General features: G+C 42.2%; 1 protein-coding gene across 1 annotated transcript; it reads right to left on the bottom strand.

Annotated features, from left to right (window-relative positions):
- Positions 1-31,247: 31,247 nt before the first annotated feature.
- On the bottom strand, positions 31,248-45,625 carry LOC109691830 (aldo-keto reductase family 1 member B1). Its single transcript, XM_020172044.2, has 10 exons — positions 45,465-45,625; positions 40,208-40,375; positions 39,303-39,419; positions 38,260-38,337; positions 37,843-37,965; positions 37,234-37,340; positions 36,839-36,920; positions 36,180-36,263; positions 33,725-33,807; positions 31,248-31,664 (listed from the first exon to the last, which is right to left on the bottom strand). Exons 1-10 carry the CDS (start codon positions 45,528-45,530, stop codon positions 31,622-31,624), a joined length of 951 nt encoding a protein of 316 aa, XP_020027633.1. The 5' UTR covers positions 45,531-45,625; the 3' UTR covers positions 31,248-31,621.
- Positions 45,626-72,089: the final 26,464 nt, after the last annotated feature.

The following is a 72,089-nucleotide window of genomic DNA, read 5'->3' as shown; positions in this document are numbered from 1 at the left end:
AAAGACTCTAGTCATTTTCAAATTTGGGGGACTTGGGATTTGAAGAGTAGGGGCGGGCATGAAGAGAGAGGAAGGGGAGGATAATTTGGGTTAAATGTGGCAGGTCCTTATGAGACAACTTCAGGCAAATGGGATATGTTTGCAGGCTCAACTATTTTAGGAATATATGCAAAGTTGAATGAATCCACACATTTTGGGAACTGGACCTCTTTGTGGGGACAATCAATGCTTATAGTATCTTGTGGTCCAGCAAAGTTGTATTGAAGAAGAACTTAGACTTCATGTCCTAGGTTTACACCCACCTGGTCCTTGACTTTGGGCAAGATATTGAGCAGATCTACCCTGCTATTTCCTTATTGATCAAATGAGAAGATAAGTGATCTGGTCTCCAGAGTTGCTTAATATTTTATAAATGATTCTATTTTGGAATCAAAAGCTTTATAAAACACCTCTTGATAAAACACTTCTATATTCCTTCAATGCTACCTTTGGCATCACCTGATGAAGGAAATGGTCTCTGTGATACCTTTGCCTTCATTATGGACCATCCTCCATCTAAAAAGGCAGGCAGCCTGGAGACCCAAGCAAGTGACATGGAGAGTGAGGTGGCAGCACTAGGAGTTCCACTTGCCCCAGAGAGAGCAATAAGATGTGGCTATATCATTATTGCTGCCAACTGGATGTAACTTCTCCCTCCCCTCTGTCTTTCCATGCCAAGCTTCTTCCTCTTCATTATCGGCAATTTTGATTTAGAATAAGTCTTTCTAGGGAAAAGCATATTTTTGGGAGCTTCTCTTGACCTGACTCAACCAAGAAGTGCAAATGTGCAGAGACATGAGCAAGGGAGGAAAAATCAACCCTTCTCTTCAAGGTGGTGGGCAGAGACCGAAACAGGATTGAGAACTGGGTGAAGGTAGAAGGTTCCAGAGAGGCATGAGATCAGCTTCGGGGATCAGACTGCTCAGGTAGCTCTGAGAGGTCTATTTTCAATGAGTGTCTGAGAAAAGGACACTCATGAGCACAGATATACCACTGGAGAGGCAAAGTATGGCTGGAACGGTTTCCCTCTAAAAAGAATTCAATTTCCTCAGAACCCATGTACATCATGGAGAGAAATGAGCTTCTGCTCCTCATCCATCCATCTACCCACCCATTTATCCATCCATGCATCCATCCATCTATCCATCCATCCATCCATCCATCCAATAGGCAGTTACCAAGAGTATGCAGTACACCAGACACTTTATCCTCATGAATGTGGTGGGAGTGGGAGGCTAAGAGGTAGGGGACACAGATTTGAAACCTCCTGCCTGAAGGAAAATCCCTGAAGGGAGCTTACATTCTAATGGGAAAGACAGAAACTCAAGAAAAAGAGAAAAATGTTGACATTATGTCAAGTGATAGAAAGTTTTGGGGAAAACACAGAGCAGAGCAATATTCAGGGCTAGTTTCATCTGAATGGACCTGGGCATTTCTGCCCCAGAAATGTTCTGCCTCAGAGCAAACCCTGAGGCAGAAGTGTGCCTCCCAGGTACCCGGACAGCAACTATGTGGCTGCTGCAGAGTAAAGGAAGGGTCATTCAGGAAAGGGAGTCGTAAGGGCAACCAGGCCAACCCTTGGACACATTTGGGAACTTGGATTTCACTGGATGTGCTCTGGAGAGCATGATGTGGACTACATGGTCCATGCATCACTCTGCCAAGTGTGTGGAGGATTAACTATAGGAGGGAACACAGAGTGTGTGGGGGGGGCAGTTTGGAGACTGTGAAAATGTTATTTCAATCCTCCAGGTTGAGACAATAGCAGCAAGGGTAAGGGTGGTGGCAGGTGACACCAGAAAATGATAGAAAGTGATGATATCATGGAAACATGAAGGTCATGTTTCATTCATCAGGACTTAATGATGAATTAGGTTTGAATTGTGAGAGAAAGAGAGGAGTCAGGTGCAACTCAAATGCTGGGCCTGAGCAACTGGACAAGTGGTGGAGCCATTCAACTGAGACAGAGAAGACAAGGGAAAGAATAGGTTGGAGGGAGGTGGAGACAACAGTTGTGTATGTGAGGCCTTAGATGCTGTTAGACCTCAAATAAAGATGGTATTAGGAAAATGGAAAGATTACCTATTTCTTCTCTTCTGAAGTCTAGATTTGTTCAGAGAGGATCACAACTGATCCAGATCCAGATGTGTAAGTGATAATCCTGGGGCACATAGGAGAATTTTTAGTTTCTAGGCCTTCCAGGCATACACAGTTATGCTCAGGATTTGATGTAAGTATTTGTGTGTAGAAATGGTTATGAATTGGGACACCTCACTTTGTGCCACATCTGTGGTCTTGAACAGTTTCTTTCATTTCTGGGCTGGAGGTACCAGTAGGGCAGACACCTTAGAAACTAATGATTCTGTAACTCAAGGCTCCACCTGAACTCTGAAACCACCTTCCACTATAAATGGAAGGGCTTTCAGACTGCTTATTCTGCTATGAAAGAACCCAGGTACCCAAGGCCATGCACTCTCCTTCTTCTGGGGATACTTTCAGGTTACACTGTCTCCCAAATCTGCTCTTCATTCAAGTATGACTGCATAGCTCATTTAGCTGATTCAAGTCAACTTGCACAAAGGCCATCTATGTCCCCTGACACCACTCTTATCTGCCCACAGTCATTCTCAGGCCATCTGCCCATCTTGCCCTTGGCTGTGCCTATGGTTCCCATGTGGTCTTTAGAGTTCTCTAGGTGCATTATTTCTTGCCCCCAAAAAGCTTGGATTATTCCCAATGGAAGACACTCAATAGTTATCAGTTAATTGATAATCAGCCACAAAATTCAGTCTTCTCTAGAGGTCTCTGTTGACCTGCTAATGGACAAAAGACTAAGACAGTGACTCTTAGGCATGACCTTTAGTTTAGTTTTTTTTTTTTTTTTGAGACCTAATAAAAAGAACAGGACATTTTTTCCATTATATAAGCTCCTAACCTTGACTACTCAACCACATCTGGAAGATTTCACTTGTTCTTCACTGAGCATGTGGCAGTTCTGAATTAGTCCAATTATTCAGATAGGCCTTTTGGTCTTAGCTGTTCTGTTCAATTCACTAAATAGTGTCCTTCTTCCTTAAACATCTGATTCTGTAGTTCCCTGTGCCATTTTCAGCTATTCAGACCTTATGTCCACCATTATGTGGAGGCTGATGGCTCACAAAAAATGCAGCAATGGTCTGGCGTGAGTATGAGGGGCTGTGCAGGGTTGAGTTGGACAAACAAATCTTTCAAATTAGAATGACTTATTTTCTCACCTGCAAAATGCAAGTCAAGATAGCTGTGTGAGACTACACTTGTATCTAGTTGGTACTCAAATATGAAAGGCATTATAATACAGAAGCAAAAAATTAATCAGTTAATAATCAAAGAGGAGCCTCACCTTAACATAACTTCTGAGGGGAAAATAAAAACTAGGGGCATCTATGGCAAAGTGTCCATCAACATTTTATGAAGTTAATGGTCTTAAATGGTATAGTAGAGTCCCGTACTTTATGGCTTTTCACTTCCTTCCATTTACTGAATAGTCAATTTCAAACATGTGTCAGGTACCTGAGTAGAAAAAGGTTTGGATTACAGCTTCATTGAAGCTGACTGCACATAGAGACAAATTCCCTCCTCCATAGTGCAAGTGAATGAAGATCTGGCTCTGTGTTTGGACCCACCATTCCTATGTTTGGCCATCCTTAGGAGTCTGGGTTTTCTCTGTACAAATTTCCAGGTTAAAATCTTTCTTTGGCTGAGTTTTCATGGTCAAGGTGGATTGATAGTTGACGACTTTTATATCCATACCCTCTCTTCTTTTTAGTTGTTTCCTAACCACTGAAAAGGGATCCATTATGGACCATATTTTGATGTTATAGTTCCCGTTGTTTGTAGGTCATCCTTCAGCTCATCATTATAGCATCTATTAAGATCATTATTACTCATGAATCGAAAGTTGTTGGTATGCTTCCAACGATGCTTGAACTTTCTGCAGTTTATCGTATACCTCTACTTGTGAACGTGAATTGTCAATTTATGCTCTGCTCTTCATGGGTATGGGGAAGAATTATGGTCATCAATCAATATTTGATTAGATGATTAATTGACTGTCTTCCTCTCAGGCTTTTTCTCCAAGTGAGTCCATGTAGTAAAACAGAAAATTAAGACAAGTTTGGGTCTGGTCCTGACCCTATTACTAGTTTACTAGTGTCCTTGGATAAGTCATTTATTTTTTCCAGACTCTCAGTTCATTAACTCAGAAATGATTCATGATTCTAATGGTCCCTTCCAGTTTGAAATTAATGTGAAATGTTTTATTTTCCACCATGTTTATTGAAATTAGCCAAAGAAGAAGATTCCTGCTACCTTCAGCTTGGTCAGCATCTCATAGTCAATGTACATAGAGTGAAAATAAAACCAATATAGGGAAAGATAAATATTGGTAGCTCTACAACAGAAGGTAGGGAAGGACAAATGCACAGAAGACACCCACTGTGATCCCAGAGCAGAGCAGCTAGTCTAAATAGGCTGATAATGGCCTTTTATTGCCTGCACCAGAATTAATAGACTATAGAGAGACTTTAGAAATCTTCTCTTTCAAGTTGGTTCAAGAAAATCTATGTATGGGAAAGTGAGACTCTAGAAAGTCAATAGAAGTTATTGTCAAGTTTTTCATTTCCTTCTCCCATTTTTAGAAATAAGGGCCCAGGAGGAAACTAGAAAACAGATGTCTGATGGCTCACTTTGTCTTTAGGGCAGTGTCTTCCTTCTCTTTCCTCCTACCTTTCCTGTGTTCCTATTTCCTTTTAGTCTCTTTTCTTTCCTTCATTTATGCGTTTACTACTCATTCACCAAATATTTTCTGTTTTACTGTGGGCAAAACGGTGTGTCAAGACTCACAGAATGGACAAGAAATAGTTCTGATGGCATAATTATTATGCTAATGCAAGTGTCTTACCCAACACCGGATAGGCCACGAAGAGGAATTGTGACAGTTTAAGAAGCTGCTGCCAAGTAGGAACACAGCCCGCCTGCCCCGCTAATCTGGGGTGTGTGTGTGTGTGTGTGTGTGTGTGTGTGAAGAATGTGCTTACCCAGCTGGCCACCACTTACCTGGGCAGTAGAGCACATGACATTTGCTGATCTCTTCCCTCTGTTGGACTTCACAGGATTATGGCACCCCAAGTAGGGGGTCAAGCTCATCCTATGAGGGTATAACCTTGGTTCATAGCTGAGGAGGGCAGCTTGGTGCCAGCTTCCCAGTGGATGACTTGTAGAGGCTGGGACAATGTGGTCTCACAGGTTTGGTTTCTTGAACAAAGGTTATGAGTTAAACCCCATTCTAATTTTCTCTGTGACTCTCCTTGATGTGCTACAGCAGAAAAAAGACAATGCTTTGGCATCAAAAAAATCTGTGTTCAAATCTCAGCTCTGCTTTCTGCTGAGAACCACTTGAGGCTAGCAATTTAACATCCCTAAACCTCGGTTTCCTCATCTTCCAACCTGAAGGTGTGTGTAAAAAGGTAAGGCAATTCACACACAACTCTTTGTCACATGGTAGGCAATCAGTAAATGGTGGCTATTGTGATCTCATTGATCCTGCCAGATCTCCCACCTCATAGCAGTGATTCTGCCACCTTTCATTGGAAACATCAAAATTAATGTAATTAATGGTAGGCAGACATGGTGGTTCATGCCTATAATCCTGGAACCTGAGGCAGGAGAATTACAAGTTTGAGTTCATCCTGGGCTACACATAGCAAGATCCTGTCTCAAAAGAAAATTAATAGGGAGACTTTAGAAATCCTCTCTCTCAAGTTGATTTAACCACCCACCAATATGCAGGAATCTAAAAAATCAATCAAAGTAAATATCCATTTTTCCATATACTTCCATTTCCAGAAAATAAGAGGTATAGAGAACAGGTGCTATATGGCTGGCAGCATGATACCAGGGAAGCTCCCTCACCTGTGCACCTTCAGTCCTCTCACCTGTGAAAGGAGGACTTGGTTTTCCTTAGCTGGAGCAGTCTAATACCAGTGAGCTGACCTCCCACCTCCAGCCCCCAGCTTCCTTTACACACCAGTCACTGCCAGAGTGGTAGCACTGCAGGAATCTTTTGTCCTCCCACATGGACTTGCAGCATTACTGAAGGAATGAAGTTGCCTGCGTTCCCTGGGCCTCTGTCTGGGTTTCCCTCCTGTGGAAGTCAATGCTGAGCTGACCTGGGAAAGGATGGAAAATATTTGCCCAGTACTGGGAGATGAATCCCTTCCCTCTAAAAGAAACCCTGGGTCACACTGGGCCTCTTCACATTGCTTTACATCTACCCTTTCTTGCTTCACTATCTGATTTGCTTGTTTGTTTCAGCTCCAGGAGAGCTGAGGTCTTGTTGCATCTACCACTGGGACCTCTAATGCTTAGAAAGCATGGAGCAGAGTACAGACACTCCATCCACAACCATCTGCTCAGTGAGCACATGTGTAGTGGATGTGTGAGGGGTGCCAATCCACATAGGTGTGTCAACAGGATCCCAGTGCATTGAGATTGGGCTAGAACTCACTTGTGGAAACAAACCTAGCTCATGATGGTCACGGAGAGGCCCAAACAGCACATCCTTTTCAAGGCACATGTAAGTGACTTTGACATACACAGTTTAGCATCAAGAAAAGCAGATAAACTAGTCTTTTAAGCTACATGTCACCTGAATGAGTATTGAGTTCTCTTGCTGCCATCTTATTTAGGCAGATTTGCAGTTCTGAGAGTAAGTCTGCTGCAGGGCAGAAGAAAGAAATGCATATAACATAGATTGATCTCAGGAAAGGAAATGACCCTACCCATGGGTGCAGATGGTTAGATGCTGTCCATAGGAAAAGGACCAATATGGGTGCTTTCTCTACCCCTGCCTTCTCATTTCTCAGCTTCTATACCTAGCTCCTCAGACATAGCTCTTTCCCTTCTTATCCTGCCATGTTGAACCTGCTTAAAATTATTCAGTAGATGACACTGTGTACTTCCTGAATTTAGCCCTATCAAATTCTATTTGTACCTTAGCTAGCCTGGAACCCCACCCTGCCTGTCCCTGGTTTAACACAAAAGAGAAAGCAGGGACATGGCATATTTTATATAGCTTGCATGGCTTCTACTGGATGCCCCTCCAGTGACTTTGGTGCTGCAGAGAGGACTGCAGGTATGAGAGTGTCCTTAGGAAACTGAAGGCGGTGTGAGTTTCTTAGCCCACAGGGTCTTCAATCTGGCTTACTCAAATGCCGTTTATTTTTACTTCATTGATTTTAGCTGTGGCTGGGACTCTGCTTGCCCATTCATTACAAAGTACTTCATTTCCCTTCCTCTCCTTTATTTTTCTCATCTGCTCAGCTGTTGGCAGTGGAAGTGAAGCACTCTGTGTCCACTGCAGAGGCAGTGGAGGGCTCAGTTTCTTCTTTCCTGAGTATAGGCAGAGGCCTGAATACCCATTGATTTGTCCAAGAGTCACTGGTGAATCAACCTTGTTATTAATGCCCGATGGATGAATGTGCAGAGATGGTACTGTATGTAGAAGAGATGCAGGGTTTGCAGGGATTTCTCTGGGTCTTGCTGTCCTCAGGCCTGTAGTTTTCCCTCTTAAGGATTGTCATAAGAATTAAATGAGATGATACGTAACGTGTTCAGCACATATTAGGGTCTCACCTCACGCTGTCTATGTAATCTCTGCATTAGGGCCTGGAAGGAAGGCAGACAAAAGACTTCCCATGGTCAGCCTCTTCCAACTTGATTGTCACTAATGCCTGGGACCATCTTCTTTAACCCGATACAAAAATGTATCCCAAAAACCTGTGGTGAGAGGAAATCCAACTTCTATTCTAGGCAACCTGATCCTCATTGTGTCACTGTCTATCTGAATCAAAGATTATAACAGAATGAAAAGCAGATCAAAGCAAAACTCACCTGAAACTACCAGCACAAAAGTCAGAATGGCCAATTCGCCAGTGGAGGACACAAATGGAGCAATGCTGTCACCTAGTGGTAGAACTTTGAATAACAGTTTTGACTGCTGTTTTTTTCATTGACTTCATTAGCCTGGTAGAATTAACTCAGCCTGACTCAAGGCCTAGGTCATTAGCGCATAGGGTTAATGGGGCCTGCTTACACAGGGGAAATTTCAAAATGACTGTGCTTGTAAGGGTGACAAGCAAGACAGTGGCAGAAATGAATTCTCCTTAGAGGGAAAGCAATAAACAGCCTATTAAATACTGAAACAGGCAGTGTTTTGCAAAATGCAGTTCTTAACACCACTAGTGTCAGAATCACTTGGAAACCTAGGTAAAGGTGCAGGTTCTTGGTCCTCTACTCAGAGCTCTGGGAGTTATAACTTGGAGTTTGTATTTTTAACGAGGGCCTAGGTAAATGTCAGTCACATTCAAGTTTGGGACCAGAAAGTGACCAGAAACCAACGAATGTGCAGTTGTGAAGTCTCATTGACTCATTCTATAAAATAAGAGAGTGAAGGCAACAGACGGAAGGAAGAATGATCATGTTTAAAAGAGAGAGAAACTTGCAGGGAGAGTCCTTAACATTACGTTGGCGCACAGGTACACACACACAATCCTATACCTACAACTGGATGAATAGGGTATTCTTGTTAACTGGACCAGGGACTATAAGCCACCTTTCCTTTTTGTTGAATCAAAAGTTACTATAAATAAACACTTTCCAACACATTTTAGTACAGAGTAATCCAGTTCAATTCTGGGTCATTAGCCCCTACAAAGAACTAGAGATCTACCTTCCCTATCCTCTGTAAGTTCCCAAGTAACCAGATTCCTAGTGGATTCTATTAATTTCCAAGGAACAGAAGACAGTGCTGGAGAGAAGGTCTGTCTCTCTGGCATTTTCTTCCTCCTAGAACCAGTAAGGTGCCTGGCAGATAGTGAGCATTCCCATATGTAATGAATAAATGATGAAAGTAGGGGAGGAAGGACTGAGCAGATGTGCATGTGCCCTTTCCTTTTATCCATCTCCCTTCAGCCCCTGCCGTGCACCCTGCTCTCTGCAGCTCTGCTGGGTCTTGTATGGAATGGCTGCAGTGGGATAGAAACTTAGCTCCTCCCTGCAGTCCACTCTTGTGGCGATGTAGTGTACACCTTGGTGGTTGATAATCAGAAGAACAAAGCAAAACTTTGCTTTGTGGTATTTGCCTATTTCTAAGGTGGCCTATTTCAAGCATAATATGACATGCTTGAACACAAAAGGCAACCTAAGAAACAAGCAATGTGTGGTATTCTGCCATACAGATATAGTTATAAATAACTCCAAGAATATAAATAATAGTAGTATGTAAGAAAATAATTGGGAAGCAGTAAGGTTTTGTCTTTGTTTCTAATATAATTTATTAATTGTAATTTTTATATAATTTTTTTAATGAATCATAGTTTTTATAAAATTCTTGTATAAATGTAATGATCTGGTCTTTGAGGTAATATGATCCAGCTATGGCACCCCACTGCACTGCCCCAAGAAATGTCCTGCCACTAAGTGAAGTCCAGAGATGGAGGCCCACGGGCAACCCTAGGGAAGATTCATTGATGGAACTTGTGTGAGCAGCATTCTGGAAAGTTTCTTCTGAGGCAGCCACTGGGTGGCAGTAGAGCCTAGTTGAGGATTTCCCTCTGCAGCACTCTTCCTTCTCTGGGTTAGGCTAAGTCCCCCTAGTCAGCTCCCTAGAGCTAGAGTTATGTCATCTGCATGTCAATAACCTACCCAGCGCAGTCCTGGGCACATGGGGGTGTTCAGTTAATATTTATTGCTCAAGGAATCACCAGGCAGATTCCTAGGTGTCACCAAAGAATCACCTAGGTGATTCATGACCCAGGTGTCTGCAAGGCTGGGCTGGGTTCTGGTCTTGGTTCTGCCATTACTGGGTTATGCATCTTTGGAGTCCCTGGGCCTCATTGTCCTTGTCTATAGGAGGAGGGAGTTGAGCCATATGATCTTGAAGTCTCTAACAGTGTCCCAGGACTCTTCTTTTTTCTGGGGGTCCTGCTACAGTGTTGACCCAGCCAGCTCATCCTCAGAGTTTGTCTTTGCTGGAGAATGGGGGTAGTCAAGGGTTTCTAGCCTTTACAGGGCAAAAGGAAACTCTGACCTTGGGTGTCACTAAGGGAAGAGGTTCTGATACATGGAAAATTTTACCCAAGAGCCCAGTGCCCATTCATGGCAGGAGTTCAGTCTCATAAGCAGGATTTCTATAGAAATTCCAGAGAGGGGTAAGGCTGTGCCAGTGTGCTGGAGCTGGCTTTAGGACCTCAGGCTTGGGTTACCTTGGAAACATGTCAGGGAAACTTTCAGCTTGGGCCCTTCCTCTCCCAGGGGAGATTCAAGTGGGATAGAAAGTCACAGAGAATAATAAATATGTTACAATAAATACTACTGAATGGTACGCTTTAAAATGGTGAATTTTATGTTACACGAATTCAGTGCATTGTATTTCAATTTTTAAAAACATCTGAATGCTTGACAAAGCAAGCAAGCAAGCAAAAAAGAGAAAAAAAGAAAAAAAGGATGCCCTTCAGGTTAGAAATATAAGGGAATATTCCAAGATTCCCTATACCTAGTCCTGTTAAAGGTTTTCCTTTTGGAATAGAATTGGAATCAAGTGTATTTATCCTATTACTTGATGTAATGTGTTAGCTGATTAGGGTTCAGGAGAAAGTCAAGTGCTAAGTCTTAGAAGAAGGGCAAGTAAGAGAGTGAAAACTCCATTCCTGTCCTGTGAGAGAGGAGGGCAAGGCCCTATCTCTGGCTTCAGCTTTAGCCGTCCCAGAACTGTCCTTCCATCCACCTCAGATCCTGGTTCTTTACAGAGTTTAGAGAAGGGATGCTTGGCTCCTGGTTCTTTACAGAATTCAGAGAAGTGATGCTTGGGGGCTCTAGGTCCCCCAGAATCCCAGATCCCTTCTGGAAAAATCACTTTTCCCTTTTGTTCAACTGGGGCTGAGGTGGAATTTTCCAAAAGGAACTTTCCTTCAGAAAACTGGGGTGGAGGTGGGGAATTAGTACAAAGTTCTTAGAAAAATCCCCATTCCACCAGTGTAGATTTCCATGATGATTGAAGCACAGATCAAGGTTGAGGGGAAGGGTTGAAGGGGACCTTTCTCAGGTTTCAAATCTGAGCAGGGTTCCCTGCTCATGAAGACTGACTCCTTCTCTGGGGTTCCCCTGTTCCCCGTGGGGTGTTGGAGAAGGAATCTAGCACCAGACCTTCCATGAAATCATAGTCAAGGCTGGGCCAAGACACTATTAGACTCAGAGAAATGGGGTCTCTTGCCCAAGACCACCAGGGTGTCAGGCTGGAAGGTGCTTGCATGTGGCTTCAGAGCTGGTCACTGGGCATGGCGTACCTTGGAAGCCTTGGCCCTTCTGTGGCTTCCCAGGGTCTGTAGCTTCAGAGTGGAATCCCTTGGGCAGAAGGGGGTTGGGTCTCACTACAGGGCTCCCCTGAGCAGAAGAGCCTGGGCATGGGGCTGGTGAGAGGAGAAGAAAGGAACCCAACATCATGGTGTCTGGGATACACTGCTCACTATCGCCCCTTGAGGAAGTTGTAGGTGGTGGCAGCTGATTTGTTGTCGGTGGGGTTGGACAGGAAGGGGCAGGAACCAGGAACTTCCATAAGCCGGAGATGCTGAGGGTCACCCTTAAGCTCCAACCTTCCTCAGACTGCACTTACAGACCAGCTAAGATATACATTGCAATCTCATACTCCTGAGTCCAGACCTACTCAGTCTGTGTGAGTCTAGTCTTCCTTGGGATTGTCCCACCCCACTCAGTTATGACTTTTGCTAACCACACTCTCTGATGCTATTGACGGTCCTGGTGACCACCTCCTACTTGCTATTCTTGAGCCTGGCAGTCCTCGGTCCAAGAAGGCACTGTAACCATCCTGGCTTGTGTCCGTCCATTGGCCTCAGGACAAACCTTGTAAATCTTTCATGCAGTGCTGGTCCTATGATGTGACAGAGATGGTGCTTACTATCTCTGTGTGACATCCACTTTGTGGCTCCCCACAGCAAGGCACAACTTGTCCCAGGGGCTGCTGTGTTTAATGATCCAGCTTTTTCAGATGCCTCTCTCTCTTTTTCTCTCTTTCTCGCTCCTTCCTCTCTATATTTTATACACACAGAGACACACACAAACACACACCACCAAAATTTATCTCAAGGTCGGCATGCCAGGGTGATGAGGCCTGAGACATTTATCACTCCCTGTGTCACTAGGTTCTGCCTGGGTCTGGCTGGCAGGGCATGGACCATACTCTTCCTCCCTCAGAATATGCCCTGCAGTCTCTTCCATGGGCCTTTTCCTAATTTGACTCTGTCAGGGGCCACCCAATCCTTATTTTGAATTCATTCCTAAAATATAATGGTGGTTAGAATTTGGGTCCTGGTTTTGTTGTTGCTGTTAGCCCTTTTTCATCCAGTTGGTAGACAAAACATTTATATGTAGAACAGGAACTCAGCTCAACTATATGTGGGGCAGCATGCAGATACCCTTCTGGAATGCTGAAGGTGGATAAGGAGCAAGCCCCAGAAGAAGTTGCTGGCTGGCTCAGCTCACTAGAGTGGTTTCAGAGAAGGGGTAGGGATGGAGGACTGGGGCAGGGAGGTCTGTTCTTTTTCCAGCAGTGTCTGACCCTGCTCAAATGCCCTGTTACTTTAAGGAAACACCCCAATAGCCTGTTGCTCTAAATTCTTTGATTATTAAATCTGATCGAGATTGGTCTAAGATGGGGTATTAATGACGAGAAGGGATCTGACTCCCAAAGACCATGGAGCTCTGGGAATGTCTGTCTGCAAAATCCTTCCCAGAGACTTTCAAACCACAGGCCTGAGGCAAGCTTGTGAAGCCAGGAAGGCAGAGGGGAAGATAGGATCCCATGAGATAATCCCTGACAAGCCAGTCTAGAAACTGAGCCCTGTGAAGGAGAACTAGCCCTCTAGAGGTCATGGCTGTCTGTGATGATGGGTACCTGGTATTAGTGGTCCTGCCATTCTTGAAGAGTCTTGACCCAATGGAGCTGAGCAGGATATGCCTCTGGAATAGATTAGGATGGCCTGGCAGAAATGTGCTTCCTCTGGGTCAAAGGTCCTCATCAAGTGGGGCCTGGTTTAGAGTTGCTCTGGAACTTGCCCCAGAACTTGGTTTGCAAGACATTTGGGTGACCTTCAGTTGCTCTCACAGTCATGACCTTCCTCCAGACTGCTGTACCATTTTTTGAGGTTTATCCTTGACTTTAGCCCTAGACCTTCTGGTTTCCAGGATCGTGGTGATCATTTACAGGTATCATGTAAGCAATGTAGACATGAGCTGTGTAAATCAGGAAGCGGCAGCTCTTGTGGTCTGGGCTACAAGGAAGCCTGGTCAGTGTGTTAGACTTTTTGTCACTGTGACAACATACCCAAGAAAAATAATTTAAAGGAGGAAAGATTATTTTGGCCTATAGTTTCAGTCCATGGTTAGCTGGTTCCATTGCTGTAGGCCTGAGGCAAGGCTGAACATTAGGAGGGGGAGCATGTGGTAGGGAAACTAGCTCACCTCATGGGGAACAGGAAGCAGAGAGTGAGGGGACAGGGCAGGGGTTTAATATGTACCTTTCCAGGGCATGCCCCAGCTCCTCCAATGAGGCCCCATCTCCTACTTTTTGCTACCTCCCCATAATGTCATCATATGAATCCATCAAGGATTCTTAATCCACTGATTAAGTCAGAGTCCTCAGGATCCAATCATTTCCCAAAAGGCAATCAGTGGTGACCAAGCTCTTAACACATGAGCCTGTGGGTGACATTTCATATTTTAAGCCACAAAAGAGAGAAAGGGTACCCCTAAACAGGAAATGGGGGAGCAGAGGAGGTGGGGAGTCTATTCTAAGAGAAGGACCATGAGTCATGGACTGGGGCATGTCCAGCACAGTGAGCACATCACTATTCAACTGCCTCTGCCATGGTCATCTGCAGAAAATCTTGGTCCTGGAGTGACTACCTGGCTAATATCTTACCTTTACTGTGGAAAGCATGAAGAGGGCAGAGAGGCAACACAATTGATCTTCTATGCAGATGCAAAGCAGAGACTTGGCAGAGGGATCATCACAGCAGCTGACCGTCTCCAGACCAAGGCATGCCTAGAGTTCTACCAGTGCTTGCTTTGTGTCAGGCACATGCTGGGAAGTTCACAGATTAGCTCATTGAATTCTCATAATAGTTCTAAGACACATACATATAAATACTTTTATTTCCTTCCTTCTATAGATACTGGCACTGAGGTACGGAGAGGCTAATTAACTTCCCCAAGGCTCTACTAGTAAATAGTAGAGCCATAGTCAACCCCAAAGTCTGATCTAGACTCCAAGCACAGCCAACCACCACGGGGCTTAGAAAATGATAGCCCGAAGTGAAGACCTCAGAAGCAGCCTCAGAAACAACATTTTCCTCTGGCCTTTTCCTGCCCTCCTGTCTCTGATCTCTCATCCTCCCAACTCTGATCTCTTATCCTCCTAAGGAAAGGCATAGAAACTAAAATTCTTTTTTCCCCAAAGTCAGTCATAAAGCATAAAAATATTACTCCAACTTTCCTCTACCTTTCAGTGTAAGAATTGGCCATAAAGAAATTGCCTGACCTCCCTTGCTCAATTGTCAGTCATAAGACCCCCATTACAGCAAGTGCCCTGCCCCATGCCCAAAAGGAAGAAATGCTGCAACTGAGGGACCAAGAGGAATCTGAACAGATGGGCCTCATTGGGGTTCCTCCCACCTTACTCTATTATTTTTAGCAGTACAGACACAGACAGGTGGGAGTCACAGGTGGACAGGAACTAGGGTGAGGCACTCACCAAAGCCTGTATTGGTTTGAAGGAGGGACCAGAACAACATACAAAGGAGGTCCCTTGGAGTACCAGGCTGGAATAGCCCAGAAAGGGGCATAGCATGAGCCAATGTGAATGGGGCTAAGAGATCCTGGCATAGTAGAGAAATGGAAAATCCACAGTGCGGCTGGAGAGAAGGTTCTGGGAGGGGAGGGGGTCAAACAATGAAGCTCAACTGGAAATTTGGCCTAGTTGTGAAGGGTTTGGGGCCAAGGACATGGCACTGTGGAGATTTAAGTGGAAGTAATATGATCAGATGAGTCAGTGCTGGGGGTGGATTGTTTGGGATACCCTGGCTGGGGGACCCAGCAGTAGAACAGTTCAGCTGTCCAACTACCAATAACACAGGTCTCAATCAGGTGGTGAAAGAGGGAACCTAGGGAAAGGTGTTAACGTAAGAGTCACGTCAAAGACAGTCAAGTCAGTTGATTAAAAAGGGAGGGGCAGAGAGGAAAAGGGAAGAGTCCAGTACCGCCAGGCTTCTCAACTGGGCAGATGGTGATGTCATCAAGCAAGATGGAGAGGCAGAAGAATCCATAAGTGGGATTTGCTCTTTACTACAGGTTTGGTTTCTGCCTTGTAGGGCATCGAACACATTTTCCAAATGTAGTTTCATCAAGTATGCTTGTTGAAGATGAATATTCTTCTGGCCCTCTCAGAATCTCTAGGGATAAAAGGCTGAGCCCTAGAATTTGAAAAAATGCTTGTTCTTAGAGACTCCTAAATTTCCTCCCTCCCTTAAACTTTGATGTTGGGAACACAGAAAAAGAAGAGCAGGTTTTACTTATTTATTTATTTATGTGGTGGTACTGGGGTTTGAACTCACAGCCTCACACTCACGAGGCAAGTGCTCTACCATTTGAGCCACTCCACCAGCCCTATTTTGTGTTGGGTATTTTCAAGATAGGGTCTCTTGAACTATTTGCTGGGCTGGCTTTGGACCCTGATCCTCCTGATCTCTGCCTCCTAGAGAGGAGGAGGGCATGAGCCCAGCTAAAGCACAGGTTTAAAGGGAAGACAATGAGTTTGGTTTTAGAGATGTTTGCAGATATTTAATGGGCAATTAGTACAAAAGTTCTTATGATATATCAAATAGTTGAATCCACCGCTCCATCATTCTCCTTTATCTTCCCTCTCCCCAGTCCTGGAATAGTTTCAACAGGTGTCATTTTTCCATTTACATGCATGTATACCCTCCTATACCCTTTCCCCATATCAGCCACCTTCCCACTGGTACCAACCCCCCAGACAGAACCTGTTATGCCCTCCTGTTTTCTGATTTTGTAAAAAGAAAAAAAAGGCATTTTTGTTTAAGATAGCTATATAGGGAGTTTCCTTGTGATATTCCCATGTAGATATGTATTATAGCCCAAATTGGTTCATCTCCTCTATTTTTCTCCTTTCTACCTTAGTCCCTTTCTTATGGTGATTTCAACAGGTTTAAAATTTCTATATTCATTCCTGTACAGGGAGTACACCAACCATAGTCACCTTCTTATGCAGCCACAGTAGCTGGAACACATACAGACTTTCATTTTGTAATTCTTGTATTTATTAGCAAGAGCATTTTCTCATGTTGCTTTATAATTATCATAACTATTTGGTTGACTATAAAATATTTTGAGTTGATGTAGTATAGCTTATTTAAATATTGTACTATTCTTGCCTAGTTAGATGGCTTTTCATTTTTCACTAAGTGATGCTATAAAAGAAGTTGTATATCAAGATGATTCTTTTCCATTCAATTGATTCACTGGGACAAATTCCCAGAAGTGGAATTTGAGTATGAACATTTGTGTGGCATCCCAAATGTACTATCAAATTACTTCTCAAACAAAATTACATCGAAAGATTCTGCCATCAGTTATGGTTGGCAGTTTCAGGACATAAAGTCACCTCAAGTTCATTTTGAATTGCTGTGGGACATAAACATAAAACAGCAATAAAGAAAAATCTTTATTGTATTGCCATCCACATTAGGCATTCTCGTTCATTTTCATTTTGTGAATTTAACCAGTGGAAATTGTGTTTTATCATTATTTATCATTTGTGTATTTCGAGGGAGTACTGAAATGAGTTTCCCATATTTTACAATTATTTTTCAGTCCTAGCTGAAGTATCTACATATATTATTTATCAATAATGTATTTACCAGAATTAAAAAAATATTTTGGAGACAGGGTCTCACTTCTGTAGCCCAGGCTGACATGGAACCTATGATCTGATCCTTCTGCTTCCACCTCCCGAGTGCTGTGGCTGTAGGCGTGTGTCACCACGCTTGGCTTATCAAGAGCTCTTGATATCACTACTTTTTAAAAACTGCAAGTTGCAATCAATTAATAAATTATGAAATTGATTAACTGGCTCATGACCAGCATCGAAGAGAAAAGTAGAATAGAGTTGAATAGAAATATCTGTGCAAAGTGCATATAGTCAGTTTTTGATGCAAAACTTTCGTTCCAATGGAAGTGCATATTGAGTGTGATGTAAAATGCTTCTAGTGGAGATGCAACAAAAACGGTTTTAAAAGATCAGTCTTATAAGGCATATTTATTAATCCTTTTCATATTGATATAAGTATTTCCCGAGCAGTGGCTTCCTGTTTTGCTTTGAATTGTCTTTTGTTTGTATCACTTTAATTTTTCACGTGGTCAGACCCAGAAATCCTTTATAATTTCTTACTTCAGTTGGAAACAAAAATTCATCTTGTTTCTACAAAGGTGATAGATGATCCATTCTGTGTTTTGTCAACTCAATTCTTACTGAAGCATTCTCTGGACACCCCCAGGCTTATAAAAATTCATGTTGGTTCAGCAAAATGCAAATGAAGAACTCTGGTACAAATGCCATTATGGAGTGGGTAAATTGAGAATGGATGATGATCACGAGAGCCGGGGCCTCCGTTCTCACTTCCAGTTGTCAGCTTATGTGGTATCAGCAAAATGATTGCTGGTGCAAATGCTGACTAAGCAAATATTATAATAGTTACCCAAAGAGAAGTACAGTTATGAAAACAATTGATGAGGAAGTGAAAGTTGAAAATTTCAGAACATATGGAAATACTCAGAATAAGACAAGAGAGCTGAAATTGATACAACTATCAGAATAGAGACTGCTAAAATGAGGATGGTCATCATAATAATTGCTGTTAATTGTTAATTGTGTGTTTGTCAGACTCATTTACTTCTTCTCACCACCAACTTTGGGGTTTACTTGAATTCCATTTTACAGATGAGGAAACTGCAGGGCAAAAAGGTTATATGACCTACCCAAGGTCACCCAGCTGATAGGTGGAATTTGAATTTCAAGCCTGTGTTCTTCATCACTGACCTATGTGCCTCTCATTTGGGACCTGGGGATTGCAGCTGAAGAAAGAGGAGATAGAGTTAGTTTAGACTTACTACTTTAGAATCTTAAAGGGATAGTTCACTATTCTGTGGAAACCTGTCACATTGCCTCTTCCACTTGGGGGAATTTCTTTCAGTGATCTGGATCTAGTCATCTGGAATAAAAGCAGCCCCTACTGAGATAAAGACTGATGTTTTGTATTCCATCTGCTGTTTTCCAGAATTCCCTTCATATCATAAAAATTTCTAGCATTATGTGGTCTCAAAGACATAGCAGAGATGGTGGCTCACAGCAGTGGTGTGTACATATTTGTTACTCAGCTTAGATCTTCCTAGCTGTGGGGCATGGGGCAAGTTCTCATTTGTTTTTATTTTTATTATTTTATTATTCATATGTGCATACAATGCTTGGGTCATTTCTCCCCCCTGCCCCCACCCCCTCCCTTACCACCCACCCCACCCTCTCCCTTTCCCTCCCACTCCCTCGATACCCGGCAGAAACTATTCTGCCCTTATCTCTAATTTTGTTGTAGAGAGAGTATAAGCAATAATAGGAAGGAACAAGTGTTTTTGCTGGTTGAGATAAGGATAGCTATACAGGGAGTTGACTCACATTAATTTCCTGTGCATGTGTGTTACCTTCTAGGTTAATTCTTCTTGATCTAACCTTTTCTCTAGTTCCTGGTCCCCTTCTCCTATTGGCCTCAGTTGCTTTTAAGGTATCTGTTTTAGTTTCTCTGCGTTGAGGGCAAAAAATGCTATCTAATTTTTTAGGTGTCTTACCTATCCTCACATCTCCCTTGTATGCTCTTGCTTTTATCATGTGCTCAAAGTCCAATCCCCTTGTTGTGTTTGCCCTTGATCTAATGTCCACATATGAGGGAGAACATATGATTTTTGGTCTTTTATGCCAGGCTAACCTCACTCAGAATGATGTTCTCCAATTCCATCCATTTACCAGCGAATGATAACATTTCGTTCTTCTTCATGGCTGCATAAAATTCCATTGTGTTTAGATACCACATTTTCTTAATCCATTCATCAGTATTGGGGCATGTTGGCTGTTTCCATAACTTGGCTATTGTGAATAGTGCTGCAATAAACATGGGTGTGCAGGTGCCTCTGAAGTAACCTGTGTCACAGTCTTTTGGGTATATCCCCAAGAGTGGTATTGCTGGATCATATGGTAGATCAATGTTTAGCTTTTTAAGTAGCCTCCAAATTTTTTTCCAGAGGGGTTGTACTAGTTTACATTCCCACCAACAGTGTAAGAGGGTTCCTTTTTCCCCACATCCTCGCCAACACCTGTTGTTGGTGGTGTTGCTAATGATGGCTATTCTAACAGGGGTGAGGTGGAATCTTAGTGTGGTTTTAATTTGCATTTCCTTTATTGCTAGAGATGGTGAGCATTTTTTCATGTGTTTTTTGGCCATTTGAATTTTTTCTTTTGAGAAAGTTCTGTTTAGTTCACTTGCCCATTTCTTTATTGGTTCATTAGCTTTGGGAGAATTTAGTTTTTTAAGTTCCCTATGTATTCTGGTTATCAGTCCTTTGTCTGATGTGTAGCTAGCAAATATTTTCTCCCACTCTGTGGGTATTCTCTTCCGTTTAGAGACCATTTCTTTTGTTGAGCAGAAGCTTTTTAGTTTTATGAAGTCCCATTTATCTATGCTATCTCTTAGTTGCTGAGCTGCTGGGGTTCCATTGAGGAAGTTCTTACCTATACCTACTAACTCCAGAGTATTTCCTACTCTTTCCTGTATCAACTTTAGAGTTTGTGGTCTAATATTAAGATCCTTGATCCATTTTGAGTTAATATTGGTATAGGGTGATATACGGGCAAGTTCTCATTTGTAAGGTGAAGTTAATACCCTTAGAGGATTGTTACGAGACAGATCCTGGTCCATCATAAGTGGTACTTTACTATTAGTTTCATTATTATTATATGCTATCATTATTTCTTTTGAACCTGATGTATTTTACATTAGTTATATTTTTGGATTTTTAGGGGACAATCTAGTTTTAACAATAGTGTATTTACAGATATGGTAAGTTTTCTCATTGACTCTTCTTTGAGGGGCAGTGCTGGGTCTTGAACTCAGGGCCTCACGCTTGCTAGGCAGGCACTCTAGCACTTGAGCCACACCTCCAGTCCTTTTTGCTTTAGTTATTTTTTTGGATAAGGTCTTGTCTTTTGACCCAGGGCCAGCCTTGGTCCTCCTGCCTATGCCTCCTGGTAGCTGGAATCATAGGCACATGCCACCACACCCAGTTTTTAATTGGATGAAATGGGATATGGTGAAATTTTTGTCCAGGCTGGCCTTGAACCTCTATCCTCTCAATTTCCACCTACCAAATAGCAAGGATCACAGGCTTGAGCCACCGTGCCTACCTGGCATTTTATTACCTACTTCTTCTGTTTTCAGAATACATGCTAGTTGAGTGAATGGGTTGACCATATGTCCCTGTTTACTCAATATTATTATTATCCCAGTGTAAGTATTAATTATGTCCCCTTTCATACTCACAAATGTCCTGGGTGGGAAGATAAACCATACAGTCAGTTTATTTGAAGAACTGAAACCCAACAAGTGGGGAATGTGATCATGGATGCATTATATGAGCTGAGTCAGAGGCCCAAAGCTGGCATAAAATCAAGGACAATGGGTTTTGTTTTTTCTCACCAGTACCCTTTTGGCAAGATTCAGAATCCTCTGGATTCTGAAGAATAATGTTTTTAAGTCCAAAAAATCAAATGCTCAGAATTACAAAAGTATTTCATCATTTTTGAACAAATGCCATCAAAATATTGAAATTCCAAATTTGTGATACAATAATAACTACGCTTTTTATTAATGATCAAATAACAGGTTCAGTGACAGATTTAATAAGTATTATAATTTCCAAGTAGTGATGAACTTTGGTGGTTCTCTGAGGAATTTGTAACAACAGAAATAGAAATAGCTATGATTTTTCTATAGTGACAAAGTCACATCACCTTTTCTATTCTTTTTTAAAAAATCGTTTAATCATATTTATTTAGTAGAATCATATTTAGTAGAATTCCATAGTTTATGTATTAAACAATTGGGGGGGCATTTGGGTTTCTTAAGGAAATTACAATGGTTTTTGACATTTGTGACTGAATGTGATTTTTTTATCCTGTTCAAGTTCACAGACCTCTTGAATTCTCTCCAGACCTCTGTGGACCCCAGTTTCAGAATCACTGCATGAGGGTGAACATTTGAGTAAGGCAGGAAGGATGCAAATCACACAGAGATCAGAAGAAAAGAGATTGGAATGGTGTGAGTTTTGTTCTGGGTACAAAAAGTGAAGGAGGAAAATGATGGGGGTGGGTCGGGGCTTGCCAGAATGTGGACCTATGGGAATAATAAGGTTAGATGTCTAATGTCTGTCGACCCAAGGAATATCTCCTCTGCACTACATCTTTCCAGGAAGGATGGATTTTCACTGAGGTTCAGAACATGGACCTTGAAGTCTGAGAGCTGGGTTTGAACTTCATTCCTGCCATTGACATGCATGTATTTTGCACATGCATTTAATTGCTTTGTGCTAGTTTTAATTCTGGTTGGCAGGAACAATGATACCTCCTTCACTCTGAGGATTAGGGATGATATGCCTGATACATTCTAAGCCTTCCATCTGCAGCTCTGGCAGAAGTATTGTCCTTGTATTAGTAATTCCCAGGAATTACTAATATGAGTGTTGATCTGAAAGTGACCAGTAGGGGGAAGCATATATCATGCTATAACCTTAGAAAGCTAAGAAGCAGGGAGCATGATGGAGACTTCCTTCTGCTCACACAGACTGAGCTGGAGGATGAAATCTTCCTTTAGCACTTTGCGTGGCTCACAATCCCCTGAAGGGCATCCAGTCCTTGCTCTAGGGCCAAGCCCACTTATATCACTGAGGCACTTGATGAGTTCTGCTGAGGCAGGCAGGCAAGCCAGGAAGCAGTCAGGGATCACCTGGATATATATCCCATCCTATCCAAGCAGAATTTAATCACATAAGTGTAGAGAGCAGGTGCTGGGTCTAAGGAGGAATTCTTCTATGTATTTCTTCCTTAAATTCTCATGTTTAACTTTTCACCAGCCTTCTGATTGGTAGGAATACCACCTCCCCTCCAGTTGACCTGGGGGACAATAGGGTTTGTACAAGTTGTACATAACTTAGTAACTCCCAACCTAGGAGTCTATCCTGCCCTTCCTCACCTCACTTTGAATTAGTTATTTCCTTGTGTTTCCCCGTATGGAATAATCTACAAAAGTTTTGAACCAGTGCCACACATGTGCAAATAGAACGAAATCTCTACTATACATCAGAAAGGTAAGAAGTTATGGGTATTGCGAACTGATCTTGCCATCCTGTCCCTTTCTACTCTTTAGGGGCATCTGGGAAATGAGATGCCATTAAGGGGATGGTAGGAATATCATGCACGAAATAGGCGAGGTGTCATGCCATTTATTTATTTATTTATTTAGTGGTACTGGGGTTTGAACACAGGGTCTCACGCTTGCTAGGCTTGCTAGTGGCTTGAGCCATTTTACCAGCTCTGTCATGTCATTTATAAAACTGTTTCTAAAGGGAAATACTACCTTCCAAGTAACTTCCTGAGGAATCAATCATTCATAGATCTGTACGCTGGGGATGACTGATCTCTTTTTCTGCGCTTCTTAGGATGTGCCCCAAAACTGGCACCAGTGCAGTCTCTAGTCCAGACTAGGCCACAGACTGATGGCTTGGGGTGTCCAAAATGACATGGCAAGACTGAGAGGACACCAGAGTAGGTGATCTATAGAAAAAGAACAATGGATAAATACCCAAAGACTAAATTCTACTCCTGACTGTCCTGGATGTAGTCACTTAACCCCTCCTGTATTATGAAGGCTGTGATGACATTACCTCTGGGAGCCCTGCCAGGGTTGAGGGTACACTCTAAATGTGCTGAGTCGTGGTCACTAGTGAGGCATGACAGGGAAAATGAGGCATCGGAAAGGGCAGCCAGGAATTCAGAGACAAACACTGTATTAATAAATAGCAGCACACAGGCACTGTTTTCTTTGCTTTAAGCCTTCCACCCCCTCAATAAGCTGCAACATCAAAAACAAAAGAGATAAAAAGGAAAAAAAAAAACAGCTTTCTCCCTCTGACCTTGCCCGCTTGCCCAAATGATTATTGTGCTCTGGGAACGAGCAAGGATCTCTTAGAGAAAGACACTTACCCTGGGAAAATGACTCCTCTGGGCACAAAACACGTTCACAAAAAAAAGTACTTACTGAAAGATGGACACTTGTGTTAAAGGGAGCACCTGGCAGGACCCATCCTTTGTTTATGATGCCCAAATACCCATATGTCATTATGTACCAACATTTAGTAAACAGGAAAATCTTGAAAGTCTTTGGGTCTAACTGATAAGGCAGTGTGACAACAAGAATACCAAGTATCCAGAACGAAGGGGGAATACTCATCTCAGAGGAAATTAGGGTAAAACCCCCAACTATAAATACCCTTGATGGTAGGGCACTCATTGCACCCGTTATCAGATATGCCCCACCAATGTCTGTGTTGTACACTATATTTCTATCTTTGCTTGTAAGTTTCTTGGTCTCTACCAAGACATGTCCTAAAATTCTTCTTTGGGACATCACGAACTTGGCATCCAAGGGCCAGGTGGAGGCCTCCTTTTGGAAACCTTGTCCCTGGAACATTGCCAGTTCTGGCAACACGGGGAGGGAAAGCCACACACTCCTCAATGCCCAGGTTCTGGCCAGGAAGCCTCTGCTGTGGGCCCACATGAACCGTGCATTTGGAAGTGAGTTTATAGCCATCCTCTGCACTGCCCACCCATTCCATTCCATGTCTGTGCTTGTCGTATACTCTGGCTTGCAGGCCTTCTCCACTGTGCTGAGCTATGGAGGGCTGTTCCACTGGTCAGGGCCCCATTCTCTGGTTCCTTTTGACGTGTACTAAGTTGCATCAAAACTTATCTGACTTCTGTGGTTGATCCTAAAGCTGGTCCTCCCTTCCCTGGGTCCCAGCTGTCTGCAAGTTTGGGGCACTGATAAATCAAAATCTATTGTTTCGTCTCTAACCACCTGTGTGACTTCTTCAGACTTCTATTTTATAACTCTGGAAAACTTGCTTATCCCTAGTGAGTGGATATCTCACGTAGAAAACCAAGAAGAGTATGACAGAGATACATATATAATTTTCTTTTTTGGCAGTGCTGGGGTTGAGCTCAGGGCCTTGTGCATGTTAGCCAAGCACTCTGCTCTGCGAGTCATGCCTCCAGCCTGTGTGAGATTATTTTTAGAAGCTAATTCTATTCAAAAGATTTCCCATCCTTTTGCTCAATAACATGCAATTGGCCACTCAAATTTTTCTATACCGGGAATTAAGAAATCAGAAATAGTCAAATAATTAGCTTCAATGGGAGTTAGTAGGAAGATCACAGAATTAGGAGGTAGAACTATTGACTGGCTGTGAGATATTTGTCAAATCAGTGAGTTTTCTTGGTTTAAGTTCACCTGCAAAATGAGAATCATGACACATAAATCTTAAGAGGATTGTGGCAAAGATGAAACAGAGCTAGTAAAAATGCAGCACATATTTATTTTTTATTATGGAATACACTCGCACTCCAGGCTAAGAAATAAGTGGTATTTGATAGTAAGACTGTCTAACTCTCACCCTTGGATGTTAAAAAAAATCATTCTTTAATGTATAGTTTTATGACTATGATTGTATCCTTAAAAATGTTGTTCTGTTTGTCCATTTTCGAACTTTATATAAATGGAATTTTACTGTATAGTTTTTGCCTGTGACTAGCTTTTTTTTGGCCTAGTATTTTTGAGATTCATTCATGCAGAAGCATGTGCTGCAGTTTGCACAATGTGAGATTATGCCATGGTAAGTTTATATAGATACCTATATAGATGCCCTTTTCCAGGTTAAAGAGATTTTTCTCTTTTCCTTGTTTACCAAAAGTTTTTTTTAAATCATAAAGTGATGTTGAATTTTATCAAATATCTATTTGAATATATATAATTTGTTCACATGATGGATTGAATTGATTTAGTGGTAAATAAGCAGTACATTCTTGAGATAAAATCACATTGATCATTTTGTATACATTATTGAATGTGGTTAACTATATTTTGTTTAGGATGTTTGGATCTATGTTATTTGGTGAGATTGACCTGTAAGTTTTCTTCCTAGAAGTGTCCTAGTCTGATTTCTGTATCATGGACGTGCTGACTGCATAAAAGGAGTTAGAAAATATTCCCTCTTATTCTGCTTTCTGGAAGAGTTTGTGTAGGATTGGCATGGTTTGTACCTGGAATGTTATACACAATACTCCTATTATGACATTTTCTTTGTGGAAAGACTTTTTAGTAACTATTCAACTTCTTTAATGATTGGAAGATTAAGTTTTCCTCTTACTACTGCATTGGCTGTATTCCCCCAAATTTGATGGGTCATAGCTTTATCACTCTGTGTAGGTTTTCTACTTCATATTAAGAGGCAGGCTAACAGAATTAGATCATGAACTCAGGAGCTAGAAGGCCACATAGAAATCTCAGTTCCACCGTTTCCAGTTGTATGTCCTTGGGTTGGTGGTTTATACTGTGCAGGCTCCAGTCGTTTCCTCTGCAAATGGAGTAATAATAGTACCAATCCTAAAGGGTTTAGTGAAGATTAAAAAAACATATAAAATGTTAAATAGTGTTTGGGACATTAAATAACTAGTAAATGCCATCTATACTGTTTGCTCTTATTTTCTCTTCTTTAATCATTGGCTTGATTGTATATTAGTTTCAAAATTTCCGAAATGTTTTGAGAGTAGAGAGGAACACTTTCTAGTTATTTTTTTGTTATGACTGTTTTTTTTTTTGGTAGTATTGGGATTTGAACTCAGTGCTTTGAACTTGCTAGGCTTAAGCCACACCTCCAGCCCTTTTTCCTCTGGTCATTTTGGAAGTAAGGTCTTGCTTTTTGCCAGGCTGGCCTGGACCTCAATTCTATTTTATGCTTCCTGCTATAGCTGGAATGACAGGTGCAGGCCACCATGCCCATTCCCACCCCCTGCTCTGGTTGAGATGCTGGGCCTGGCCTGGAACTTCGATCCTTTTCCCTCCCCTGCCCCATCTCAGCCTCCTGAGGAGTGAGGATTAAGGAGTAAGCCACTGGTGCCTGGCTTTGTTATTGTTTTACAGTTTTGTGTAACTGTGACCAGAGCATATGATCCATATGATATCAATTTGTTGAAATTTGTTGAGGTCAGCATTGTGGCCTAGCATATCATGAATTTTCACAAATACCCCACATATGCTTAGAAATATTTGTTCTTCAAGAATAAGATTAGTAATGATTTCCTTCAGTTTTGTACCTGAGGTAGGAATTTTGTCTGCCTAATCTATGAAAGGTATAGGCATCCTTAAAGTAGATGAATAATATAGTATTCATCTAGTATCTTTCACTCAGAATGACTGTTTTATAAAGTTTTCTCTTATTTTAGAATTTACAGAAAAATTATATAGAGACTTCCCATATGCCTCACACCCACTTTTCTGTTATTAACATCTGACACTACTATGGTACATTTGGCATATCTAGTGAACCAATATTGATGAACTCAAGTCCATGCTTTATTCAGTTTGCCTTAGTTTTAACTTGATTTTCCCCACTCCAGGCTCTCATCTACCTCACACTGAGTCATCATGTCTTCTTGGGCTACCCTTGGTTATGACAGTTCTCAGATTTTCCTTGTTTTTGACAACCAGTTTTAAGGAGGTCCGGCTATATATTTTGCGGAGTATTACTCTATTGCTATTTGATATTTTTTTCATGATTAGACTAGAGTTTTGGTTTGGGGGAGGATGATCAGCAGTTGAATGCTAATCTCATAACATCAGATCAAGAGTTCATCCTTGATCATCACTGTTGATGCTAAGCTTGCTCATCTTGCAATGAAGTTTCATACGTGTGTAAGTTAGCATACTTTTTATTTTAATGGAATGCCATAATAATATTATGACATAATGTAATGGAAAAGAATCCAGAGGCCTGAATTCTAGGCCTATTTCTACCATCAAATTGCTGTGAGCTTTGGTCAGCCACTTCTCTCTGATTCTGTTTTGGTTGTTCCTAATCTGAACATATAGTATTTTGAGATATCATGCTCATGTGACTTGTTGCTTCTGAAATACTTTCTAAACAAATGGTACTTCTCAAGCTACAAACTGTAGTAGTCAGCCTCCAGGTGTCCCCAGTAAATAGGGCTGGCTTGTTATATCATGGAAATGGCACTGTGTGACCTCCAAGCTTAGATAATGAGATCTTGTGGCTTCTTTTGTGCTGTCTGGGATCACTCACTCAGGGAGAGCCAGGGATCATGTCAGGAACACTCTGATAGCTTTGGGAAAAGGCACACAGAATGAAGAGCTGAGTGAGGCTTCCTTCCTAAGCCTAAAATTGAATTGCCTGTGATTAAGTGCACCATCTTGGAGTCAGATCTTCTGCCCCAGTCAAACCTATGGACAACAGCAGCTCCAGATGTCGAACAGTCCCTTGAGGGACCCTGATAAGAGAGCCGCTCAGTTAAGTCATACAGACTTCCCGAACACTAGCAACTGTGTGAAATAAATGTTGGAAACAAATGGAAAACCAAAGGGTTGCCCTCCAAAGTTTTGAAACTGTGTTCCAAGGCACTCGTTGTCAGGGGAGGATGTGGGAAGGAGTGCTGCTGGCATGGTGCTCAGATTCCCCCCCTACTTTAATCATAGCTGCTCTGCCTTTATCTGAGGCTTATATATTAAGGGTTTATACAAATTTCTTTTAAAGAATGGACTCTGTTGCCAAAAATAAATTTTAAAATACTAGCTTAGAAAAATATTGGACTAAATGATCTTTATAGTCCTTTCTGTTCCTCACATTCTATAATTCTACCTATTTGTATGAAACAAATTATTTTTATACATACATGGGCAGCATTTTCTTCAGGGCTCACTCCTTGTGCCATGAAATGCAGTCCTGGAGATGGGAAACAAAAGCTTATAGCATGCTGTTCACTGATAAGTTTATCAGGGCCTGCCCTTCCTGTTTGTGAGGTCAGGCAGACTCAGACTATGGGCAAAGTGCTATATCTGCAGAGGTAGGAATCCCTCTCTGGGCACAGCTCCACTTTCTGAACACAACCTGTAAGCTGTGAGGGGATGGGTAGGTTTCTTTCTGTTGCCAGCACATGGTTATAATGACTATATTAACCATATCAGAAATAATGAGTACTGTGTACAAGGCCTTGGGATGGGGGTTTTATTTTCATTATTTCATTTAGTCCTCATGAGTACTATAAGGTAAGTATTCTATAGATTGAGGAAACAAAGGCATTTAACCTATCATTTAATCATAGGTTAAATGATTCACAAGTCACAAATCAGAAGTAGTTTCAGTTGAAAGGCTAGTTACAGAATCCTTGGGCACCATTTGATAACTTACATAGGCAGAACTGAATAGCTACTTTTTGGGTCTGAAATATAGATTTCACACTAGGAGGTTTTAATAGTCACTAGAGGAAAAGCTCATTTATTACTGACAGTACTGAGAGTTTATTCTGGACCCAGGTGCTATTATAGATAGTATTCAGAACAGTGAGGAAAACCATGGCTACAGGGGGATGTCGGGCTGGAAGAGAACCTGGTCATTGCCTGCTTCCACTGTTTGCTAGGCAAACCCTTGGGTGGGAAGGGAAAGTTTCTGCTTGCACCCTGAAGGGCAAGGTCTCACCTCAGAACTGCTAGCAAATGCAAAGGGCAAGTTGGTATAAACTAGGGGTGGATCCTATCCACCTGTGTTCCCTGTAGGAAGACCTTCCTGGTTTAGACTTAACACTGACTGTGCTTCTCCTGGCCAAGCACCTTCTCAGGGGCCCCTAATAAGCACCATGACAGGTCCACATCAGCCACTCCCTTAGAGAACATGACATCGCAGAATTGTATCAACATGAAGGATAAAGCGCTGAGCAACTGTGCTTTTGAAGAGATTTTCCAGTGCAGGTCCTCCTTGGTCTACTTTTTGTTGGCCTCATTATCTTATTAACTATTGTGTACTCTGGTAGGAACATTGTTTGGCTGAAAGCCTGTTTCATAAATGCAGATTGTGTCCCCAGCTGTACATGGGCAAAACCCCTCAAAGATGGGGGCAGCACTGTCATCCTGTATGTTCCACTGACTTGTTCCCTGGGAGGATTCGGTGAGTCCACTGAAGTCCTGAGGCTGGCTGCAGCATGATGACCAGAAAGGTGTGGAGATTTTAATTCCTCAAAAGGAGGGAAAGTAGTCTTCATTAGCAAAGCAGCACCATCTTGACCTTTTATCTGCTCCTTGAGTGAATTGTTAGTGTGTTGAAGTTGGTCCCACTGAGCTCCACAGCTCATCTCTACACCCCATTTTCCAGCATCAACAAGCAGTGGGGGCCCCCACCTGAGCCCATCATTGAGCACCAAAACAACTGCTACTCAAGCTTCAAATTGCAAAGCCAGATGTGTTCTCCCCATTCTTTGCCCCATTACAGGCAATGCTCCTTCCAAGGGAAGTTTGTGCAAACTTGCCTCTTATCTTGTCTATGCTTTTGGGTTGAGCACAGACTTCTGCATTTTCTTGCTGTCTATCTGAAGCAGGGAATCTAGAAGTCAGGTTCTAGATTTAGAAGATTTAGAAGCTCTTTCCAGTGCTGGTGGTGTAGCTCAGTGGTTTGAGGGCTTTTGAAGCATTCATGAGGACCCGAGTTCTATTCTAGAACTGACAGAAAAACAAAAACAACTAAAAAACCCTCTCTTCCGGGTGATTGCCTATAAGTTTCTCCAAAGTATCTTTAGGCTAACTCTTAACTACCTGGGGGAATGGGACAGGGAATTAGTCAGCTGATTTGACATTTGTTACTAAGAGATGACTAACAGTTTGTAGTTTAACTTGGGATAAGAGACCTGATTACTCCAGAAGGGGAAACTGGGCTGTTGTGCTGGGCAGATGTCAGGACAGGGGCTCAGGTCAAAGGCTGCCAGATAGGGAGGGGCAGCTTGTGCTGTGGGGTTCTTTCACATAGCTTGACTCCAGCTGCTTGGGGGATTAGGGCTCTCCTTCATTCTCAGGTGGGTGAGGCCCAGCAACCACTGCTGCCCAACTATACCTTTGAGGACCTATTATAAACAACAACCTACAAAGCAGTTAATATGACTTGATCAGATGGATAATCATTCAATAAGCAAAGCCAGTTATAAAGCAATCTGACTTCATGAAGTTTCAGATTAATATTGTCTATCTCATCCCTTTCCTGATACTTTTCAATTTAATTGTGGATGAGGAAAAACTAGTAATAGAAATAAGCAATTGCATTAGGGTCTCAAAGCCTCTCCTCTGGTAACCTTATTTGGAGCATTCCTCTATATCGAACTGGATGTCAATTATTTATGGTCTTCTTCCCTCTCGCCTAGACAATAGGCCTCATGAAAGCAGTTTTTCTTATATATAGCTGCTTAGTAAATATCTAAGTAACTTGTGAAAGCAAAGGAAGCTTATGTCCTAGCTGGGCCTTAAAGTTGTGTGCAACCCTGGCTGCATATTGAGAGCAACCTGAAGAACGAATTAACTCTCAAAGTCCTTGGATACAATCCAGCGGGATCTGTTCAGTTTTCAGGGGCAAGGTCCAGGCATCCCTAGTGTTTTAAATTTTCCCAGGTGACACCAATGTGCAGCCAGGATGTGGCCTATTGCCATAAGTTAAGAGGTAAATCACTGGGTGAAGGGTCCCCAATAAAAGAAAAGAAGTGAAGTTCCCATTCTTGTTGCAGTTCACTGGCCTGCTCTATGACCATCTAGAAAATGAAGGCTGGTAGTGTGATAGGTGATTAACTGTTTCAAAAAACAAGAACAAAAGGAGCAACCTGAAGTTCACAAAAGCACTTTTTATTTTAGACAAAGAGAAGTCTGGCTGAAAGGATTACAGTTCAAAGCAGTCAAAACACAACTGTTAGTGGCACTATTTTGACTTTGTAGATTTTGCTTCTCTTTGGTTAGAAAGGGTACTCAGGTCATTCTTCCTCTAGCTGGGCCAGAAGAAAGGCAAAGAAAAGACTGGAAGAGACACCTAGTCTACTGATACTGTTATTCAAACTCTATATCAAGCTAACAAATCCTGGGTACCTAGTTTGCAGTTTGTTGTCCCCTGCCAAGGGCTACGGGTCACACATACTTGTAGGGACAAACAATGCAGGAAGAACAGGTCCAAGTCACCTGGGGAAGAGCAATCATCCATAGTTTCAAAACTCTGCATTGAAGGGATAATCCTTGTGGGCAGCACAGCTGTTAGGAAAGAAGAGAACAATTGGCTTTTCAAGGAGATTTTGACTGTAACAAATTACCAAAACAGAGAAATGGGTGTCTCACAGGCAGAGAGCCAGTTTTGAGCCTTCAAATCACATATCTGCAGATGGGGGCAGTGGCTCAGCCTCCAGTCTCCTCTGCCATGGACTGTCATCAAGCAGCACACAGACAACAGCCCTGTGTGCCCAGCACTGAGTCTACCTACAGGATGGTAGGACTAACTCCTGCCTCCTATGACTCAGTCATTGGCAAGACCATAAATTATCTTAGTATCCCAAACAACAAAAGGATAAAAAGAGCAAAGAATTAATGACACAACAGAAGCGTTAGCGGCTGTATGAGTCTGAATCACAAAGTAAGTGAAACAGTAGTTGCTCCTAGGACACAAGGCAAGGGCATCTCTGGTGTGAGTGGGAGTGAAGTGAGCCCAGCGCAGTGGCTGAGAATCTGCTGCAGGAAACATGGGGGAGGGCATGGGCATGTGGCCAAGGCACATAGTCTTTTTGGTGGAGCTAACGGCAAGAATACTGCAAAGACTGGCCAGAAAGGGTGTGGAGGCACAGGGGGAACTGGAGGCCTCTTATTGTGATACTCAAAACCATACATAAACTGCCCCCTGGCCTGCCTTTCTTTGCATACCTCAGAAATATGATGTCACCAGCAGGCAGCTCAGGGCAGCAGTATGTGTTGGCAAGTGGCTAGTTAGGAAACACTTCCCAGGAGACCTAAGAATGTTAGAGCCAGCCTTTTCCTCCCTGTGCCAACTCTCATTCATGTCCACTCAGCATTCACAGCGCACAGGACAATCAGGCAGCTGTTTCTAGACTAGCCCTGTAGGGTGGGAGGGGTGCATCTAGATATGAAGGGACCAATTAGAAAAGCACCATGGTTTGCCAGCTCTGGGAGTCTGAGGCACTAAGGCAGCAGTGGTAGGGGAAAGGGAAGACTGAGTGAACCTGACAGATTCTAAAAGAAGAATGGATACAACTGGCCATTGATTCATTTCTCTTTTGCCCAGTAGATCCAAAAATGATTTTCATGTTGAAAGGCTGAATGCCATTAACTTAAACAGGACTCCTGGGCTGCTCTGTTTGTGGTCTATTTAGAAGCAACACATTCCAGACATGATTGTGCCTGAATCACAGGCATTTAGTGTGAGAAATAGACATGGTAGCCATCTGCCTGAGACAGAGGCCACAGCCACCACAGTGAGAACTCTTGAGCTGCAGAGAGCACAGAGACTGAGAAGAGAAAGACGACAACCTACACTGAGTTGGGGATGTCCAAATTCTGCTTAGGGGAGGAAGTGCCAAAGGAGACAGAGTAGACAGGAATAAAAGCACTGAGAGGGCAGAGGCCTCATCTCCATTGCTAAATGACATAAAGTTGCTTCTTCAAAGTAGGATTTTAATCTTTGTCATTGAACTAGAAGGAAAGTCCGAATAACAACCACCCTCCCTCAAAAGAGCAAAATACATTATCATTGAGCTCCCATACAGTTTAAACCCCACTTCAGAAGAATGTAAAAAACCAAGGAAGATGCACCTCAAGGGGCCCTTGGTGACTCTGAGTGGCATTTTCAGAACGAGGCCTTTTAGGGTCAGAGATTGGACTGTCCTGAGCCCAGTGACAGGGTCTTCCTACTAATCCTCTGTATTAGGCTCACTAAGACAGATAACATGCAAATTATTCCAGAAAGATGGGGCAGGGCCACCTGGGATCACCTGGGATCAGAAAAGTCAGTAAGATTTGAAAATTAAATGCCCAAATATTCTGGTTCTTTCATGTTGGGCTGACAGTGCTCCTGGGAGGGAGAAGGAGCTATCAGAGCAGATCTCTTGGTGGCCGTTTCCTCTTTGACTGTGCAGTTCAACTGTACAGGTTGTGAATGTTCCTGCTGCATGGGAACGAGGAAACAAAGTAGTGTGCAAGAGCAAGAAGGGCTATGAAAAGAGGATGTGGCCACTAAAGTCTGCAGGGATTGCTCTTGTTCCACAGCAGTTTGTGATCTGGAAGTTGGTCATCACATAAGGACTCACCTCAGCAAGGCACAGACCCTCCAGTTCCTGTTATAGCTGAGTAAAGTGGCCATGTCCTCACTGCTCAGTGCAAAGTCAAAGACCTTAAACAAGCAAACAAAAACACAATAAGCTCTGTAATAAAAATCAGACAGAATAGTGTAGGACCTACATAAGATGGTTTCCACCACCTTGAGTGGGGTGGGCAGTAAGGTAAACAGAGCTTTGACAATAGTTCTTATGTTACTTTTCAACAAAAACATGTTTTAATTAGGTATGAAACAGTCCTTCCCTTCCAGAACTTCCAAGCAAAATAACAGTTTTCATTGCATTTCATTTCTTTTCATACGACTGAGCAGTTTTATTTCAATAAGCACCCAGAAAACATAGTAATGGCTAGGATGTACCTTTGGCTCCATTCACCATGAAACAAGAGGATAAAAGGTACCTCAATAGCGAGAATATAAGGAATAATTAATTCAATAACTGTGATACACTGTATTAGATGTGACACAAAGCCCTCAGAGGATCCTGGGACATCAGCAATTGATCTGGTCAGGGCACTGAAGTACATGGCCAGAGTTGGCCTAAGACGACACATACGGTTTTTGAGAGAGTAAGAAAGGTATATTTGAAGGAGAGACTCACTTCCCCAAAGGCAAGAGAATACATGGAAGCATTCAGTTTGCATGGAGGCCAAATGACACACAGGTGGGTGGTCAGGCCAGTCAACCAGCAGCAGCACTGGGTGGGAACCAAAGAGGCTGGGGTACAGAACCAAAGCCAAGGGAGTACTTTGGCTTCTGATGATCACAGAATGTGCAAAGCAAGAGTTTGCTACATACTCTGATTATAACCATGGGAAAATATGTAAAGAATACACAGTAAGATGCAAAAATAAAGTAACAAGGTTACTATCTTGAGATTAGTCATTTACACTTTTTTCTTTTCCAGTAACTTAAGAAAATGAAATATGAAGCTGGGTATGGTAGCATATGTCTTTTCACACTACTGAATTACTCAAGAGGTGGAGGCAGGAGGATCCCAAGTTCAAAGCCAGATGGGGCAAAGTTAATGAGACTTCATCTCAGAAACAAGATAAAAACCAAAGGGCTAGGGGCATGGCTCAAGTGGTACAGTGCTTGCCTAGCATGTATGAATCTGGGTTCAATTCCCAGTAAGAGAAAAAAAAAAAAAGAAATATGAAATTAAGGTAGAATATGCCTTTCCAATTTGGTATTGAATATTAAAACATCTACAGATAAGAGCACTGTCTCTCCTACTACATAAACTCCCATCCCTCCTTACCTGATGAGTGGCATGGTTGTGCCACAGGTCTGGCTAGTGGAACCAGGCAAAATTAGCTGCTTGCTGTGGAGCCAAGGGCCAACCTGAACCCAAACTGCTGCCTGCAGGGAACCACATGGGGCTGGCTGTTTAAGAGCCCATGGATGTGTCATGTTCTGAACCAGCCCTCAGGTGAGCATGGGAACACCTCAGGCAGAGCTGCTTTGCTCGGAGAGGAGAGAGGCTCACAGGCCACAGGCCAACAGGCAGCTCTTTCCCAGCTGGTCTTTTTAGCGGCACAAGAGATGGTGGGAGGGAGGGGATACCAGGCAGCCTGAGCTGTTCTCCAGGGCACTGTGAATGCTCACACTCCTGGCACTCTGATACAAGCCCAAGATCACACAGGCTCCTTGCAGGGCTAGTGAGTCAGCAAGTGGCCTGGGAGGGCCTTTGCAATCCGTGACTTATCGCCAACACAGTAATATTTCCTGAGGACTTACTATGTGAAGTGCTCTGTGTATCATCTAATTTAATCTCAATGACCCTCAAAATAGGTACTTGGGTACAGTTAAGTGACTTGTCCAAGGTCATACAGCTGGGAACTAATGGGGATCCAGCGCCAACCTAGGCAGCTTGCTCAAGAGTGACATTTTCTCAGTGCAAACACTTGGTGTCTTTGAGGAGCCTTGGACAAAGGTGTGTGTGGAGGTATGGCATGGTGCCTAAGGCACAAGGCTCAACCCCAGCACAGGAACTCTTCCAACAGGGAGTCACTCTCTAGATCCATGGTTTGCTTACTCTAACTTTTTATTTTTATTTTTTGGTGGGACTGGGGTTTAAACTTAGGGCTTCACACTTGCAAAGCAGGTGCTCTCTCTCTACTGCTTGAGCCACACCTTCAGTCCATTTTTCTCTGGTTATTTTGGAGATGCGGTCTTTCGAACTATTTGCCTGGGCTGGCCTTGAACTGTGACCATCCCGATCTCAGCCTCCCAAGTAGCTAGGGTTACCAGTGTGAGCCACTGGTAACTTCCTGAGGTCAGCTTGCTGGCCTTGAGGATAGGACGGTGGCAGGAAGGTGGGAGGTCCCACAGACAAGACTATACAGAACAGGATGCGAGGCCATGCAAAGAGACTCTCCTGCCCTAACTCCACTGAGGAAAACCAGGTCAACCAATAGAGATCTTACCTGAAAGTTTTCAGCAATGCGTGCTGGTGTCACAGACTTGGGGATTACCACCAAATTCCTCTGTATAGGGAACCGAATCAGCACCTGCAGGTCCAGAGAGGTGCCAAGTATGTACATGTGCCAGATACTCATATTTATCATCTCACTTAATCATACACACAATGGGAAAGAGACAAACATGCTAGAACTGCACAGCTGAGTAAAGAGAGCCTGAGACACATCCAGGTCAAACCCACTGACAGTCAGGGGTTACATTCACTCAAGATCTGACTGCAGAGTCCTGCTCTTTGTTAGCGTCTCTATGTGCATCTGGAGGTCACACTGAGGCTAGCCAATGCCTATGAACTCACATTACCCTGTGGGAGGGAGAGCACATTTCCTATGCAGGTGATAATTAAGAGTATTTCCTTCCGTGCAGAGATTAGCTTTCACATAAACTGAAATGCTGATCCTTGGGCAGTCTATATAGGCAGCAGGGACAGAGACAATTTTCTAAGACCACATGGCAAGTACCAATCTGTGCCCTTTTTACTACACTTTGCAGGACCCCCAAACCACACTTCTAGGGAGGGCTTAATGGCTCACTCTCCTGTCTCTCCTGGTTAGTAGGGACCACCAATTGTGCAGAGTTCTGCACAAGTGCCTGGAAACAGTTGTACCTGGGCTGTAGTTTTATTGTACTTGGCTGCAATGGCCATGATATTGGGATCCTCCAGGATGGAAGGGTCCTCAGGTTGGGCCCTAGAACAAAAAGATGGTTCAGGTCAACAATCATAATCATTACCATTCAAGGCAGCTGGTGACCCTGACCCTAACCCTTCCATCCACCCCTGGACAACCAGCCAGTCTCCAGGTCTGAAGCTGGATCAAGATCTGCTCTGGGCCTAGAGCAGGCATCCGGCTGCTAGAAAGGTCGACTTCCCTGGAAATCCAAAAGGCCTTGGGGGAAGGTCCGCAGATCAGCCCAGAAGCATTTTCTCTGATGTTCAATTTTTCTTTAGTTGGTTTCTTATATTCTCCAAGTGAAAGAGAATGTGACCCATGAAAAGCTTACCAGGGCCTGTCGGGAGAGCCGAGGGGACTGTAGGCAGTCACCACAATGCCTTTGGAATGGCAGTACTGGATCAACTTCTCCTGAGTTAGGTACGGGTGGCACTCGATCTGCAAATGCACATGAGGAATGACAGTGGCCCTGTGACACAAGTTGATGTGACACAGGCAAGATTTCTTCTGCTAAGTCCCTTCTCTCCCCAGGAAATGTCAATTTCCTAGGTAAGTCATAACAACTTTCTACATTTCCCAGCTAATGTCCTTGACATTAAGAACAATAATCTCATTATTGATGTTCCATGGCCATAGGCCCTAAAGTCTTTCTCTGGCCGTAGCCATTTATCAACTGGCACAGGCTGGAGGATCTTGCTAGCTGCATACTGCTCCTGTCAGACCCCACCTCAGTACCAGCCTGGCTTAAACCCTCTCCCCTAGATGTGCAAACTTCCACTCCCAGATGTAACCCCATCAGGATAAATCAGAACTCAGTACACTGCCCACACCCAGAAGCTACCTCCTGGCCACTGTCTGGGAGATGCGGATCAGAAATAAAAGCCAGGACCAGACAGCAAAACAGCATGCCATCAACACTAGCTTCCCCATGGTAGGTTACCTGGTTAACTGCTGGCTTGTATTTTAAGCCAGGTTTGTTTAAGAGTTTCTCAATCTGGAGGTGGTTAAAGTTGGAAATGCCAATTGTTTTCACCAGCCCTTCATCTACCAGCTCTTCCATGGCCTAAAGAGAAAAGAGGGTCTCTTTGGTGCTGAAGGGCAAGGATCAGAAATCTCTAACTAGGCAGTTTAACAGGTCCTGTCCTCACTCTTCAATGCCAGCTCATTAGACCTTTCAGAAGCCAAGAGTCAAGAAGACAAAAGTCAGACTGGCTTTCATTAGACAACACAGGCAAACAGAGTGGCAGAATAACAAATGCAACGTAAGAGGTGGCAGAGCAAGTCACTCACACCCTGCTCACTTGCAAGAACAGGAAAGCAGCAATGAAGGACCAGGTCCCAGCAAAAACCATCTTACCGCCCAGGTGTCCATAAAATCCGTGTCGCTGGGAATCACGTTGCCTGATGCATCCAAGGGGAAAAATTCATTCCCATGCTGTCATTACAATTGAAAACAGATACAAAACAGTCAAAAACAGCCCTTCACTGACCTGTTAGGGAGCTCTGTCTAGAAAAAATTCTCCTCATCCACTATTGTTGACTTAAGACTAAGGGAGACAACAATGTGCACATCTATCAGCCAATATGAAAAGGAAACAGCAGATGATCCCTTATGGCCCAAGGTACTTCCTCTGTAAGAAGGCTGGAGCTAAGAGACCATCAGATGGAGATCTGTACGGCCCCAGTCAATGAGACTAATCCATCCATGGACCAGAGTGTGTGGACAGGGGAGGGACTCAAGTCTTGGCTGGCTCACCAGCCTATAGGACTGTGACCATAATCACTCTTGCCAGCTTATTAAAAAAAAAAAAAAAACCAATAAAAATCAAGTCCCCAGTGGACCACAGTGCACTGAAACAGTGCAGCTATAGGATAAAATCCAAATTCTTTCAACCTGGCTCACAAGTGGAAAACTGAGCCAGGGCTAGGAAGAAAAGATATAATGACCTTGAGTTCTGTTTGTGAAAGAACCAGGCTGTGAACTTATAATTATTCAAGATAGGGTATGTGTGTGGAATGTAGGTACAAACATGCACATATGGGAGGAATGTGTGTATGTGTACATGTGCCTGGAGGCAGGGTGGGGGCTTATTGCACCTTTGGCTGTGTGCAGTAGGGAAAACAGCAGCTATGTCCATTGCCAGTTTTAAATTATACAATGACCAAGTGAAAAGAACAGTGCTCCCCAAACTCCGACATATACATGTGAGTCACCTATGGTTCATAATCAGACAGGATTGTAACACTTAGGGTGATGCCATTGCTGTTGGTCCACAGGCCACACCCTGAACCACAGAGGCAGGGAAAGTCTACCACACACAATTTTCTAGTAAGAGAGGTCAAAACAGGATGGGTTGCATCTGAGCCACAGGGACATGGTCTGATCCTGGTTTCCCATACCTTGAAGCCTGTTGGCCAGTGAATGAGGTAGAGGTCCAAGTAGTCCAGCTTCAGGTCACTGAGTGTCTTCTGGCAGGCTCCCTTCACCAGGCTTTTGTCATGGAACGTGCACCAAAGCTGTAGCCAGCAAGAGCACATCTTATCACTGCCTTCCAAAGGCTGATTCCTCGCTGGGAGCTAGACAACTCCAATACAGAGGACTCATGCTCCTCTTCCCACCACCCAGCAGTTTCACTGCAATGCTTTGAGTGGTGAAGTGAGTTTCTGGTACACACTGTAGAGCCCAACTTTCCCAAAGAAGGTAGTATGGTCAAATCAAGGAAAGCTCACAAGGACCAAGCAGAAGGCACACTACAGAAGGGACAGGACAGCCAGTCAGTCCCACAAACTAAACATAAGTTTCAGGGCCATTTTCCTTCCTGGTTGGTCTATGAAGAGCCAGTGCACCCTCCAACTCACCCATAAAAATACAAACAATAAAAATCAAGTCCCTTTAGGGCCCAGTAGACCACAGTGCACTGAAACAGTGCACCAACATTGGTAGTTGGCCCTTTGTGTACCAACAACCTCCACCTCAAAAACAGTGGCCAGCAGTGGAGATCCAGTCTCCAGATGGGAGCCAAGTTTTGCCTATGAAGTGATTCCTTGAAAAGGGAAAGCCAACAAGCTCAGCCTCATCAGCACAGGTCTCTAACCCATGGATCTAGCCCCCTAGATAACTGTCCAATTTAGAGACATATGTGAGTAATCTATGGAGCCCTCTGTGGCCTGGAGTAACATGACCTGGAAGAACTGCCTGCTCAGTAATAACTGCCTTTGAAGTAAGAGTATGGCCTTAGCTCCTAAGCTGAGCCACTAATGGGTAAGTATCAATGGGAACCCATAGGCTTCCTGCACAGCGGTACCTTGCTGACAATGAAGAGGTCCGGGCGCTTCACAACCTGTTCCTTGATCTTCTCTTGGAGAGCCACCCCCACCTCCTTCTCATTCTGGTACACATGGGCGCAGTCAATGTGGCGGTACCCAAGGTCAATGGCTACCTTCACAGCCTCAGTCACTTGGCCTGGAGGAGACTGAAAGTAAAAGGAATATGTACAAGGTTAAAAACAAAAGAGGGAAAACAAAAACAAAACAAACAACCAATAAACCAAAAAGATGGAATTTGCATAAAGCCAAAGAAATGCAGTGGAAACCACTGGTTCTGGCTGAGGCTCCTGTTCCTGGAGGTTTGGCCAAGGCAGGCCAGGGTACATTTACAAAGTGTCATTCTACACTGTCAGCCCCCAGATAGGGGAACCAAGGTAAAATGTCAAATTACTTCACCTTAAGAGAATCTGACAGCCACTTAGCAGCAGCAAAGATCACTGTACAGATGTACTGAATCCTGGCACATGGTTATAATCCCAGCACTCCAGAGGTGGAGGGAGGATTATGAACAAGGTCAAGGCCAGCTTGGGTCAATTATTGAGACCTTATCTCAAAAAAGAAAACAAAGAAAGAAAAAGAAAAAAAGAAAAAGAAAAGCCTTGTATTTGACATCTGAGGTGATATGGGAAACCATTTCCTTCATAGTTCAAAACATTTTAAAAATAGCTGTACCATTTACCCATTTCCCATATGGTCCCTGAACTCTTTTTACCCTCTCCTTTCTACCTTCATATGTAATTCTAAATGTAATCACTGGTCTTTATGTAGTTCCGGGAGATGGTCTTAAGTCAAGAACACTAGTGACACTGATTCAAGGCCTGTGAGTCAATTTTCAATAACTGAGAGTGGGGTGTGAAGGCAGATAGAAATGAATGGGAAGGAGGGGAGGGGGAAAGTGTGGGAGAGGACAGAATAGGTATGGGAAGCCTGGCTGCTGAGGAGGGGTAGGCCCTGGGTAGCCTCAAGCTACACCAGCACCTAGACCGACTGCATGGACACCTGCCCAACTCAACACTCCTACTCAGATCAGAGATTTGAACAGGAAAAATGTGTGCAATCAACTGTGCTGTTCATAGAGCACATTCCTTGGGAGAGCTAGTGTAGAAACAAATGAAAAGAAAACTCCCCAGGGCCATCAGCAGCTGCTCCCATCTGTGTTTTGACAGAAGCTTTTGTGAACAGTCTGGGGCAAGAACACAGATCAACAGGTCTATGACCAGAGAATGTTAGCAGCTGAGCTCATTCCCCCCATAAACAGGAAGAACCTGTGTGATGGGGCAGCCATGCACCCCTCAGGGATGAGTTATCAGAAAGCCTTCAGACTATCTGGCAACCTTCTGTTTCCCTGGAGGACCAAAGAAGCTGCACTCCCTCCCTTTGTGGCTGAGGGAATGACAGAGGGAAGGAATCTCTCATTTCCAGAAGACAAGAATCCCCTACCACAGGCTGTTTATGGTGTTCAGGACACAGCCGTAGCTGATGTGGGCAGTGAGAGCAGAGCACAGCCCTGCACAAGGAAGAGAACAGGGGCTGGTGGGGTGTGGGAACCATCTGCCAGGCATGTGCTGAACTCTCTTCAGGCTGCATCTTATTGATTCCTCTGAGAGGCACTTCTGCTTGCCCATAATAGGCCTGCAAAGTACCTGCAGGTACTTTCGCCAGTTCCTAAACCTGGCCAGAGGGATAGACACATGGGCCAGGAGTGGCCAAGCCAAATAACATCTGCCATAGAGACTTAAGCAGGGGCAGGAACACCACTCAAGGCCATGAGATTCAGTCTTTGGACCTGGGCTGACCAGCCAAGAAAGCTCTTGCTCTGCTGGAGTCCCTTGCTGGGACAATGTGGGCCTTCAGCCACTAGAGAAAGTGGGGTTGAGAGAGATCTCCTCCTGGTGATATCATGTGTAACCCTGAGACCAGACACCTGAAGTCAGCACTATCATTTAGGAGGTCAATGAACACCCACCACAAACACATAGTTTTTTATTTGTTTTCTGCTTAAGTTGGTTTTTCCGTTTGTCAGAAACAGAGTTGAGACTAGATTGATAATCAAGGTTGCTAGATAATTGGCATAAAACTAAAGTCTGTGTAATATTTATAGAAGACCAAGACAGAAAAGGCTGCGAGAAGTGACAGAGACGCTGCTGCTTCTTGGACCCTTCCCCACACAGGGCTGTGTTAACACAGCTTTGTGTTAACAACACTTACTTTAACTATACTTGCTAAGTCCCCTGACAGAATAAGCTTCAGGGAAAATCTAGAGAATGGTTACATCATGATACCTTTCGTGTACTAACCACGGTCCACAAAAAGTGTTTGATGCAGAGAAACTAACCTCATTTAATTTCTATGTGTAAATTCATTTTTTTCAGCTTAATGTAAATAGCAATTCCAAATGATAAATGACTGACCCTGAAGAATGATCCTTTTATTGCCTTATTACACTAAAAACAATCAATCTGGCTGAAATTTTATACCAAAGCTCATAACTAGGTTTGGCAACAACACAAATAAAAGATTCCCTTCCTCCCGCTCAATCTGTCCTGATTCCTAAAATGCTGATGTATCCACTTGGTTGAGATTTGGAGGGACAAGGACAGGCCCTGCATGGGCAGGACTTATTTCAGTATTTTTTATCTTGAAGAAGGAGAAATGGAGGCCTGCAGAGAGACTGGGTTGGTGACCATTAACCGAGTCCTGTGCTAGCTCCAGTGTCCACAGTGCCTCTTCCTCCTCCCAGTGTCTGGAGCCATCATCCAAAGCTTGCTTGTTCCACTCTGGGGAAGTGTCAGGAAATCTTTCTAGGCTAGTTTCTTCTATTTCATGCATTCTGGAAGGGAGAGCTCTTACCCTCAAAGAGGTAAAAACTGAACTTAGGAAATAAAACTTACAGAAGGCTTGTGATGCTTTAAAGCGCTACAGGGCATAAACAAATCCAGAGCATTATCTATGATATTAAAATTTTATTTTAATGGGAGGTAATTAGGGAAAAAAATGTATCAGAAGGTTCTTGAGTGGAGGGAGGGGGAGCAATAATGGTAAAAAAAAAAAAAGAAAAAAAAGTGAACACAGTTGTACCTCTATGCCTAGGAGCGTTTCTGGTCTATGTGTGGAAGTCACACACTATCACCACGATTTTCAACTAGGCCAAAAACAGTATCATAAGTCATGGGACACTGGTCTGCACAAGAAACCAGCTGTGTCTTAAAGGAAACCTGGCCATTCAACACTATGGGCTAGCCTGCCAGGAAGAAACCCCATCCACTCCATTCTGAGTCTGGGCAAGAGGGTCTCCATCTATCTGAAATCCTCGTCCCTAAAGAGAGAAGGGAGCTTGAAGACCTGCAGTGGAACAGTGGACTAGAGACTAGCAGGGACCTGCTATCAATCTGAGTGGTAATAGCATGGCTTCTGGTGTGGAGGTGCACCTGTGCCGTCTCCTTCAGTTGTCACAATGATAAGCAACCAACCACACCTTTTATAACGCATCTGTGAAGGAATACATACACAGATGCAGCGGGAAAGTATTAAGGCATTAAAAAATGGTTTCAAAAAAGAAATCTACCCCAAACCCACACTTACACCATTGATTTCCCCTCTGTTCCTCCATGCAATTCTAGACCAGCCTCATTTCATCCCCAGAAATACAAGTGAACACTTTCACTACATAGCTGTCTCTAAAATTATTTTACTTCTTCATGTTAATCCATCATGTAACTTCTGAATACCTACCATCTGTCATGCGCTATGGGAAGTGAAAAAGCAGTAAGGAAGGCAGTCTCCTAGTTACCAGCCAGAATGATCTAACTGTACAGATTTTATGTGATTTTAAAAAAATACACAGCTCTTCAAGGTTCTTGCTTGCTCAAGAGATTAATCTGAAACCCTCTTACAAATTTTTACTCCTTATTTACCCTTGAGTAATGATCTTCAAATGCAGGATCATGAAATTATCTAATTTATGACCATAATTTTTAGAAAAATGTAATAGAATAAAAATATCAGAATGTGTTTCATACTGTAAGGTTAGGTATTATTTGTGAAACTGTCAGTGCAGGTTACATGCGTATGTCTACGTGCTGGATCACATACAGCTGTTCTCCTTATAGCCAGAAAGCATCTTTCACTTTAACCTAACAGATGGAATTTAATTTGGCGTATTTCAATTGCACCCTTGGTCACCACTGGACCAACGGGAGGAAACACAAATTGCATACTTTTGACCAAAAAAACTTTCTCAGAGAGGCAAATCTCTGACCCTTTTCTTATTCTCCTTATTCTAAATTTCAACTCCCAAGTTTTAGGGTAGAAAGAACTACCTGTTGTCCTATTTCAAACAACCTGCACTCAATCCTTGAGTTTTTTTTTTTCTTTCCTTGACTGTGCGTAATTAATTAACGTACAGGCCTACATTCAAGGTCGCTGTAAAGAAAAAACCCAGGTCCCAGGCATGGGATGATATACAATACCCTGAAGTTAACCTACAAATGGCTTAAAAACACTGGTTTTGCCGCAGCCTTCACAATACCACCTTTCTGTGTTCCCGGGTTTTTCAGACAATCGGGCTATCACTTGTTTTTTTTGCATGCTGTATTATCTTAACTCATGGGCGTTGAGATTTGGGGGAGGGGGAGCGCGCGGGGGACGCTGGCTCCCCGCGGGAAGGCTGCACCAGCTTCTCAACGAGTCTCGGCGCGTGCCTCGGGGAACCGGACGCAGACGGGTCGTGCGGATGCGCACCACCTAATTTAGTTGCGAGCGGGCTTGGTTCCCGAGAGGGCGCCGCAGAACCGAGCCGGGACGTTCGCACCCGAGGCTCTGGCACCACGGGTGTCGGAGGAGCGAGGATGGGGCCGCGCTGGGCATTTCGCTCTCCGTCCTCTCGGGGTCGGCTCGCGCTGTCCACCCGGCGGCGAGCGGCGGAGGTCCGCGTTCGCGGACTTACACCCCGGGCGGCTCCTCGGATTCCCAACGTCGCCCGCGGCGGCCTCCGACCTGCAGCACCCCGCCCCCAACCAAAACCCAGACAGCGGCCCGGCCCGCCTTGCTGCGCCGCCCCACGTCCGGGTCCCGGGCCCCGAAGGCCGCCCGAGCCCGAGCCCGCCGGCCCGGCCCGGAGCGGCTACTGTAGGCCTGGCATCCCCAGGCGCTCAGGGTCACTCCGGGGTCGTGCCGCGCCCAGGCCGCGAAGAGTCCGAAGTGAGCGGCGGGGACCGCGCCCCTCAGGGCACCTACCTTCCAGGTGCCCAGCCCGAGGATGGGCATCTTGACACCGTTGTTGAGCTCGAGGTGGCTGGCCATGACTCCCACGCCACCCAGACCCTAACCCACAGCCCTGCTGCGGTGGCGCTGGCGCGCACCTTTAAATAGCTCCGAGGGCCTGCAGAAAGGGCGCCCGCGATTGGTGCGCGGCTGCGAGAACGCGCCTTCTGATTGGTCGGCGCCGCCTTCCGGCGGTCGGTGGGGATGCTTCTCCCGCTAGGTCCCGGAGGCACGGGATTCTGCCCCGTGCCACTGCAGAAGTTTACTACGCAAGCCCCACGTGGCAGAAGAGCGGCCTGCGCGAGAAGACCCGCACGCCCTAACAAAAGTCAGAAATAAATATCCTGAAAGAAGCTTGGCTTCATGTAAGAGCCCAGAGGAATGCGTTTCTTTATTGTTCGATCCCGATAGGATGCCTTTCAGTACTTGTCAAACCTCCTACCCTGCATGTGAGTGAACCTTGGCTAGAGGTGTAAAGTGCACGTTCTCCAACCGTAATCCACTTGATCGCTGCCTCTCAAGTACCTAGGATGGTAGGATCGCTGCCTCTCAAGTACCTAGGATGATAGGATCGCTGCCTCTCAAGTACCTAGGATGATAGGCGTAGGCCATGGTCCCTAGCCTTCAAAGAAGTTTTTTGGGGGTTTTGTTTGTTTTTTAAATCAGAGAAAAGATTTGCAGTTGTTTTACAGAACGCCTTCCCCAAATTCGGAATTGCCCAGCCTGTTGGTAGCTTCCTAAAGAGATATTTACACTTACTTGAGGTGCCATTGGTGTCTGGATACAGCAAGTCTTATCACAAAAACCAGTGACTTTTGAGGTTAGGAAGCCCTGATAGACTTGATCCAGAATACACAGATGATTTTGGAAAGTAAGACTCTGTGTTCAAAACCTGTAAGACTGATTCCATCTGTCTTTGGAAAGTGAGACATTGAAGTGGCAAGTTCCAGTATAGTTACTGAGCCAAACTCTCTAGATGAAGAAAAGAGAATAGGCAGAAACCCACAGAACAAAAGTCAATGTCAATATTGTAGCTTCAATATTCCAACTCAAATTGGTAGCTGCATGTATTCCAACTCAGGTGGTGCTAAGTAGTAGTAAATTGACCAGTTCTATTTGGCAGGTAGTAAAACATCCCTAAGATAACCAAAGTAAAGTTGCTCCAAGAACCGTGAAGACAGTTTTGGTTATCCTTCCGATAGACTCTCTCCATGATGCTTCACCTTAACCAAACTACACTTGCTGCTCTATTACCTTCCACTCTTTCCTCTAATCATGCAAGATTGGGAGTTATGCAAGATTGGGAACTGCATCTGTCAGGAAGCAGACCTCTCTTAACTTCATTCTGGTGATTTTCCATTTGGTGCCTTCTTAAAAGTATCCCCCGCCAAGGGAAAATTTACATAGAACACACTAGTCCAGACATTTTTCCTTTGACTTTTGTAAAAACTGTTGTCAGTGGAGGAAATTCTGATGCTATTTGTCCCTAAATAATAGAATTTGAATTTGAAGCTACACCTGGGAACTTGGTTTGTGTAAAACACAGATATCTGACCATTCTTCATCTCTGAGATCACACCTGATGTGGAGGTTGCTCTACCAACAATCTGCTTGGTCCAAGCCCAAAGGGCTAATGTGTAAAAACAAAACACCTATGGCGGTAGTGGCCCAGACCTCTTAACCCAGCACTTGGAAGACTGAGGCAAGAGGATTGAGAGTTTGAAGCCAGCCTGGGCTATGTAGCAAGACATTGCCTCAAAAAAAAAAAATGCATCTTTAGTGACCATGTAGTATGTACAGAAGGGTCATCAGTTGGTGAACTAGACCCAATTTCAGAGGTTTTGTTGTTTTGATAATAATAATAGCATAAAGCTGGGCGTGGTGGCACATGCCTATAATTTCGCGTCCTCAGGAGGTAGAGGCAGGAGGATCACTAGTTCTAGGCCAGGCTAGGCAAATTTAGCAAGTCCCTATCTCAAAATCAAAATGAAAACAAAAAGGGCTGGAGGTGTGGCTCAAATGGAAGAGTACTTGCAAGGCCCTGGGTTCAATCCCCAGTACTGGAAAAAAAAAAGTATAAAGGTTGACTAAGACTGGAATGTTATTTTGTCTGAGTTATGCAAATATGGAGTCAAGTGTGGGGAATTTCAATAGCAATAATAGTATTAAAGTTGGGATCCACAGTTGCATTAGTTCCCTAACAGCCTCTGTTGCTTCTGTAATCTTTGTAAAATGCCATTGTGTGCAGGTCAAAACTTTGGTAAAAAAATGGCTCACGCCTGTAAACTCAGTTGCTCTGGAGGTGGAAATCTTGAGGATGGTGGTTTCAGACCTTATCTCAACAAATAAGTTGGATGTGGTGGTACACAGCTGCAACCCCAGCCACAGGAGAGGTGTAGGTGGGAGGATCATTGTCTAGGCCTGCCCTAGACAAAAACAGGAGGCACTGTTTGAGAAATAACTAAAGCAAAAAAGGGCTAGGGGCATGGCTCAAGCGGTAGAGCACCTGCCTAGCAAGGGCTGAGACAAGTGCAGTATATAGGTGCCAATTTTCATGCCAGCAGGTGGATAGTGCCTCAAATTTACACCCTAGGCATTTCACTTGCACCCCCATTAGTCCTACCCCTGTACACGTTTATGTACATGTATATGAAAACCAATTCTATGCACATAAAGTCAAACTGTAAATGTTCAACAACAGCAAGAGATAAGGTGTAGTCATTTAAAATGAAGACCATAGGGACATAGAGAAAGGTATATATGAAATAATGCCAAGATGAGAGTTGAAAACAGAATCATGTAACTAGGATGTGAGGATAAACATGAAAAAACAACATACTACATTTGGAAAAACTTACGAAGAAGCCAAAGGAAATGGGGAATGCTTTTTTGTCAGATTATTTCTTTATTACACACTTTTTTTGCAATTAATTATCTGTTCAAACCCCACAGGGTAAAACTTGAATTCCTTAGCCTAGCATTCATGGTGCTATGGAATCTGGTACAAAAAACCATTGAACTATATACTTTAAAAAGGTGAGTTGTATAGTATGTGAATTATATACCTCAATAAAACAACTATTAACTAACAAGCCAAGGTTACATGCTGCTCATCCAGCCCAGGCTGGTGGATGTGAGTCTGGCAGGAGACTCAGCTTCACACAGACATGCAGACCCAGGGTATAGAGGCTCTACTTCATTGTACCATTGGGGCTCCAACCCAAGACTTCAGGGTTTGTCCCAGGAGAACAAAATAATTGAAGGAGGGTCTTCAATCCTGGAAGCATTACATATCACTTCCATCTGTCATTTATTGACCAGACCTAGCTGTTTTGCCCTGCCTATGTTTGACGGGATGGGAAAGTGTCCTTATTCTGTATGCTAGAAAGCAGAGGTGAATAGAGGCCAGGTATGGTGGCTCACACCTGTAATCCTAGCTACTTGGGAGGGAAAGATGGAGAGTTTCAAGATTCGAAACCATTTGTATGTGGAGAATTATTAAGACCTCATTTTAACCAATAAAAACTGGGCATGGTGGTGCGCACCTGTCATCCCAGCTAAAATAGGAGAATCATGATCCATGCCTGTCTGGGAGAAACTCTATTTGAAGAACAACTAAAGCAAAAAGGACTGGTGGTGTGACTCAAGTTGTGGAGCACCTGCCTGGCAAGTGCAAGGCCTGAGTTCAAGCCCCAGTTACTACCAATGCCAAAAACACCCCCCAAAACACACACACAAAGAAAGAAAAAGAAAAGAGAAGAGAAGAAATCAGATGCAATTGGGCCATGGAAGCACCAAAAGTCTCCACAACAAGAAGCAACCACTCAGCTTCATATGTTTTGGGCACTGTATTATGTACTTCACATCACTGCACAAAGATGCTGCTACTGCTAATTCAATAGTATTAGATTATTATTATCAATAGTAATAATAATAACATAATAGCAATGTCTATTGAGCTTAGTGTGTGCCTAGAACTATTCACAATGAATGCATTGTGGGTATTCATTCATTTACTTTTTATAACCACTCCTTTAGGGTGTACCGTTCTGAATCTATTTTACATATGAAGAAACTGAAGCACAGAGAATAAGACCAATTGTTAGGCTCACCAAGTAAGTATTGTGGTAAGGATTCAACCCCAAGAAATTTGACTGTAGTACCCAAACTTTTAAGCATTCTATTATTTTAAGCTTTTGAATTTTTTTTTTTTTTTGCCATGACTCACAGTGTGAGTTATGCTACGCCATGACACAATACACATAGATATGTGTACAACAGAAACTAAGAATTGCTAACAATTCTTGTTCTTATTATGTGTGGTATATTCAGGGGTGTTTCATATTCTCTCTCTCTCTTTTTTTTTTTTTTTTTTAAGATTTTAGTGCTAACCTGCAATTCACTCATGACCCCTCAATAAGTGATCTCATAGTCCACTAATGGGTTGTTCCTACAGTTTGAAAACTTTCATTCTTCCTACACTCCATGACTTTGCTACCACTCCTAATCTCAGGCATCAGGGAAACTATGACAATTCCACTCAGCCACCTGGTGACAGCTCCAGGAGATATCTACAAGGCAAACTTTCCTATCACATCAACAGACACATTCATCTCCCCACCTCTACCATCCATCATGATTTTGACATGAGAGCACTTGAGTTGGACTTTTCAGTGAGGAAAACAGCAAGCAGGAGCCTGGAAGAGGGTGGAGACCACAAGAAGCCCAGAGGCCTCAGCCGCTGCTCTGAGATGAGCCTCAAAGATACAGGGTGTCAGTCTGCTAGGGAGCAGTGTGACAGTATTTGTTCATGATTGTGAGGTGAGATATAGAGGGCAAACATTGAGACAACTGCTAATATTAACTCTCTAATAGATAGGAAAGGATGACAAAAAGGAGAGAAAGTCAAACCAATGAAAAAGTTTTGACACTTTCAGCATGGTTGTTCAATAAATTCCTGCAGATAATAGGCTCTCCCTACCTATCTCGTGTCAGTTCCTCTCAGCATCAGGGGCTTCACATACATTATCAACTTTATCCTCACAGCCTCCCCACAGAGAAACTACCTGTACTCCTCCACTTTTCAGATTGAAGAAACTGAGGTTTGATGATACTAATTTCCCCAATACCAAGAAGATAATAAATGTCCTTTGTTTAAAATTTTGGTATTTTGTTCATTGTAGATTTTTTTCATCAATTTAGATTTTTAAAAATTGCATTATAATAGTATTTGTCTTTATTGTAGAGAGTTTTTTTTTCCTAGAGAGTCATGCTCTGTAGTTCAGGCTGTCTTCAAATTCTCAATCATCCTGCCTCAGCCTCCTGAGTGCTGAGATTACAGGCATGTACCACCATACCTGGCTTGATCATTGAGATTTTTTGGTACCCCTTCTCATCTTTCAATTTTGCTCTGAGGCATATACCTCACTTGCTTCTCACTGCCTAAGATCATCAAATGAAAATAGAATCAAGCCAAAGCAGCAGGGTGATTTGCACAGAACAATCATTACCCACATGGTAATAATTTATGGCTGTCATGTTACTAACACCTGAGTGAGCCTGCCCCATTCCCAGCTCCGGCAGCATTAACTGCCTTCCTTGTGCTTTCAGTCATGAAATCCAAGAGATAACAAGTGAGTGAGGGGAACTTCCAGCAGAGATAACTTTGAGGCCACTGTAATTGTGAGGTATATCTCATGAATTCTTCTCTATTGATAGAAACTAAATGGCTGTGATCCTGCTTACAGCTCTTGGGAGCCTTAAGGCCTTGTGGCTCTGTGGCTGAGAAACTCCTGTATCTGATACTTCTCTTTTTGAGTGAGGGGACTCAGAATATCTGGTGACAAGAGGAGAGACTTAGACAATGGTGCATGGGAACTGGCCTTGCAGCACAAATCAATAAGCATCCTATGCTCTGATTTAGGAATGGGTTGCTGAAGAGACTGATGGATCTTCCTACCTAGTGTTCTGCTTTTTGTGGTGGGAGCAGGGGAGTTGGAGGTCAGCGAGCCAAGATGCTGTTGATTACAGACTTGCTAACACATGTCCTGGCATTTTTAAGTAGGCCACCAAGCAGTTTCTCTTTCCCCATCAGCATGGACTTGGATGAGATGATTGACACCTGTGGCAGCCAGCTCCTGTTCTCCTCAACTGCCAGACTCGTGCCTTCTTAGGAGCCCTTTTAGAAACCAGAAGAGCCACAGCTACCTTTGAGATAGCAAAAAATTACTCTGCAAAGCAAATCTATTAGAAGACAAAGCTCTGTTCTAGTAAATAGGTGTCACACATATGGTATTAGCAAGTTTGGTACCTTTATAGGAAAAGAGTATCCATTCAACAGATTCATGCAACAAATTCATTTATTAAATGAGTACTCTTTTTATATAAACAGGTCCCAGAATGACAGAGATGAAAGATGAAAAAGAAAAAAGTTTATGGTCATATGTAGTCCTTGGGGAAGACACAGGTGATAAACATATTTAAAGCCAAGCATGATGAAGGCCGGCTTGGCTGCTTTGACGAGGTGGCTCGAACCATTCCTAAAAGCATTCCTAACAGCAGTGGGGTACATTCCAGTGCAAGAGAAGAGTTCTAAAAAGACCTGGAGGGTGGGATGCATTGGTTTGAGTGTGGCAATGAGAGTGAGAGGAAAGGGAAAGGGTGAGAAGCAAGGCAGCCTATGGGTAAAGCAGAGAGAGTTGAAGGATCATAGGAAATGCACGTGGAGCTAAAACAGTAGAGTCAGGCACAGATGAGATTATGTGCAGCCTCGAAGGGCCATCACAGAAAGATTGGCTTTAATTCTGAGGGTGATGGCAAACCACTGGAAGGTTTTCAGCAGGGAAATGTCGTGATCTGACACACAATAGAATGCTGCGTGCAGACTAGATTCAGGGAAGCAGAATGACCAGTGAGTGGCCTCTTGCAGTACTCTGGGAGAGAGCAGATGGGCTCTTGGTCCTGGGTGGTGTTGCATGCTGGATTTGCTGAGGAGCACACTTTGAGATGGAATTCAATGTACAGGAGTACAGTTGGGTCTAACACCTGCAAAAGGGAGTGAATTGAAGAGGGAGAAGTCAGGCTCTAATGGAGACCCAACGTAGTCTTAGCAGGCTTACTGGGAACTCTGGAATTATCATGGTCTTATATGTCCCTGTTTATACTAAGGTGACAGGGATTCACCAAACCATGAAATTGATCAGGCACTGGATGTGCACCACCCTGGAAGGAATGTGATGTTGGCAAAGCAGCTTTCTGTAGCTGAAGTGATGCTGAGGTCTGAAAATTGAAGACTGTGTACCAAATACAGTTTCCAGGAAGCGGATAACAAGTTCTTCATTGAGAGGCACCCAGACCAAGTTAATGGGGTGAACTACAGCCATAGCCTTGCAGCTGGTCTCAGGGCCACAAGTGGAATTCATCTTTTCCCTCCACTATTATTCATTCTAATCCCTTTCACCCCCAGCTGTGACCTCAGCAGGTCTGGGGAGCTGTTGTGACCCACATGTTGGTAATCACCTCTGCCTCATTCCAACTTTGCTGCACATGTCCACTCACAGTCACAACAGAGCAAGGGAGTGCCCTACCTACCCCTGCTGATCAGGGACACTTCCACCTGTCAGGGTGGTGACTCCCTGCTTTGCTGTCTGAAACTTTGGCATGAGAAGCCCTACTTACCTAGGCAGTTGCCAGAACTTACAATTTAACTGTATTCTTTCTGTGTCACCTGGAAAAGTGTTTTCCCTTTGGGAAACAGAATGTCTAAACCTGCAGGGTGCAGAGGTGCAGAGATGGAAAGCCCACATTTCTGAGGTGTCACTGAGAGTAGTAATGACCAGGAACCCTCCTGCTTCCACCCTTGGATCCTAGCACCACAGGGAGGAGTTCTTCCATTCAGTGTGTATTCCCCACCTCCATGGTGCCCCCTGGTAAATACTGTCTCTAACACACCACCTCCCTAACCAACTGTGCTAGTGCTCCCCAAGGATCCACTGGGTAATGAGGCACGTGATACACCTTATGGACCTCATGGTCCACATCTTTGGTACACACTTCCTTTGTTGTACACCCAGCCCCTGGTTGGTATATGTTACGTGGGATTCAGTTGCAGTGACTCCCACACTCAGGAAGGCCTCTGCTCATCATGCTGGCTGAGGCCCTGGAGGCAGGAACAGAAATCCATACCCAAAAGATATGTCTGCTGATGTCTGAATAATTTTCTGGCTATTGCAGTAGATTGCTCAGTAGACTATTTATACAATAAAGTGCTTAATTTGATGCTTGGTTGGTGGGTAGGAGCAGCCATGCAGGGACTTGGTGCTGTCCTTGGTTGCTGGCAGATGGGACATTTGGCAATGGTGGTAGTTGCATCAGTTTTGGTAAGTGGCAGCAAATGTTGCTGGCCTATACACAGCCCCTATGCTTGCCCCTGTGGCTGCTCTGCTCATGTGCCTAGAATGCCAGCACTGGCTGAGGGGCTGATGACAGCTGAGTCATGGTTGATTGAGTCTTTTTGTCCACTTGGTAGTACAGTGCACCTTCCATGATTGATGTTTTCTCTTGGGTGTTGATATGTGATATGAAGATCTTTTCTGTCTAAATTAGGACACAGGTTTACAAAGACAAAAGTTATCTTCCTCTTTTTTCCTAGGGAGAACAAAGGTTAACCATAGAAGACAGTTTTAGACCTTTGTCAGCCTTGAGATAATACCAGGGGAATTTATATTCACAAACTTTACTAATTAGCAGTTAGATCTACCCTTGTTTGCCTTCTTCCACCCCCAACTTCCTTCCAGTAGAGACGCAAAATCCTTTCCATTGTCCTTTTCACCTCTCTAAAAAGCTTTTGTTCTTTGTTGTAGATGCTTCAGAGCCAGAATTCTAAGTTCCTGAAGTCTAGTTATCTTTCCCTGAGGTTTTCTCCTGATGTTATAATAGCAGTGAAAGAGTTAAAATAGAATAAGGGGGTGGAGACCGCTTGGCGACAGGGGTGGAGTTATCTCAGCCTCCAAGGAGACTCCAAATTTCAATATAAATTTCACATGCTCTGCAAAAACAGAAAATCATGAAAGAAGTCTTGTTTACTCTTGTGAATGTCATCAGTTTCATCAGAACAAGGGCTTTGAGTCACCATTTTTCAAGAAGTTTTTGTTAAGAAATGACAGCAGATGCCGAAGAAACTCACTGACTCTGCAGAGCCCTTTGGGAAACACAGGACTGGACATGGGGCACTTTTCTCTTTTGTTGAGAAAAAAGGAAAGCTCATTGTCAAAACAATTTGGCAAACTCAGATATTTAGGAGAGTAAGGCATACATCATTATAGAATATTACTTATGTTATTTTGGGAAAGGAAATACATTTCCAGTGCAAAAAAAAAAATAACCCATTGCATGCACCAATTTGGAGTGTGTTTTAATGTGCATTTATCCGAGAATAGTTTTGTTTTTGAGAAGGTTGGATTGAAGAGTATGGTTTGATCTTTGTCTATAGGATCCCATAATATATCCTTCTTCCCATGAAATGTGGCCACCAGTGCCAGGCAAAGCTGGACTGCCATGTCTTCCTTTCAGAGGTACCTTATTTACCTGGAGAATGTGTGTGACTTGAAGATATAATTCTTTCTCTGAAAGAGAGAACATGCAGACCCCAAAGAGGCTGTGGTCAGTGTATACAACTTTCTCTTCCTGAATTTAATGGAGTAATCCCTCCACCACTCAAGGGAAGAGTAAGAGATGGAATACATGAAAGGGCATGAATGTTATCCTCTGAAGATTTCTCTCAGAGAAGAATGTCTTATTTTTTAGGGGTAAAGTAGAGTTGCTAAAATGACTCTGGTGAAAGGCAATATGCTAAGAGTTTTACATGGCCAGTGACAGGTAGTGAGGTCATTCAAACCCACAGATTCCATACAGAACCCACATAAGGCATGGACACTTCTAGGCCTTAAAAAAGAGCAGTCACAAGGTCCATCTTGGATTGGGGGCCTATCTCATCAAAGGGGTGCCACATACACATTTGTGTTCAATGGACCCATCATTTTCTATTCTCAAAGGGGGTATCTGGTCACAGATGTTCAAAACTGAAGAGGCAACTATGTGGAATTGGCTTCTCCTTGTAGTCTACATACATACAGTTTTCATTAGTCCTCTTGTTAGTCCTCTGGTTGTTGCTGTCATGCAGGTGAGAACTTTAAGACTCACAGGGGTTAAGTAACTTGCTCAAGACCATGCAGAGACTGGATAAATTTAGAAAGGCCTTTCACTTTTTACTTAATCTCATCAACATGAGAATTATTTCTCTTGAGCTTGAGCTAGGTTGGGAAGTATGGCAACACTAAGCAGTCTGACTTCTGCAGGGGAGAGGGTTCTAAGATCTGCAAAAAGAGGATTGTGGCCAGGGTGCCAGACGTGTGAAAAATAGAGAATTTTTTTCTTTTCTGGCTCATCTAATTGTTTAAACAAAAATGTTTTTCTCCTTCAGTGAAATCTTCAGAAAGAGGGTTCACAATAATGTAACAGTCTGGAGTCTCAGGGAGCAGTAAGAATTAGTATTTGTCAGCCATAGATCTCCACAACTTTTCTATGATAGTACACCCAGGACCTTGTGTTTCACTGACAGTTCATCAGTGGGTTGGGATGGAGTCTGGGAGAAGCTCCTGGAGCTGGAAGAGACAAAAGTGATGGTCAATAGGGGAGCATGAATGTGGACATCACTTGATAGAACTTGAGTATGGTCAGATCTTTGATTTCTTTCTTTATTTAAAAACGTACCCTTATAGTAATAGCCTAGTAATATTTAATAGATTATTAATTTAATAAAGAGTTATATTTCTATAGGAAAAAGGAAGCACATGTATTGCTGGGATTTTTGCCAGACTCCATTCATACATTATCCTCATTAATCTTCACAAAACCCTACTCTCTTCCTCTCTCCCTCTGCCTTTCTCTGATCTTCATCCTTAGGCTCAAATAGGATTAAGTAACCCAAGTGCACAGGTCTGAAACCACATTCCTTTCAACATACAACAATACATCCCAACAACTATTTCAGTGTTCCTAAAACATTCATTGTCCTGTTAATATTCACCAAATCCTTTTGCGTTAGTTTTTATTATGCTCCCTGTGCAGACAAGAAAGCTGAAGCACAAAAAAAAAAAAAAAAAAAAGTTACTTCTTCCAGCCAGTGTTGGAATTCAAATGCAGGTCCTTTGACACCCAGTCTCAAGCTCTGCCCAGGACACCCCCAGCTGAAATCTGCGACAAATTCCTTTGCACCCACAGGAAGCTTTTCTGTTTGAGTCATGAGTTTGCAGACAGAATGAAGCTGGCTGCCTAATAACGGAAAAGGGATTCATGGGCTTAGACCTTGAAAATCTAAATCTACACAATGAAGTCAACATCATTATCTTTTGTTTTTTTGGAGACAAGTTCTTGCTATGTAACCCAGTCTGGCCTCCCAACATCATTATCTTTTAAAAGCTCTTTTGGTACAGTGACCTGGATGACAGCTTCAGAGTCCATTACTAAAGGAAAAAAACATTTGGTGCCTACCCCTATCCAATGGCATTGACACCAATGACGAGCTTCTACCACCTGGACCTCATTGCTCTTGGGAGGGGCAAAGTCTGTATTTGTAAAGTCCAGTTTGCACAGATTTCATATTGTCCTTTTTAAACTCCCAGCACTCTCTCCACACATCTCTATTAAGCTGCTCGTAATTCCACTTGGCAAAACTTATCCAGATAAAATTAGGATTCATAGTGGTGTGGAGGTACAGGGGGATTGGATCCAGAAGATTTGAGATTGGATTCCAGCTTTACATATTACTAGTTAGTGTAAGATTGAATCAAATAAAATTGCAAACATTCAGTTTTTTTAAAAGATCTAGAAAATGGCCGTTTCATGTAGTAACATCGAATAATGATAATAGGAGTAAAATGCATGCTGCATATTATCTTATGTAGTGCTCACAAAGCCATGGTAAAATAGATTTTCTTGTTACTTGTTGATGTACTGATCAACAAGTGGAGGCTCAGAGAACTTGTCTGAGGGTCACAGAGGTAGTGTACATGCTAAGCTAAGAACTCCAACCACATCTCTATGATTCCATAGCCCACACTGTCATGGTCTCACTTTTTATTCATGACACAGACAAGTCACATGTTATGGGCCTCATATATCATCTCTTCTAGGCAAGGAGAAACTCAGGCTGTTCTACTAGTTATTATCAGAGAAACTCTTGAAAATGGAATATGGACAAAAAAATCATGATAATGAAATAAAGATTAAAGCAGATCAAACAAAACTAAAAAAATAAAATCAAAGGGTAAAATTCAGATACATACAACAAGAGCAGAGTGCTGTTAGTGGAAATAGCAATGGTTACAATAAATATATATGCTGTTTGTCCTTAAAATTCATTAAGCTGTATTTTTGGTCCTTAGTAAAAGAAAGTGTCCCTTGATCAACTGCTGTGGTATGTACATTGCTATGGTATGGACAAAAAAAAAAAAAAAAAGCAAGAATTCCTTTCTACATGGTTATTTAGTTGTTTGCAACTTTGCAAGCTTTCTTGTCCATCAAGGAAATTGGGCTGAGGACAAAGCTCCCTACTTTCATTCCTTTGGAGAAGGAATTTTGGAAGGCAGTGGTATAAATTGAGTTCAAGACTTTCAGTCTCAACAGGGGATAATCCCTATTGTCCCTAGAATTCCAGGCTGAGGATGATCCCAAAGAAGGCCCACCATGACTGCCTTGACCAGTCCAGGGGAAGCTAAGCAAAGATGCTGACAAAGATTCTTCACTTGGCCAAATTGTAGTCTGGCTTCTGAGTGTTCTCCAGGGCCTATCTGAACACTTCTTTGTGAAATCTATTTTTAGAAAAGTGTCCTGATACTCCAATTTAGCAAGAACCCTCCACCCTTGAGGTCAAATCATCCTCTATATCTGATCAGGTTGGGCACCTTCCACCATCCTTCAGGTGATACCTGGCCAGTCTCACATGCCTTCAGTAAGAATTCTGTTAGTTTGGTTTAGCCAGAATTCCTATTATCCATGATGTTTCTTTTCAGCAATTATTCATCCACTGGCCCTCACACCTCTCCTTGGCTTTAAAATCAGACTTGCCCATGCAGTATTCATGGTTGAGCCTCATCTCTCTCCACCACTGCAAGACCTGTTACAGTGCCATGGTCCTGAAAAAGACTTCCTTGGTGTGCTTTAACATGTATCCTTGAATAATTTTTTCTTTGCCAGAAAAATGCCTTAGCATCACCTCATGGATGAAGACTGCTGTGGGAATTGCCTCTGAAAATCAGTGGTGCACACTGATTCAGCAGTGATTCAAAGAATACCAGGAATTTTGGGAGGCAGGGTTTTGTTGTGTAGCACATTCTGGCCTCCAACTCCCAAGTGCTAGGATTACAGCACGTGCCACTGTGCCAAGCTCTCAATGTACTTATTAGCTAGCAACAATTTATAAAATTCTTGCCTTTTAGCGATGCTAAGGAAATCTAAAATAAAGGATTTTTTTGGTTTTATCTTGGGCCAGAATTATAAACTGTATTCAGAGAAATCTGAGTATGGCAATGGAGAAGTTAAATAGAACCCCAGGGGAAGGAGAAGCTCTGGAGATAAGAGTCAGCACCTTTTCTCCCTACTTGGAGTTTCCATCCATTCATTTATCTGCTCACTCAATAAATATGTATGCATATATTTGTATAATGTATATCATTTATAAATAGTGTATATTCAAAATAAAACATTTATAAAAATATTTAAGTTGAGCATGGCGATGCATGCTTGTAGTTCTAGAACTATAGAGATTGAGGCAGGAAGATCACAAGTTGAGGCCAGAGCCAGACTAGGCTACTTAGCAAGTTACAGTCCAATCTGGCCACCATAGTGAAACCCTGTCTCAAATAGACAACAGCTATACACACAAATACATGAAATGTATTAGGAATCTTTTTTCCTCATGGAAAATTGTGTGGTTTTCTGTTTCTTTTAATGAAAACTACACTGAGATCTGACACCATAGATATCACACAACGGTCTACATTAACATGAATGGAATTTCTGCATTAGCAAACTCCCTCACGACATTCACGCTCACAAAAATAAAGGTTGAAGATCCATTACTGCTCATTCCAGTACTTTTTTTTTCCTTTTGTGGTACTAGGGTGTGAACTCGGGGTCTTGGGCTTGCTAGACAGGTATTCTATCACTTGATCCATGCCTCCAGCTCCAGCCCCAGGAACTTCTTAAAAGACCCATTATGTCATTGATAGAAAGCATCAAATGATAGTTTGTGCTTTAAGATTCTTGAATTCCTCCTCTCAAAATTTTTGCTTTGCTGAGTCTGCTAGTCCTGTCTATTTTCATGAGTTCTTACACAGTTCTAATCAAGCTCAAAGCCTCTCTCCCTCTTCTGTTGCAAGATCTGCCTTAAACCAGATTAAAAAATTTTAATACATTTCCCAGTTTTGTCCACTTCCTTCCTAAGATGCTAATAAAACTATATAAAGGTAGTTTATGGGTCTTCTCAGCAGGGCCAGCAGATTATTTTAGTGTTATTTTGGGGGTCCAGGGTTGCACATAAATCTTTCTTTTAAAGAAGAAGGACTTTTGTAAATCTTAAGTAGGAAAATTTCATGTGGGAAAAATTTTTTAAGTAATTGAAATTATTGAAGTGTAACCTTACTTAGGAATCAGGTATTTATGGAAGGAAAAATTAGATGACTAGATAAAAAAATAAGAGATATATTGACACCGGCCAGGAAATTGCTAGCAACAAATGAGGAAAAGCAAACAAGTTTAGGAAGTTAGATTCTTTTTTTAAGTTTTTGTTGTACCGGTGGTTCATTGTGTCATTTACAAAAGTTCTTGCAATATATTGTAGTTGAATTCACTCCCTTCATTGGTTTACCTTTTACTAAACAAATATTGCAGTAATATCCAATTATAAGCTGTGACTAGGTCATAAAGTGGACTCATTTTGAGAATAATTTAAACAGTGTAGCAGTAGAAATTGATTTATTTGGTTATTTGATTATTGTAAAACAGTACCACAAAAGCAAATATTTAACCTGGTCAGTGATAGTGTCAGGGATGACAGGCTTTTATTGCTTTGAAGTTAGCATGACATTTTGGTCTCTTTTCACCGAAAGAATTATTTTTGGAAAACCTGAAGTTTAAATTTCCTCATAGGTATATCAACTTTAGTATGGCCCAGTTATAACATTTTCAAGACAGTTTGTTTGCAGGTGAATCATTTAAATTTACAATAGCTAATAATATGATGTTATCAAGAGTATTAATCTTTTAGTTGAAGATTATGAAGTTTCCATTATGGCAAAAAAGGCAGAACAATCCTTTTGGATCTTGATGAATTTACATGACTGCGCTTTCTTCCAAAGCAGAATCCTCTCAGCCCTGCACTGGAAGGGGAGAGACAGCATGTCTTATTCATATAGTGTTTTTCATTTGAGAAGTTGGGTTGATGTTATTAGATAAAAAGTAATAAAATGTGCCTGAGATCTACAGGATGCTTTTTTTGGGGGGGGGGAGTTATGAAGCCCAATCTAAATTTGTAATAATACAATGACGGCATTTTCTTTTTTACTCTCTTTCTCTTTCCTGACATGTGATATGGTAACAGAGTGAATACAGAAGAAGATATGAAAAACTCAGGGGTCTTCTATTCAATCATACTTTAAAGAGTTTTGTAAAAATGCAGCATAATCCACTCTTCTCATTGAATTTTTCTTTTGAAAAATATAATTTTGCATGAAAATCTTATTTGTGTAATATGTAATGGGTTTATAATTGGTGTTTAAAAGGAAGAGACTACATAAATATTAGAAAGTTTCTGACACGATTTCTATTCCTCACATTGATTGGGTTATTCATAGTCTTGGCACCTGCAGCTTTAATTTCTAATATGGTCAATATTGGTAAATATAATCCACGTTAAACACAAGCTCTCAGAGGTCCTCATTAACTTTTAAGTGTGTTAACGGATATGAGGCCACAAATTTTGACTGTTTCCTTAAAGCTCTGCTGCCATTCCTCATTCAGTGAGGAATCACCAACAGCATCCCTCATAGTCACCCTACCTAGGAACAAATAAAGAATTCCATCCTTGATGAGTTCAGGGATTGGGAAGCAGCTTGTCAATTTGTTGGACAATCTTAATTGTCTTGATTTAGTGCTCAGTGAGCTCTGGGACCAACCTCCTTTTGATCTTAGCACTGTCATAAGTTTCACAGCAGTCCTTCAAACCCTGATGACATTGTCACATCTTTCCTAGTTGCTTATTCTCCAAATGAATATCTCTCAGGTCTTTTGAGTATTCTCTGTCTGGCATGACTTCTGTTCCTCACATTCATTTGGTTTTTCATGGTGTTGGCACCTGAAATAAGAAAAGAGGATTTCTCCGGGGAGGTTCTTATGAGACATCAGCTTTCTTGACTCGTCATTCCATGTTTTGCTATCGTTTCTTACTGAATTACTGGCAGCAAACTTATATTTCTTTTTATTGTGAGTTTCTCTAAGAACTGAGTCCTGTTTTTGTTTGTACAACAGATTCTTTGAACCCTAACTGCCCTTTCGATTTTTCAGGCTACCTGGTAAGACCTAAAGTAGGAGCTTTCTGAACCACAGACTGATCATATTGTAACAGTTGCTGTGGTTTCTACCACGCCATGCTCCATGTACCTAGCTCTATGGTGGTAAAGCCACATTTAGGGTTATATTTGCTAGAGGTGTTCAGTAAAAGATTTGGCATGTAGTTCTTCAAATGAGTTAGGGCATCAAAACACTTCAGATAAAGTATGTACCTTGAAGATGATAAAAACCTAACAGCTATAAAGGAAGAACTGGTGACTGCATTAGAGGATTATGTGCAATCGATGGACATGGATGCTGACACTCTATTTAAAAACCTTCTTGAAAACTGCACTTAAAGGTGTAAGGTATACAAAATGGAAGCAAAACACAATAACGAAAGGCAAAGACATCTTGCTCTTGGCCAATATAGAATAATGGTGACCAGCTGGAAACAGCCAGAATTCTGGACACACTACATTAGAAAACAGTTTTCAAGATACCGGACCAGACAATGAGGACAGTGACAACTGAAATATTGGCAGTAAAGGAGCCACACTGTTGTCCCAGATCCCTGGTTGTGAGTTTCCAGGACACAGGAGGGGGATCCAAGGCGGTGCCTAGCAGACTTTCTAATTTGAGGGCATGGCACTGAGAGTCTACCTGAGGCAGTTAAGGGTTTCTGGAGAACGCTGTAGAGAGTAGAGAACTGCGAAGAGGACTCCAAAGATCTTCAAAGCTCCCTTCAAGCGATCAGCAGGGTATTGATTACTGCATATGTATGAAGAAACTTCATGATCCTGGGGAAAGACCATCCAAAGAAATGAGAAGAAGTAATACTTGATATTCACACAATTCTGGGAATGATGCCTATTCCAACTGCCCAAACTAGAAAAATCCCATAATCCACAGGGCTTTGGGCAGAGTTACTTAGAGGGGTCTTGTCTAAGTAGTAGAGAGTAATTAGAGATGGAATGAACACACCTCTAGCCTTGCCTAACAAATCCTCAAAGCAAGATCTAATAGGACAAAGTTTTCCACTTTATCAGACCATATCCCAGTAAAAAAAATTTCAAGAAGATTTATAGAAATATAAAAATATCCAGTGTCTAACAAGATAGTATTCATAAAGATTGTCATCCAGACAATAATTACCAGGTATGCAAAGAGAAACATGAAAGCAATACCAATAACAAAGGAGAAATCAATCATGTGAAGCCAACCCAAAAGTGGCACAGATGCATGAATTAGCAGACTCGAGCCTGAAAAGACTTATGAAAGCTAATTGTTATGTGTCGAAAAGCTAGGTAGAGGCATGGAAGAATGAAAATGATCCATATCAAATTTACAGAGATGAAAACTACACTGTCTGAGATGAAAAATACAGTGGAATGGACTAATAGCAGATTATAAATTGCATAAGAAACAATTAGTGAATTTGAAGGCATAGTAATAAAAACTGCCAAAAATAAAACACAGATCCAGAGTATAATAATAAGAGATTTTTATAACCAGGGAAGTTGAACACTTCTTCATCTATTTACTGGCCATTTGTACCTCTTCCTTTAGAATTCCCTGTTTAATTTATGTGCCCATTTCTTCACTGGGTGTTGATTCTTTGGGGGGTTGATTTTTTTGTGTTCCTGTAGATTCTGGATTTTAGTCCCTTATTGGATAAATAGCTGGCAAAGCTTTTCTCCCATTTTGTGGGTGGTCTGGTGACTGTTTCCTTGCTGTGCAGATGCTCTTTAGTTTGATGCAGTCCCATTTGTTCATTGTTTCTCTTAGATGCTGGGCCTTTTGAATTCTATTCCCTATATTTATCTGTTCTAATGTATTTCCTACTACTTCTTGGAATTGTTTCAGGGTTTCAGGCCTTATATCAAGGTCTTTGATACTCTTTGAGTTGATTTTACTGTATGGAACTTGGGGAAAGAGAGAAAGGAAAAGAGAATGATAGAGTATCAGTAATATCATAAGGTAGAGGATATAAGGATGTGTGTTGAAAATTGTTGAAAAATGGGGAGAGGGAGGTAAAGGGGTAAGGGAGAGTCTTTGAAGGGATTAAACAGACTAAAGTGAAGCAACCCACAGAGGGCACACATTGAGACGCCCCTTTGAGCATCAACTTAAATATTAATAAGGAAAATCAGGACTGAAAAATAGGCACAGTATGTGCGGGGCAGGGTAGTAGCGGGAAGGAGAAGGGTGAAGGAAGGAGATTAAGGTGATGATATATGGTTGATGGACTTCATATATGTTTATGAAGCAGTTGGGGTGGGAAAGGGACTAAGGGGGAGCGACTACTAGGGCAATGTAAATAATGTACAATGTAAGTCTAACCGGAAATGTCACTACGAATCCCCCCTGTATAATGAATATTTCCTAATAAACATTTATAATAACAAAAAAGAGATTTTACTCTGCCTCTTTCAACTACTGTTAGAAAACAGTGATGGATGTATATGACTTAAACACCAATTTGACCTAATAGACATTGACAGAATATATTACATAATAGCATCAGAATGTACATTAAGTATATATGGAACATTTGTCAGGACTAATCAAATCTTGTCCTAAACCAGATTTCATTAAGTTAATAAGGATTTAGTTTATATGAAGTATGTTCTATGACCAAATTGGAATTAGAGATCAATAACAGAAATATCTTCAAAGAGATGCAAATACTAGGAAACTAAGTAACACACTTATAAATAAACTATGGGTTAAAGAAAAATATCAAAAGTAAATTAGAAGTTATTTAAATTGAATGGAAATGTAAACAGTACATTGTAAAATATGTAGATTAGGGAAAAATGTTTGACACTGAATACCTATGTTAAAAAGAATAAAGGTCTCAAAACAATGACCCCAGCTTACACTACTAAAAAACTATAAAGAAGAAGAACAAATGAAACTCCTTCTTGAAGAAGAATGGATATAATTAATTTGAGCAAAAATGAGTGAAATAGCAAACACAAAAACAATAGAGAAAATTAATAAACTCAAAATATGTTTTAGTTGCTAAATAAAATTGATTAATCTTTAGTCACATTGCTCAGCTAGAAAAGAGAAAATACAAATAAATGACCAATGTCAGGAATGTGAGGTGTGATATCACTATACATTCTACAGATTTTAAAGCTAATTCAGGAACATTATGAATAATATTTTGTCAATGTTTTATATAATATTTATATAAAATAAACAATTCTTTGAAAGACACAAACTTTCATATCTCACTAAGAAGAAGTAGATTACTCAAAGAACCTCATATTTATTAAAGAAATTAAATCCTCCTTCTACCTTCCCAAATGCCTCCAGGAACATATGGCTTTATTGGTATATCCTGTCAAACATTTGAGGAAGAAATAATGTCCATTCTATAAAAATTCATTCAGCAGGACAACTAGTAGAAATACTTTCTAATTTATTTCTTGAATGTAAAATATTATTTTGAAATAAAATCAAGAATATATAGTACAGGAAAAGATAATTTCAGACAAATATCCCTTAAGAATATGAATGAAAATGTTCTGAATGAAATTTTAGCAAATCAATCCAACAAAATATAAAAAGGTTAAAACCCCATGACCATGTTGTGTTTATCCTAGGAATATAAAGCTACTTTAATATTTGAAATGTAATTAAGATAATTTACTATATCAAGAAACTGATGTAGAAACTAACATGCAGAAAAGCATTGGTCAAAGCCAACATTCATTCCTTACTCATTAAAAACTCAGCAAACTAGCAAGAATGTAAAAGACTTAGGGATCAAACTCATAAAAATATGCATGTGTACACCAAAAATCACAAAATGTTACTGAGATAAATTAAAGAAATTCTAAATGAATGGAGAGATCATACTGTGTTGTTTGCTAAGAAGACTCAGTATTGCTCCGATGTTAATTCTCCCAAATTGATGGATAGGTAGGTTCAATGCAATGCCAATCAAAATCTTGTTGTTGTTCATATAAAATTAAACAAACTGATTCTTAAAAATTGACAAACTCATTCTAGTGTTTGTAGGACCTAGAATGATTAAACAACTTTTAAGAAGACAACAAAGTTGAAAGACTAATACTAACTAATTTTAAGACTTATTATAAAACTACAAGTAGTCAAGATAGCATGGTATAGTTTTTAAAAGATACAAACTGAGAACATCTTCCTGGTCTCATGTTAGGGAAAAGTTTCTTAGAATAGATACAAAAGGCACTAATTGAAGCCAGGAGTGGTGGTATATACCTGTAATCCCAGCACTTGGGAGGCTAAGGCAGGAGGATCTCAAGTTTGAGGACAGCCTGGGCTGGGTAGTAGGTTTGAAGTCTACTTGGACTATATTGGGAGACCCTGTCTCAAAGAAAAAAAGCAATAAGGGAAAAGATTGATATACTTGATCACATCAAAATTAAGAGTGCCTTTTCATATAAAATATACCATAAAGAGCATGCAAATCCAAATCCTATAATGTTACAGGATATTTGCAACATGTATATAACCAAAAAGGACTGGACTATTACCCAGAATATATAAAAGACTTAACACTCATTAAGGAAAATAACCAAACAGAAGAATAGGTCTTCACTTGAAAATAATATTGAATAAAACTGAAGATCCCAATTGCCAATAAACATATGAAAAATACTCAACATCATTAGTAATCAGTGAAATGCAAATTGAAATCACAACCAGATACCATTATAAACCTTCAAGATTGGCAACAATTCAAGGAACTGATGGTGTTAAATTGTTGTGGGCAACTTCATTTTTCACTTAAACTTGGGTACTATTAGTTTGGAAAACAATTTGTTAACTAGAAAATCTGAAGTTGTGTCCATTCACACCTCAGCAAGTTCTTTCCTAAAGAAACTCTTGCACAATCTGTGTCTGGTGCCTATGTGTGCAAAAGGTGTTCATAGTAACATTGGCTGTAGCAGCAAAATCCTAGAGACAACTCAAATGTCTACCAGCAGAGATTGGATAAATACATTACAGAATATTTATACAGTGCAATATCAAGACAAAAGTAGCATGAACAAATTAGGTACAAGAACACGAGTGAAATGAATCTCATCTTAAATGATCAAATGAAGCAAGCTAAAAAGTATACATGTTATTATATATTGAATATTATTATTATATATTGATTCTAATTCTCATGGAGCCCCTGAGTGTCCTTCACCCCTGCCACTGCTGACCATGATAATATTCATGGAGAGCATGTCCCCATAGGCACAGGTCCTCAAGGAGTGATGGAATTTGGGTTCCATACTGAAGTGGGCAGAAGGTTCTCCATCACTTGTTCTGGTAATGTGTCACTTGCCAGGCCAGAGTACAACTATTTGAGCCCCCAAGTCTTGCAAAATCTATAACTAAAACAACTTCACCCATTTTTTTTGCTTCTAATCCCTTCCTCTAAAGGGGCTCAAACACCTCCAACATGGCACAGGGGTCTAGGGGATAGTGTAGACAAGAGTCAATGCTGTAATCTACATGGATCACTTCTAATTGCCCACGAAAAACAACTGTTTTAGCTCCCCAAACAAAGTAAGCAGACTTTACTCTCCTCTTTATTCAACTCACAACAACAACAAAAAAGGATGAATCCTGACTTGGCTTAATAATCTTAGAATTTGTTCAAGTTCCATATTTGCCTCGGCAAATGATTGTGCATGTTGTATCTGGCTGGGTTTTTGGATGGATGGTAACTATTTATTCCTTTATTTTCATCCAAGTTTTCTCTTGTTTAGTATATTGTGTTATCTTTCCATTGAATATGTTTCCTTTGAAGAATTCATACCCTTCATTTATCAAGTTTTAGTTTTTTTCTATTAGCTATCCAGTTCTCATTCCTGTTTTTTTCCATGAAATATTATTTGGACACCTGAAGTCATAAATAGAGGGACAAATTCATTCCAGTTTTCCTTAGACTTCCCAGATTTTTAAAATTAAAAGTCCTGTGATCTGGAACCTCCTCAGGTCCAGGCAAACAGGTATAATTGGTCACCCTAGTAAGAGTTATTCTTGACAAGTGCTCTATTCTACCTACTATAAAAATTTTAAGTTCACCTCTCTTTTGCTGCTTTTTGTCATTTTTGTTTCCTTCATTGTATCTAATTTCCCTGGCTTCTTTATAATTTCTCCCTTTCTTGCAAAATTCTAAGGTTCATAATCTATGAGTTAGAAATCAACTTAGATATCTGACTAAGTCATTAACTACAGTTGATCAAATTGAGACTTAGAGAGAAGAAATCCTCTAAATTTATACATTTTAAATGCATAAGTGATTATACCTTGCAATAATGGTACCTTTAATATGTTAGTGATTAATATTTCTTTGTCTTCAAGTTTTCCTGTTTTCTGGGGACAACATGTCCCTAAGATCAAGTAAAAATGTCCTCAAACTCAGATCCCAGTTATGACAAGCCACTTGGCATCTGTCCCCATATCTCTGGAATTCTTGGTGTTCTCACAGTTTCACTGGGTACCTCTGTTCCCAGGCTTTGCTGATTTTCTAATGCCTGACCTGCTGTAACCTCCTGTATGTGATCTTTTCCACACAGTGCTACTGGAGCTAGGCTTCTTGGACTATGGCAGATGTGGGTTCAGTTTCTCTTCCATTTTCCCTCCTTGCAAAGTTGTTATCACCATGATTGACCAGGTCACTGAATGGCTGTATTCACTGAGGTCCTCTTCCTACTACTTACTGTTAAGATTCTTTTTGTTGGAGCATGAGCTTGCTGGACTTGCCTCTTGGTTTTTTAGAACTATTTTTCTTTAGCTCATTCTCCAATGTCATACAGACTTCTCTTCTAAAACTTGGAACTAGTCTTGTTGGTCTAGGATGGAGGACAACTTGAGAGGTTCCCCACCCCCCAAGAGCACCTCTTCCTGAATCATGCTTCAGATTCATAATCAAGTCAGTGTTCCTGGCTTTTATCTTGGGAAAATTCCTTGCTCTGACATGAGAATGGAGATTTCCTCCTTCTCTTAGGGGAGGAAGTCCTGCTTATGGTACTGGATGATACTTCCAAAATTCTGCATCATGGCTTTGTTCAGTCATGAATCATACCTCATCTAAAGGTGACTAGGTCTTGGCTTGGCTAAATGGCAATTAGTGGGTTCCCAGAGGTATGCATATCACTTTCTCCAGATCCCCACTATGAGTAACTATCTATAAAAATAATACCAATAAATATCTATAATATTTCCCAATACCTTAACTTGGTTGTACTGACATAATTTTCATGACATTAGTATAAAAACAGAAGAATTTCTACCCTAACCTGTAATCCAACTATGCTCATACCATAAGAATGTATCTGTGGTTTCATTTTCACCCCTCCCTGCCACAGGAATGATATCCGCCCATCTATTAGTTGATTCATTTATTCACCTAATAATATTTACTACTTAATAATACTGACTATGCCAGGAACTGTGCTGACGAAATGAAACCATGCTTGGTTCTTGTTCTCAGGAAGCTCCCAGACTAGTGAAAGAGGGTATGATACAAGTGGTCTGAGTAAATTGCCAAGAAAGCATAAAGGAGTTAGTGATTAGCACTGGATTCTACCTAGAGGGGTTGAAAAGGGTTTCATGGCTACAAGATCTGGTACCTAGGCTTAGATGGGTGGGAGCAAATTGCCCAGGCAGGGAAGGCAAAGACAGTCAGCATTCAGGGAACTCACCCAGGCAGGATGGTATTCATGGCAGCCTCTGACCTCCAAACCAACAAAAATGGTATGAAGAATAGTGTAAGCCCAGTAACAATGGCTGCTTCCTCTTCTTCTCACCCCTTGCTTGTAGGCATTTTCTTTCCTTAGCAGGTCAGAGTGGTGTTACCTAGAGAACACAGAAAGCAGATGACCTTGGATTTATTTATTCTGTAGAGATCCACACTTACCATATGCATCACACTGCCCCAGACCCTCTGGAAGAATTAAAGAAGCATAGAGCCTTGTCCCTGTGCAAGAAGAACTTGTAGGTTTTTTAGGAATTGCTAAATTTCAACCCAAAGTTGCAAGTGTGAGTCACAGAAATAAAAGCCACAGCTTGGGTTCACTGTGGGTGTGTGAAGACTTTCAGATTTATGGGACACAAGGCTGAATGTTCTAACCACTAAAAATAGCTCTCTGAACTTTTTTCTAATGTTTATTAGGAAATTAAGATTAATTTGTTTATAAGAAATGTGCTCATGCTGACAAAAGTTTGTTAGATTTTGAAATAGTTGTGATGCCAGTGGCACTATACACCTGTGTCATGTAACCACATGTCTCTGTCATATCAATAATTCAATGTCATTTCCTATGTCTGTGTATAACCCATGTCACTACTGTGACTATAGTTTTGATGGCACTCAACATTCCAACTTATTTTTTCATTTGAAATATTGGTTGACTGCCTATCCTAGTTCCAGCACATTTCCAAGTGGGAAAATTCTGAAGAGGCCACAGGAAGAGGCCAATACCCATGAGATGGGTGACATTCTTAGCACCCTCTTCCCATGTCTCCTTGGAATCTAGTCTTCTCTGTAGATGGAATAACAGAATATCTTCTCTTCTGAAACCTTCTCCACCAATTCACTATCAAGAGCTCAACTCAGCTCCAGGCTTTTCAATGTGAGTATCCTGAAAGAAGGAGCTGATGTATCCACAGACCACTTGGTTCAATGTGAATAATGTTAAAGAAAAAATTATTCAGTGACACATGCTCCATGACACATGGCATGGAGAACCTGATTCAGGAGCATTGCAATAGATACATGACCCACTGTGACAGGTCCCTGTTGTTGGGGAAAGAGATTGGCTTCAATCCTGCATACAGCATGAGCAAGTAGGAATTGATAGCTAAGGAGCAGAGTTGATTCAGTGGATGGAAAATTACCAAGGGAGGATTCAAAGGTAAGGAGGACTCTGGTAAAACCAACCTAACAGGATTCTTGCCAAAGTGAGGTCAGGGTAATGAGACACGACCTGGGGGATGGTGGAGAATAGGAAACCAGATCAGATAGAGCAGGTGATCAGATATTGAAGACAAGGAGTTCTTGCTAAATTGACTTAGCACAGTTCTTTGCCAAAACTGAATTTAGCAAAGACATGCACAGGTGGACTTAGTAGAAGTTGAACCAAAGTTAGTCCAATCAAATAATCTTTGTCAATAAGTTCTCAATGGGTTTACATCTGAAAAAGGGAGCAGAGAACCCCATGGGGGCTGGGTCTGGACTTGGGAGACCTGAAACAGCTAGGTGAGCAGCGGAGAGAGGGGGAATGGGGGACCACAGACCAAGTTAGACCCTGTGGAGACTTTGTGCTGATACTGTAATTGCTCTTTAACACGGAGGAAATCAGAAAGTGCCTAGTGGGCTTAAGCAAGAACACAGAGGGGAAGAGGCGAGAGAAAGAGGGAGAGAGAAGAAAGAGACAGCAAGAGAGACACAGAAAGAGGGAGAGAGAAGAGAGAGACAGCAAGAGAGACACAGAAAGAGACTGAGGGAGCCAGCCACACAGAGAGAAAGACAGAGATACAGAGATAGTAAGAGACAGAGATATGGGAGAGCAGAGGGAGAGAGACACAGAGAGAGATGTAGAAAATACATGTATTTCAGGGATCTGGAGAGGCCCTGGTTTCAGTCCCTCAAATTCACACAGAGATTTCTACAGAGTATAAAGCCTGCAGGGCTTTCCTTCTGTCATCTGACTCCTGAGACCACAGGAACTACTCCCATGTGTGCTGTGTGCTTGCTCCATCTGGAAACACCTTCACAAGGCAGTGTGCTTCCAGCTTAGCACGGTCAGCGCACAAATCATCCTGAGGTGCAATCAGTGAAGCCCTCTTTGCAAAGGGCCTCCCACACAGGCCTAGGCTCAAGTACCATCCTGCAAGGATCCTTTCAGGATCCTGAAACACCCAGTCTCACTCAAACACCTCTGAGGCCACACTCCAAGTGCCTTAGCCTGGAGAAGGACACAGCCCTGGGAGGAA

Source organism: Castor canadensis, chromosome 2 (assembly GCF_047511655.1).
Source record: "Castor canadensis chromosome 2, mCasCan1.hap1v2, whole genome shotgun sequence".
Lineage (NCBI taxonomy): Eukaryota > Metazoa > Chordata > Mammalia > Rodentia > Castoridae > Castor > Castor canadensis.
The sequence above is the reverse complement of the archived record's forward strand: the minus strand, read 5'-3'. Positions and strand labels throughout refer to the sequence as shown.

What these genes read in the sequence shown, in the direction of transcription:
- LOC109691830 (XM_020172044.2), bottom strand. Translation starts at nt 45,530, where the DNA reads ATGGCCAGCCACCTCGAGCTCAACAACGGTGTCAAGATGCCCATCCTC. An exon ending in GGCTCTCCCGACAGGCCCTG is followed by an intron (nt 36,921 to 37,233) that starts GTAAGCTTTTCA and finishes TTTTTGTTCTAG; the next exon opens with GGCCCAACCTGAGGACCCTT. An exon ending in GCATTGCTGAAAACTTTCAG is followed by an intron (nt 33,808 to 36,179) that starts GTAAGATCTCTA and finishes TGCTTGTTTAAG; the next exon opens with GTCTTTGACTTTGCACTGAG.